The 55,529-nt window shown below is 45.3% G+C and overlaps 1 protein-coding gene across 1 annotated transcript; it reads left to right on the top strand.

Moving 5' to 3' along the window:
* The first annotated feature begins 8,250 nt into the window (after positions 1–8,250).
* On the top strand, positions 8,251–46,379 carry CAPN14 (calpain 14). The gene is given in 24 exon segments (XM_035700592.2): positions 8,251–8,303; positions 9,670–9,755; positions 21,964–22,239; positions 23,494–23,563; positions 24,371–24,489; positions 24,626–24,710; positions 24,713–24,761; positions 25,246–25,420; positions 26,002–26,067; positions 28,260–28,345; positions 29,551–29,625; positions 30,703–30,866; positions 31,787–31,950; positions 32,450–32,458; positions 33,836–34,041; positions 34,989–35,025; positions 35,487–35,543; positions 36,869–36,926; positions 39,553–39,617; positions 40,726–40,794; positions 41,431–41,509; positions 42,124–42,240; positions 42,596–42,651; positions 44,991–46,379. Coding segments are annotated over 22 exon segments (2,058 nt in total). The 5' UTR covers positions 8,251–8,303; positions 9,670–9,755; positions 21,964–22,014; the 3' UTR covers positions 45,018–46,379.
* Positions 46,380–55,529: the final 9,150 nt, after the last annotated feature.

Below are 55,529 nucleotides of genomic sequence, written 5' to 3'. Positions count from 1 at the left end.
AACTAAATACACATAAAGACAGGGAAGTCTGGAATAAAAATAAGATTAGCAAATCGTGCTCCAGAAGTGTATAAACAGGAAAGGGGATGAAGAAACAGGGTCAGGCTGAGTTCAGTTGTCCAGTTGTCTAGGAACTGCTTTCCCCAGTCATGCCATTACTGTCACATCTACGTAATCGCTAGGACACATGTGTGTTGTACACAGCAATTCTTGTGGGAAGGAATGTAGTTTCATCTCAAGGTGTACCAGGAACAGAGCTAACCTGGAAAGTCCAACATGACAAAGAGGAAAGCCCACACCATGGAGGCAGTGGTGTATGTCTGGTTTTATTGAAATGCCTGCTCGATGAGCCTCTATGGCTCAGTTTTCTAAGAACCTCATTTCCCAAAGGCAAGACATATGTAACTTGCAAATGTGAGTTATAGTTAGAAAACCTGCCCACCATTACCTTCAACCTCAGACTCTGCTTTTGTAGCACCGTGATTCTGGTGGGGGAAGGGAGCAGGGAAGGGTAGGGCATTACCCTTGCAGCAAGGGGTCCTCACAACAATTCTGGAAGTGAAGACATGGATGTTTCCCAGGGTGGGACACTTAAGCACAGACAGGCTGAAAGCTTTGCCCACCCTGGCATCTTCTATGGAGGTAGCTATCATTCTACTTACTTTCCCCCTCCATCTGCATAAGGTGTGAGGCAGCTTACCAAAATCTCTGAATGCTAAAAAATAATTTAACCCTGAGGCAGTAGATAGGAGGGGAATGGGCAGGTAGGTAGGTGGTGCAGTGACTGTTAGGAGTGGATGAACTCACCTGGGGCTCCTTGAAGGTGAGCAGCTCTGGTGGCTCTGAGCTCCTTGATCAAAGCAAAAACAGAAACAAGTTCTGCACCCAGATAGATCGGTCTCTCCCTGTCAGCGGTCTTGGACTACTCCATTCTGCTAGACAGCCTCCCCTGGGTGAGAAAAGTGAAAAAGCAGTGAAATGCCAAAGCATAAACATCCAGAGCTGAAGGAGCCTAGAACTAGCAGGAGTCCCGAGCACCTTTCCCAGGTAGTAAGTTTTGTTGGTCCATCCACCAGGGGGAGCTAACAGGAGGCTCCTGGAGGAGGAAGACTGGGCTTTCATCTCAAAACCTAGTGTAGGGGGCATCTGATTGGCTCAGTCCAAGGAGCCTGCAACACTTGCTCTTAGAGTTCTGAGTTCAAGCCCCACATTGGGCGTAGAGACTAAGTAAAAGAAAAAAAAAATCCCTAGCTCAGGGCTAGTCCTTGACCCTAAACTTCACGAATGGCTGAAGTAATTCTTGATGAGCAGAGACTGGAAATGTGAATTTCCTACATCTGGCCAATGATTATAAAACAAGAAGGCCATGACCATCCCAAAAGGTGCGTGGGCAGAGGCAACCTGATAAGGCAGAGGATTTTTTTTTTTTTTAAACACGAGAGCAAACAACAGTGGAAGTTACAGCCTGCTCACATCTTTAAAGGTCAGGTTCTTAGTAGCTACCTTTTGCTTTGTCTCTATTTTAAAATCGTATGTCTTACATTTTATTTAGTTTGCATTTTGCTTTCTATTTCTGATTATAGTTTTTTTTACTTACTGAAGTTTAACATTGATTTATAGTAAAAGCTATTGATTTTATTATTTATGATTCCTTTTCTTAATACACTAAACTTAGAATTCCCTTGATAAGAAATTTGAGATTTTTTTCTTGAAATTGTTCTGTAGTTTAAAATTTTTATATCTAACTTTTAAATTCATCATTACTTTCATTATTGTTGTCGAATGGGGTGTTTCCAGATGCTTGAGAAGTTCTCTGTTAAATAATCTTCCATTCTCTTTTCCATAGCAAGTCTTCTTAAAGATAAATTAGTATAAATGATTAAAGAATGTGGGATGCCTGGGTGGCTCAGCAATTGAGCATCTGCCTTCGGCTCAGGGTGCGATCCCGGGGTCCGGGATGGAGTCTCGAATCGGGCTCCCTGCATGGAGCCTGCTTCTCCCTCTGCCTAAGTCTCTGCCCCTCTCTCTCTCGATGTGTCTCTCATGAATAAATAAATAAAATCTTTGAAAAAATTATTAAAGAATATAAAGTCTATTTCAGAATGATCTATTCTGTTGCAGTGAGCAATTTGTCTATTTTTAGTAACATGCCATTAAAATCACTGCGATCTTATGATACATTTTAATATCTAGGATGAATATCCACCTTCCCTTACTTATGTGGTTTTAAAATTTCTTAGATATTCTCTTTCCTCTTGTCCTCCTGTCTTCATCCTCTCTCACTCTCTTTTGTTTCTTCTAACTGAAAATTAATTATGCAAATTCACTATGCTGTTGTCTCCAGTCAACATCATACTATGAGTATTGCACATATCTTAGAAAACTATTGTTTAAGTTGGAATGAATGCTAATACTCAACTACATGGAAATTTCATTAATTGAATTAGCCGTACTCCATGGTGGACATAGAAGTAATTTGCAGAATTCTTGTCCACCATAATAAAAGCTCTATTTCAAATTTATCTATTCTGTTTTAGTGATCAGATGAAAGATGAATATTTATATATATATGTCTTCTTTCCTGGTTTTATTTACCTAATTTATATAAGTGGAATTATTGGGAACATCATTAATGCTTTTGATACTTATCACCAAATTGCTTTCCAAAAGAGGTACATCAATTTATATCCCTATCACAATGATACCAGAGTTTCTAGGGTTTTTTCCCCTTTTAGCAAAGTATGTTATTAATTAAATATATTCACTGGGACGCCTGGGTGGCTCAGCAGTTGAGCATCTGTCTTTGGCTCAGGGCATGATCCCAGTCCCTGGATCGAGTCCCATATTGGGTTCCCTGAGAAGAGCCTGCTTCTCCATCTGTGTCTCTGCCTCTCTCTGTGTGTCTCTCATGAATAAATAAAATCTTTTTAAAAAATATTCACCAATGTGGGAAGTGGGCTATGATATTTCATTTTTTAAAATTAGTAGATGTATCATTACAAAAAGTTTGAAATTTTTCTTGTGTTTATTAACCATTTATATTTCTTCCATGATTGTCTATTTTTGTTTATCCATTTTTTGTGTGTGCATGCAGGTCATGAGAGACACAGAGAGAGAGAGAGAGAGAGAGAGAGAGAGAGAGGCAGAGACCCAGGCAGAGGGAGAAGCAGGCTCCACGCAGGGAGCCTGACATGGGACTCTATCTGGCGACCCCAGGATCACGCCCCGGGGCGAAGGCAGGTGCTAAACTGCTGAGCCACCCAGGGATCCCCCTATCCTTCATTTTTCTTTAAGATTTTATTTATTTATTCATTAGAGACACACACAGAGAGGCAGAGACATAAGCAGAGGGAGAAGCAGGCTCCATGCAGGAAGCCTAATGTGGGACTCAATCCTGGGACTCCAGGATCATGCCCTGGGCAGAAGGCAGGTGCTCAACCCCTGAGGCACCCAGGCATCCCTATCCTTCATTTTTCTAAAAACGTTTAGTTTTTTTTTTTCATGGTTTTGAAAAGAGCTCCTTATTTACAATAAGGACATTAATCTCTCATGTGTTTATTCATCCTGACTGATTTTAAAGAAATTTTGTCAATTACCTTCTCTGTCTCTTCAATCCTCCACAATCCTCCACAAAATGGAATCAGTGGGATTTTTTTGAATCAGAATCTTATTAAAATTATAAATTAACTTTAAGAGGATGATCACGTTCTTAATGTTTGCTCTTTTCATCCAAGATGGTTTGACTTGCTGTTTATTCAAATATCTTCTTTATCTCTATAAACTGTAGCTCTTATCAAACAGGTCAAAACATTTCCTTTAAGATTATTCTGTTATTTTATATTTTTATTTTTTTTAAGATTTTATTTATTTACTCATGAGAGACACAGAGAGAGAGAGAGAGAGAGGCAAAGACACAGGCAGAGGGAGAAGCAGGCTCCATGCAGGGAGCCCGTGGTGGGACTCGATCCCAGGTCTCCAGGATCACACCCTGGGCTGAAGGTGGCACTAAACCACTGAGCCACCCAGGTTGCCCCATTATTTTATATTTTTATTGTTACTCTGAATGAGATATTTCTATTATGATAACTTCTGTTTATTGTTATATATAGGGATGCCATTACTTTAAAAAATTTGTCTTAAGTATAGTTGTTTTACTTAATGCTCATTAATATAATAATTTCTAGTTTATTCTTAGTTTTTCTAGTTATATGAGGATCATCCAACTAGTGTTTTTCCTCTTCACAAATACTATTTTGGTTTATAATTATATTTCATATTTTGAATTTTCAGAACAATGTTGAAAAATTTTTAAAAGGAAGCATTCTTGTTTTGTTCCTAATTCCTAGATACCTATCTAGCTTCTTCTTTCTTTGCTCCCTTGACTTGGGAGTTTTGATCTCTATCAACACTTTTTTCTTTCTTTCTTTTTTTTTTTGGTCAGATAAAAAATGTTCTGCTAAAACAGAGCATCTAGTATGTAGCATCTTCTCAAATTTAATGTGCATATATTGTGTGTATATAGAATCCTACATACCTAATTATATATATATGTAACATACTCTGAGTGTTCTGTTTTAGAAGTCTGGATAGCTGGTGATGCATTAGTAGAAATGAGACCATGGGAGGAGCTTGGGGGTTATCTAGTGATAGCCACCAAGGTACTGAAGCACTGTCCCAGTATCTTCTCAAAGGGTCTTCCTTTACAGGATGGGACAGCATTCACATGTTAGAGACATGAGATTTAACTTCTGGAAAACTCAATGTGAGTTAACACTTAGATGTATTGCCAAAAATAACTCTAAGGTTCTAGCTGCCTGAAGACAAACATAGGAAATGATGACTATTGGTATTCACCAAGAGCCTGTTAGATAGCAGGCATGATGCTAGGTGTTCTCACACAGATTACTCACATCATTTTCATGAGGACAGTTCAAAGTGTCAAGAGAGAAACTGAAGCTTAGTACCTAGAATGAAGCAGAGCAGCAGACATGCCACAGTTTTTATGAAGTGTAGTGTCTTGAGCTGAAATAGTATACCCCAGATATGGCCTGATGTGGCACATTTAACAGGGAGGGAGCCGGTCCCTGCATTGTATTATGAAGAGTTTAAGGAACTAAACTAAAATCTTTATTTTATTTAAAGATTTTTATTTATTTACTCAGAGAGAGAGAGACAGAGAGACAGAGAGAGAAGCAGGCTCCATGCAGGGAGCCTGATGTGGGACTCGATCCCAGGTCTCCAGGATCATGCCCTGGGCTGAAGGCAGAGCTAAACTGCTGAGCCACCAGGGCTACCCAAGAACTAAAAATTTTAAAGTTATATTTGAGGGGCTATCACATGGGAGAGCAAACACTATGGATATAGCCAAACTACTACTGTGATATTACCCACTTGCAGATTTCAATTACTATCTATCTGCCTGCCAATAATCATGAACATTCCTATCTCCAGCCTAGGCATTCCCTGGATGGCCTATAGGCAGCACACACTCAGTCCCAGGGATTAGGGGGTCCTCAAAGACCTCTCAGAAAGCACTGAATCTAATCATATGGAATAATCATAATCATTATTTTAACAAAATTTATTGAGTGCTCTTTATGTACTAGCCCCTGAACTAAACACGTTGTATTCATTGAATACAATATTAGTCGGATTCCTCCACTAATCTTTCCAAGTATTGTATGATTACTGTGTTGTAGATGATTAGAGACCCTCAGAAGTTAGTTCAGAAGTTGATGATCAGAAGACGGTTAGAGACCCCAAGAAGTTAGTTCAAGCTATCCACCTGAAACCAGTAAACTAATAAGCACAGCTGCAACTTTTTACTCAGCTCTTTCTCATTTGCCTTTAACATTGCCTGACTCGCCTTGGGGAGGCGGATTTGGGGGCATTGCCTTCCTGTCTCTGTGTTTGGCTGCCTCTCAAATAATTCCTTTTCTTTCTGCATGTTCCGGGTCCCAGTGATTGTTTCTGCTGTGCATCTGGCAGATGAACTTGGGTTCAGTTACATAACCTGTAAATGGTGGAGTCAGGTTCAAGCTTCCAGGTTTATCTGGCTCTGAAGGTGAGCTCTTTCTAGGACACAAGTGCCACAGAATGGGCAGATAGAGGTTGAAGGCACCACACACTGGGGAGGCCCAGACATGAGAGCCCTCTAGGTGACTGATGTTTTCACAGCTGCTGCCTCGTTCCAGAAGCCTATCAGAATTATGCTTTTCAGTTAAAGGGATGTTCAGGTTTTTTTTTTTTTTTTTTTTTTTTAATGTTTTGAAAGGCACACACAAACCCTTCCATGGAACTGTAGGAGGACAACATGTTTCAGCACAAATCCCTGCCACGTTCCCGTTGAAGGCTTTCGCCCACACAACTCCATAAAAGCCTGTTGTTTTCTGGATGTAGAGAAACCCCTTATTTTCAGAGAATGCAAAGTTGAGGATGGCTAACAGATATTGTTAAGGTTAGGAATTCCTTCTATTGCAGATCCTGCAGCCTGCATGCTAAAGACACCACTTTAAGATGGTTATGCATGACAAAACGCTCAAGAACTGGAGCTGCCATTTTGGCAACTCTTCTGGAGTCATCACCCAGGTGGGATACTGCTGACTACAGGATGCTCTTGTCCTCCTTTCTTGGATCTCTTGGGCATTGGGCACCTGTCTTACTCATTTTTGTACCCCTGGAATTAGTTATGGTTTATTTACCATTGGGACTTCTTTCCTAACAGAAACCTGGCCACCACCTCTTGGAAGGAAATGCGGAAACCATGCTGTTTTCCTCAGCAGTCAATTTTCCCTGTCATGAGCATCCTAATGGCAAACAAACTTTCTGCCAAGAAAGATAGCCTAGGTCACAAGTCAAAAGGAAAATAACAAATCAACCAAAACAAAAAGCAAGTAGAGGTAAAATTGTAAGACACTCAGGGGAAAAGGATCTCAGGAAGAAGTAAGGGTCAGGAAGAAGAATGGTTAGAAATACATTCTATAGTTGTGTATTGATTTGGATGAGTTTAATAATGCCAAGAACACAATTAAGAATAGAGGCAGAAGACAAGGTGTATACAATGAGACAATGAAAGAAAAAAGTCTAGACAACATTTTTATCTGTTAGGGAATCAGACTAAGAGCTAAAAAGAGAAATGAAAACAAATCATGTTGTAGACCTTTTTAAAATTTTCTTTGGACAGTTTTTCTTTGAAGGAATAGTCAATAGCTTCATAATTGTGTGATTTCTCTTGTGCTAGGAAGACCCATCATGCAAAAAAGACTCCCTCAGTGGCTTATTATTAATAGATGAAGGTCTATGCATCAAGGTCTGTATTTTGTCCTGTTCTTTTTTTTAAGATGGATTTATTTGAGAGAGAGAGCATGTTGGAGAGAGGCAGAGTCTTAAGCAGACCCTATGTTAAGTGCAGAGCCCAATGTAAGGCTAGATCTCACCAGCATGAGATCACGACCTGAGCCAAAACCAAGAAGTCAGATGCTTAACTGACCATGCCACCAGGTGCCCCAATCAAGGTCTATATTTTGTAATTGAATCATTGGTACTTGACAATTCAACTATTATTAGCCACAAGCATCTTTTCATGATTAGGTTATCAGATTCCAATGGTCATGGGAGAAAATATGTGGGGGAAAAAAAAAGAGGCAAGAATGTTGGATGAATGGAGGTTTCACAAACTTGCTACAGAAATGCTAACATGTACTTACCCATCTGAGTGAAACATTAGGTGCCTGCCATATATGTGTCCTAGATATTGCCCCAGTATGACTCCAATTGTTGTGCAAACCTGCTCTGCTGGTCCAATACTAGATCAGAGAAGGTAGGAGAGAGAAGATGTAACTGGAATGGAGGCTGATGGAAGAAGGCTCTTGCTTCTGCTTCCATTTAGTTTCTTTCCACCCAAGATTTAGTGAGCAATTCTGCCCCAAGATTGGGGAAATATCCAGGCCCCAACTGAGAGATTCTGTGGGCTCTTGAAGTCTGTTTCAACAACTTTGCTTGTTTGCTTTTCTAGGATCAAGCAATTGACTTGCATCCTAATACCTCATAGGTCCTCTCTGCCCAGAACCTCCCTTCCAATTAGATGGATATCAGATGTGTTTCTGCCACCTTTCTGGGAATCCAGTTGTGCTCTGTGGCCAGGTCACTATTGCTATTTTGGACTATCTCTGATGCGATCTGCCTGCCCGCCTGGTGCTTAACCTAGTATATTTCTACATTTCTTCACCCTTTCTGCCCTCAGATCATCATGCCCTGCCTCCCTGATCTGCATGGCTTCCAGTGCACCTCCAAGCCCTTTCCAGGTACAGCAAACCCTGTCAGTTCAAGTTCACTTGGGTTATGAGTTAGAAATAAGTGTCCTTGAAATTCTGGTGAGCTCTTTGATAATGTAGGAAAACACTCTCTTGTTGAAAACAAGCAAACTTATCTGTTTTTTTTTTTTCCAGACTTTGTAATGAATTTCTTAAAGGATATTTTCCTATGACATTCTGAATGTTTTGAATGTTTTGAATATAAAAATATTGACAACCTAGGTCTTAGAATTTACGTTGGAATCTTGGAGATGAGTTAGCCCACAAAGCCTCTTTTTATAGTTGTGGTTTTTGGATAAATTTCTAATGCTTGAAAGTCATATATGGAATCACTCAATTTTTCCTTTCATTCTTTTGAACTTGATGTGGTCCTTTCTCCAACTCACAAATCAAGTCCCTCTTCTTTACCTTGTTTGACCCTAGCTTTGAAAACACATAAATGATTAAACAAAAATCAAGCAAGAAAAAAATATCAGAGAATAGTATAATCTGTCAACTGATTCCATGAAGCTTTGGTGCTGCCATAAATAACTACCAAGACCTTAAATTCCAATCTAGAGGGCTGCCAGTAGTAACCTTTGCCAGAGCCATAATGCCTCTTGACTTTCTTGTTTTACTCTTGTATCCACAGAGAAAGGAATCAACACAAGAAATGATAAGAATTTATCCATAAGTATTTTAGTAGTCTTTCCCATTTATGGTTGTGTTGGACACCTAATAGTTTTACTTGTTTTTTTTTAATGTGAGTTGAATTAAACAATGGAGGTGACCCATATGAACATGAATGAACACTTGTGAGCGGTTATATGTACTATACTTGGCACCTTAACTTCATCCTCAACTCGACTTTTTCACTTATTGTTTCACTGCCTGAAATTCAAACAATCAGGAATTTGTTTGGACAAGGAGCTCTCTATTTAAAAGAAAAAAAATGTAAATCCTTATAGTAAGGTTAAGAATGTTATGGGAACTAGTTCCATTTATGAGAACTAGTTCTATCAGATTTAAGAGAACTAGCTCTCACTTATGAGGCATTTATGAGAACTAGTTCCATCAGATTGTTTTCTGGTGCCCTGAAGGAATGAGAATTTTGCTTGGAGGAAAAGGAAGGACCCACTTTGGAGAAAGCACTTAGGTTTGTGGAAAGAGTAGGTTTGTTTAGGGCACTTGAAGAGTCCCTGAAGTGGGGTAAGAAGGTGCCAGAAACAAACTTGTTTTCCTTTGAATGTTTGTTCAAGGCAGGTCCCAAACAGAGTCGTAGAGTGTTATAACAAAAAGCTGAGAGATGATGGAGTACAACTTCCTTGTTTTATGCAACCTACTAAGTCCCTACTAACCTATTTGCCTGGCTTTACAGAATCAGGGACAGAACTTGGACCTGAATCTGCATTTCTTAACGCTCATGCCAGTGCTCCTTCTCCAATATTCTGCTGCATAGCACAGGTAAGGGGTCACTCCTTTCCCTTTGGATTTTCCTCTAAGACCCAGAACCCAACAAGTGTTCAGGCCCTGCTGCCTTGGAGCTTATATAGGCCACTAGAGGCCTCCTGGGGACTTTACCACTTCTTAAGCCTTGTTTCCCCTGGAGAATGACCTCCTGGTCGTAAATCATGAATTCACTTAACCCACTTTTATCCACAGCACACTACTGGGTCAAGGGATCTCCATGTTGTACAAAGATAGAAGGATTCATCCCCAGATGAGGAGGGAACATCTGACTTCTGAATGACTATAAGTCATAGGGCTCATGTGAGAGGCCAGTGAGCCTCCCTGGCCTTGTTTCTTTCACCCTGAACAATAATTCACAGGAGGGTCAGAGGAGGAAATGGTCACTGGGTTTTGCCCTCTTCCACACAGTTCATGACAAACCTAGTGGGGACCTAACAAAAATAGCTCTGACATAGAGTGAGTGAGTCTCAGCCCTGCACTGGGCGTGGAGCAGGTAGGTATCCAAGGTTGAGAAGCAGCCCCAGCCAGCAGTTCCTGAAATAACAACCAATATAAGAGGAAAGATAAGTGCCAGTGTGAGGGCATAAAAATGAAAAAGTTAGGTCTGAGACATAACTTGGAGATCAGTCATAGCAGCAGTCCTCTGCATGCACATAGATTGCTACGGTTTTTAGAAAACATTTTCACATTCATGACTTGATGTATTACTAATAGGGATGAATCATTATGCTGATTTTTCAGAAGAGAACATTGAAGTTTTCTTAACCAAACTGGATTTTATCCCCTGTCTTTTGATTCCTAAATCCACTATTCCTGCTATCCACACAACACCCTCTGACCAAATAGTGTAAGGAGGGCTGGCTGTTTAAACAAGAAGGGGGGTGGCGGGCGGCAAAGAGTTCAAAAAATTTTGAACTCAGGAGGAACGCTTTGGATTTGACTTACTGGTGACAGAAAGATGTGGTTTATTGATCAATGTGGTGAAAAGCTAGGGGATTATGATGCGCCTGGGACTGAGTTCCATCTCTGTTACTAACCAGCTGTGGGTTTGTCGGTGGGGTCACTGCTCTGTACCTCAGCTTTGTCTTTGTAAAATGGGGGTAATAGTACCACCTCACAGGGTTGCAAAGATTCATTGAGATTCTGCATGTGGTGTACTTAGCATTGTACCTAGCATGTCACAAGTGCTCGATAAATGTTGGAATTTTGGCTATTGTCTTAGTCTGCTCAGAATGCTATAGGAAAAAAACATAGACTAAGTGGCTTTAACAGCAGAAATTTATTTAATTTTATTTATTTATTCATAAGAGACAGAGACAGAGGCAGAGAGGCAGAGGCAGAGACACAAGCAGAGGGAGAAGCAGGCTCCATGCAGGGAGCCCGACGTGGGACTCGATCCCGGGTCTCCAGGATCATGCCCTGGGCTGAAGGCAGCGCTAAACCGCTGAGCCACCCAGGCTGCCCACAGCAGAAATTTATTTTCTCATGGTCACAGATCAAGATCTGGTAGGCTCAGTTTCTGGTGAGAGCTCTCCTGGCATTTGGACAGCTGCCTACTGTCACTGTACCTGCAAATGGCCTTTTCTCCATGTGTGTGTGTGTGCATGCACACACACACACACACACACACACTGGTATCTCTGGTGTCCCTTCTTATAAGGACAGTAATCCTATGGATTACTTGTCACTATGACCTCCTTTATTTCCTCATTTAATACAAATACAGCTACACCAAGGGGCTGGGGCTTCAACATGTCAATTTATGGGAAGACACAAATATTCAGTCCATCATATCTATTATTACCAGTATTATTTTTCTTACCAGTACTATTAAAATGTGTGAGGGATATTTGCACCAAAAAAATCAAGGTGTGTAGGATTAGAGTCAGAGCAAAGGCTACAGCAGAGAAGCCGTTGGAAGGAAGAGGAGGAAGGAGTTCCAGATATATAAGGGACTCATTAATTCCACTGATAGTGGGTGCCAGGCATTGCTCCATGTCCTGTGGGAGCAATGGAGTACAAGCATGGAGTCAAGCAAATGAGAGCTGACTCAGTCTCTGTGCTGAGCTCTGCACAAGCCATGCTAGGAGCCTAGCACAAAGGTCCTGGGGTAGCCAAGAAAACCTAAAGAGGAGTCACCACATAAATGCCAAGAAATGTTTGGAGAGAAGAATAACAAGTGTGGAATACAAGGAAACAATCAATGGAGGTCATTTCTAGTCCTGAGTGGCCAAAGACAAGAAGACAAATGGACAGAAATGGGGGATCCAGGACATGGGGTTGGTAAAGAAGAGGGAGATTTCTTAATAGCACAGAGGAATCACTGTGTTCCTTCTCAGCAGAGAATATCCCTGCGGGCTCTATCAAACTCTAAAGACCACAAAAGACCATAAACATTGTATTATTTCCTGTAATGAAATAATGTTCTAAGTCATATCTCCAAATACCTTCCCTTATCTGGAAGTGAGAAGATGACTAACTCTCTCTTGTCGAGGCATTACTGAAACAAATTCTGTCTGTGTGGTTTTCTAAGAAAATAATCGGATTTGTGCAATACCGTCACAAAGCCCTGGGTGCTCCACTCCCTTCCAGAGAACTTACAGTGGGGAGGAGCTGAGGCTCTGGGAGCCAGAAACCCAGACTTACAGACAAGTACATATGCTTAGAAAGGTCCATATATAAGGCTGGTCTCAGGCAGCAGGCTTGATTACACTGGGACTAGAGCCTGTCCATTTTCTTAAAGGAACAAGATCTTCAGTGCAGGTAAATTTCTTGACCTCCAAGGGTCAAGTTTAGCCCAGAGTCCCTGGGGGCCCCTGGAGTGCCTGGGTTCAGACAATGAGAAAGAGGTAGTTGCTTCTGCTAGTTTGAACTTTGTAGGTTAGAGTGTATATGGAAAGACTCCAGACCTTCAGGAGTCTGAAGACCTGAATTGTGTTCTCAACTTTGCTGTCCCTAATACACGTGACCTTAAGGGACAGACTTCAGCCTTTTGGCCTCAGTCTCATTATTAAGATAAGGGGATCTTTGGGCATAGGGGATCTCTGGAGTTCCTCCAGTTTTGGTTGTTATCAGTGGTTATTTTGTGGAGTAATTGATGTCGCTAGGTGCTGTCATTTCCCAGGGCTCAGACCATTCCAGGGATTTTCTGAGCCTCCTTGATTTTGGAAGGGATCTGGAGGTGGCTGGTTCTTGTCTGGGACCTTTTGTGGGATTCTGATGTTCTGGGAGGCAGGCTGTTCTCTGGGTGCTAATAGACAGTGAGGCTAGTTTGACTTCTGTGAAAGCAGATGTGAGGAAGACACCAGTGATGATGCTTACATTCTGTGAGAGGGAAATAATTCCTGAAGGAGACCAGAATATGTCACCCCAAAATATGCCTCTTTGATATAAAACTTATTTTGAACTGAAGGCACTTGAGAAGTGGTAAACATAGAAAAGTTCTCCCTTTTCTGCCTAAAGGCGGGAAGTAAATTTTCCTTTTATTGGAGACATACTCTTATAGGCCCAGAAAAAGGTACTAGAGGAATCTTCATATAAACCTACTGAAAATAACCCTTATCTTCCTTGTTCTTATCTTAATTAAGGAAATTCTTGTCTTAGTTAAGGAAAATAAGGACTACTTAGTTCTAGCTGGGCTACCTCTAGCCCAAACTTCTTTGTCTTGTCAATTATTCACAGATTAATTTTTTCTTTGTCTAAAAGATAGGAAAGTTTCCAGCTCTGGCCACTTTAAGTCTTCATTTTATAAAGGCTCCCATGTTTGTGTAAAAATTCAATAAAATTTGTGTGCTTTTCTCTTGTTAATCTGTTTTTGTCAGATTTATTTTTAGACCCAGCCAGGACCCTAAAAACTTCAAAGAGAACTTTTTCCTCCCCTACATCTCTCACGTAGTAGTTATCAGTATGGCACTAGGACTCATTTAAAGAAGAAATCACCATGGTTGGAGCCATTTGCTGGCCTCTGGACATGAGAAGTCACTAACTGGGGCTATGGATGATTCTGGAGGAAGGCTGGCAGTTCTCAGCTCAGTTCATAATCCTTTTTTATGGTTTGGGTGGGAGGTCATCTGGATATAGGCTAAACATTATTGCTCCAGAAATGCCAGGTATAGTCTATAGGAACTCAGGGCTGGAATAGTGATCTTAACCATGAGCTGGTGAAGTAGACCTAGGTTTTTCAACCTGGGGACTCTCCCTGACCAGGCAGGATGAGAAGGTGTCTTTGACTTTTAGAATGAAGATTCTTAGGCTGGTGGGTGCTGACCATTATACAGAATGAGCACCTTGCAGTGAAAAGAAGGCCTTCTGTAGAGTGGGAGCCTGGCCACTGGCCCATAACTTCCCTGTGGGCAGAAATTCTAACTCATCTTGTACTCCTATCATCAAGGGTGATGCTTGGCTCATGGGGAAGCACTCAATAAAGCTTGAATCTACCACTTTTCAATCTCCCTATAAATCTCCTGACCATCAAACCAATCAATAGAAAAGAGTAGAATAGACTCATATATTAGTGGTATAATTGGCTTTGTGATAAATGTGTTCACTCCAAGGGTAACCAGTAAACTGATTCCTAACACATAGATTGGTTTTCCTTTTTTTGAAAGTTATGTAAACGCTGTCATAGGGTCTCTGTGTCTAGATTTTTTTCACTCAGTACTGGTGTTTGTGAATTCTATCCATATTGTAGCAAGTAGTTCTTATTTGTTCAGTCTCAGTGCCATATAGTATTCTGTTGTGTGAATGTAGCCCAATACTATTTATCCATGTCCATGAGCATGTGGATAGTTTCCCAGTCCAGACCTAATTTGAATAATGCTGTTATGAGCACTGTTATTATAGGTCTTTTGATGCATAAATTTAACCATTTTTGTTGGATAATGCCCAGGGATTGTTGTCATGGGGTGTATATATGTTTAGCTTTAGTATTCATGGCCAAACCATTTTCTAAAAGATGTTTTTGATTAACTTACTTTCCCCAGAGTTTTGTCTTAGTTCCTAACGTCACAGCTTGGCATTCTAGAGTGCAAATCCTAACCTAAGCTGCAAAGCCATCATTCCTCAAGTCCAGGACTGAGCCTTTGCAGGAGGCAGGGGATACTCTTACCCAGCATCCTTCTACCCAGTTTACATACTTGGACAATGGGCAAGCAAGTGCTAGGTCAAAACAGATTGAGGACTGTTCTTTCTGAGCAGCTCCTTTTACAATGGTCTCTGCCTGTCACGCAAGATCAGAAACCCTTAGAATACCTTTTCTAAGGTGAAAACATTGGTACATCATTGGGGTGACTCAGCTGTGAGGAGAAGAATCAAATGTGCTGGAGGGGCAGAGAGGACTCTGGGGAGGAAGAGAAACCTGAGCTGAACTTTGAAAGGTGGATGCATTTGAAGCAGAAAGAGCAAGAAACACCTTATATTTGTGTGCACATAAAAAGAGAAGTTGGGATAGAGAAGAGGTGTGTGCTGTAGGCTGTTACACAGAAAGGTGCCCAAACACCAAGAGCCTGACCATTTGGTTTGAGGCCATGGGCTGTGTGGATCTGAAGGGAGTGATGTGGAATGGCCACTTAGAAGATAAATGCAGGACCAGTCAGAAGAAAAGCTACCTCTCTCTGACCAGGTAATGTATCACTAAATCTGTGATTCTTTTAAGATATAAATACTCCTGAAAAAAAAAAAAAGAGGAACTAATTTAGATCTGTTTTAAAACTCTTTCCTATTCAAATGTGTTTGAAATGTTCAGAAGAGAGAAAAATTGAAAGGGTTAATCCATTGAAAGTGTGGAAGGTGATGGAGAAATAAGAACAGGCTAGGGTTTGGCCATTTCCTGGGTGGGAGCTATAAAACCAGAAGCAGGCCTGAGGGAATAGAGTGACCCCACTGGGATTCTGGATGAGGGGCTCACTCCCGTAAGGCTGAGCAGGCTGAGTGCTCATTGGACATCCTCAGAAGTCTCACCTGTACACAGGAGTGCTGACTGGGGCGACCACCAAGTTCCTTCTAGCCTTTGATTCATATACAGTGACATCTTCCACACAGGCTAAGTGGATATTCCTAAGCCCAAGGAAAGCTATCTTTATGTGGGGTGTCTGCACTTCTACAAAGCCACAGATTTATGCCTGTTCAGTGTTCCAGGAAGTCAGATGAAAGATGGGGCTGTTGGGAGTGGGTAGAGAGCTCCACAAAATTTTCACATCTCCAAATAAGCAGTAAGCCAGCCCATAGGAACCCCTAGCATCACCAGCGAAGACAGGGCACTTCCTGCCTCTCCCCTTGTCTACTCCCAAGGTATATGTTCTCTTTGGAGACTTTTTTCTTTTTGAAGGCGAAGGCTGATCTTGATTTTGCTTTGTTTCCCAGGGTGCTTTGCCCTGGAATCTGCATAATTCCCCTGGAAAATAATCCCAAAGCCAACATGGGTTAGAAGGAAAGGCTGTTAATGAGGCTCCTGAAAGCAACCTCAACCTAAAACAGTTCTTGGGGATGTGACCAGAACAAGAGAAGAGCAGCCAAATGATTGACAGCTCACAAAAAAATTCATATCCTGTATTTCATTTCAGCTTCACATCAGGAGGGACAGAGAGGGCAGGCTTTATTATTCATTACATTTTGCAAATAAAGAACCATTTATTCATTCATTTAGTCAACCTGTCAGCAAGCATTTATCAAGCATCTGTTTATTCATGATATATATTGCCTAGCTCTGGGAAGCCAGAAAAAAATATATACCATTCTTATCTTCTATAGCTCATAGTTGGGCCACATTCATTGTTTCCTCAAAGTCAAATGTCTTCCCTAATAAATAAAGGAATGCTTAGGGTCTTCTGCGGCAAACTATATCTAAATTAGACATACCTAAATAGTAAAAAATTTCATGATCTTTTCAAACCATTAATTTTGCTGTTGGGGAGGAAAAATTTTCCTCTACCCTTCCAGCTTCTTTTGGCTGGTCTAAGAATTAAATTGACATGAAACGGATGAACAGGAGAAAATCAAACTTAATTATGTAAGCAAGAGGGCTCCAAAAATATGAGGTCCACAGGTAGTCAGCAATTGAAGCATATTTATATGCCATCCAGAACTAATGAAAAGGATGCAAAGATCTAGGGCTTGAAAGGAAAGGAAGACAATCTGTCCAAAGATGAAAAAGAGTAAGAGTAGAAAAATGTTTGCTGGGCTTAAGCAACAATGGTAGATAGAGAGGAATTTTAACCAACAGACTTTTCTAGGTCCCATCCTCTCTACCGCATATAGTTCATATTGTCCTGTAGTTATTTATAGTAATGGTCCCTTTTCTGAAATAAGTCCTCTATCTAAATTCTCTTCGGCAGTTAGGAGAGAGCCAAAAAAGACAAATTTCTTGAATCTTCTGTTTCTTAAAAATAAATAGCCTAATGTAATCCACATGCCAAAGAGACACACCTTGGGGTGGCAAAGTTTGCTCCCCTACATAGCAGAACAATTTCCTTTTTTACAGACAGGTCGTGATCTGTACATAGAGATGTGGGTTTTCCTATTCATAATCAGTACCCACAAAACCACCTGAGAACTTCCCAGGAATGTCTGATGTCATCACATCTAAAAATGAGTTAGAGATGAGACTTTAGCAAAAAGAAATGGTAGGCTACATCTTTAAGTCTTTTTGAGACATAAATGTAACTAAGTGTTGAGTCTATAAAAAATTAGTGAATCAATTAGAGATAAAACTCTGTTGCATTAACATAAGTTCTTAATGATGGACCTAGTTAATCACATTTTATTCTATGAATTCCTGTTTGGAGCCTACCACCATGTCTAGCATTGTGCAATATCAGTTTATGTGAGTTAGACTGTGATTTAAACAACTGTGTCTGTAAAGGGCCAGCCAGTAAATATTTCAGGATTTTTGACTGTATGATGTCTGTTGCAACTACCTGACTCTGCTGTTGTAATGTATATTGTGGAGATAGCCATAGACAGTACATAAACAGGTAGTGTAGATATATTTCAATGAACTTTATTTACAAAAACCATCAGTGGCCAGATTTGGCCCATGGGCCATGGTTTGCCAATTCCTGCTTTAGACTAAAGTTTTTTCAAACTACTTTATATCATCTATTTTGAGTCCTAAGAGTATACACAGTATACGTGTATGTATGTGTTGGCTCCATTTTACAGGTAAGGAAGCCAGCTCAGAGAGGGTAAGGGGTCTGCCCATGGTCACACAAGTAAGAGGGGGCAAACCCAGATGCCTCCCGGGTTTTCTAATTTCGAATCTATTGCTCCATGACCACAGCCTATGACACAAAAGAAATACAATCCCTGCCCAAGATAAATCAGGTAGAGCCGACAGTTAGTCTTGTTCCTTTGTTCCAGCTGTCAAAAGCCTGGAATTGATCATGTTTCCCATCCAATGCTTTTTATCATGCAGACCGACCATTGTGCAAGAAGCCTAGGTTTCTTTTCCAATTTTACCTCTGACAGCTTGGTGGGAGTGGCAGGATGCCAGAGTTCTCTGCAAATTAATCATCCCCTAGGAGGATTCTACAGGTCTGTAGCACCTGTGAATGAGAATGTGGTTCTTATTTGTTTTGTTTCCTTTCCAGATCCCCAAAACTACCTTTATGTGTGTGTGTTTAGTATAGGTACAGTGTCTGACACATAGTAAGTGCTTAGGACACATGTGAAATAACCGAATATCAGGGCAGGGACTCAAGGCATGGAACACTCAGGTGTCTTACTTGGTAATGTCCCTCAGTGTTCATCAGCAATTTAGAACCAAAAGGCTTCATCTGGATTATGAGCACCAGGGACACCCCTCACCATCATAGAGCTCCACCTTGCATCTAATGTCTATAGAGAAGGCAAGCAGAGCCAATGTAGGAAAGGGAAATGGAGGTTCTATTTGCTGAGTAAATAGATGCTCAGGCATGGGCAGTGTGCCTTTAGGCTGCACACTCGAATACCGTGTGCCTCAGTCAGCTTTTCCCTCTTCATTTGCATGGTCTGATATTATGGGTCTGCTCCAACACCATGTACTTATAATAGTTAAAATTAATTTCCAACTACAACCAAGATGCCCCTGGCCCTTTGCAGAATGCTGTGGCAATCTGAGAATGAGCCAACTTCAGCCACAGGTTGTAACTTACAGAAGACACATAAGAACTGCCAACTCCCCACATTTGGGTCTAGATTCCCCTTAAGGGGCCTTAAGAATATTGTTTAAAGACAAGATATTTATGTGTTTGGCCTCATTCTGAAATTTGGAGGGTGAAAGCATCTTGTGATGGGCATTTTGTCCTCTGAACCCCAGCAAGGCACCAAAACTTGTCATGAGATGCAATGTTTTCAGGCATGGAGAGCAATCTGAGTGTGACCCAGCCCTTGGGAGGGAGGGCATGGGAGGGGCTGGTCTGGTTCTGAAGCCAAAGGACCTACTGTTACTTATCACAGCACAAGCTGTGAAGGATTGCTGTTCAGGTTTGAAGGGACAAAAAAGTAGGACTTAGCCTCTTTGTGGCCTTGTGTTTGTGATAGTCCATATCAGGAAGAGACTCAGGGGAAAACACAAAGCCCCAGTAACAGCATTTGGATTCCTGTAACCCAGATTAGGAGAGTGCCAGGTCTTCCCCCAGGAAGTATGCATGCATTTGTGACAAATAAGAACAGCCAGAAATCGGACTGCCCTAACCTCCAAGAGAGGTAAGGGTGTGAGGCAAACAGCATTCCATCAGTGTTAATCCTGTGGGGGATAAAAACAGGTATTAGGCAGAGGAGGTTTCTGTGTGTGAATCAGTCAGAGCAAAGCCCACAACGGGATCCAAGAACAAGACCATTTCATGAACTGATCACTAGCAGTACATGATGGGCTAAGAATAAAACTAAGGGTAAGTGTTTAGAAATGTTTATAGTAATTGATCAAATAATTTTATTTCTGTTGAATCAGAAAAAATTTTTTTATTTATTTTATTTATTTTTTTAAAAGATTTTATTTATTTATTCATGACAGTCACAGAGAGAGAGAGAGAGAGAGAGGCAGAGACATAGGCAGAGGGAGAAGCAGGCTCCAAGCAGAGAGCCCGATGTGGGATTTGATCCCAGGTCTCCAGGATCGCGCCCTGGGCCAAAGGCAAGGGCTAAACCGCTGCGCCACCCAGGGATCCCAGAAAAAAAAATTTTTTTAAAGGAGGGCTTATATTTTATATATCTTTTTAAAATTTCATTTTTGTATTGATTTATTTTCATTAAACTCTATGACAAGCTGAAAATAAAAAATATAGGTGTTTCACTAGTGATAATTTGAGGAGCACCAGTTAGGAGGCAGTAAGGTGTCCTATGTGGTAGACAGTGACAGTCTGGATGAGGAGAACTCTGTGAAGACCAGACACACAAGGGAGATTTCTTGGTGGAGGAGATAAAGTTGGACTTTGGAGGATAGACAAGATCTTGACAAGTGAAGAGGCCCCTCAGATCGCTCCTACAGATGGAGGGAGTACTCATACTTGGCATAGACTTGTCTGTAGGCTGCTTTTAGTGCATATACTTTCTGTCCCAAGTACTGTACTGGTGCAAATGGAGGCAGTTGGCATTGAGTGCCAAGCACTGTTATGAGAGTGAGAGCCCTGGGTTCAGGAGAGGGCTCTGATGAAATTTCCCTGTGTAGCACTGGGAAAATCACTTGATCCCCATGAAGCTAGAAAAGCCATGAGGGCTGGTACTGTCTCTGATGAATGGTGCTTAGCTCAAGCCTGGCCAATAACCAATTCCCAATAAAATTTTTGGTGAGTCAATGGATGAATGGGTTTTGGTTTTAACACTTGAAAAATGAGAGAGGATAGATAAGATTGGTGGTTTTCAAACCATAAAATGAGAAATCTTGCAAAGATGCACTGTGGTCCAACCTGCAAATTTAAGCCTGTACACTTGGTTTTCTGTAGGATTTCACTTGAAGAAGGAACTCCACCGCTAAAATAATTTTGGGGAAACACTGGATATGATGACTCATTACTGCACAAAAACAGATGTAGGAGATATAAAAATATGCTAAAATTTTGGGTTTGGTGGAGTCCACTTGGCCGGCAGAACTCTTAATGTGAAGCTTGTTGACAAGCTTCAAAGAAGGATCCATTGATCTCTCACAAGTGTATGTAAAATTTTACAGGCTATTGAGTATCACTTGAGAATGCTATGATTGCATGCAATAGAAACACATAACACTGGCTAACATGGAGAGCACTGCAGAGTCTGGTCATTACCAAAGCTTAAGTAAGCAGATGGTTTATCCTTCTCATGTAATAAGTCTAGAGGCAGGCCACCAAGGCTGGACCATTTGTTCAAGGAAGTCATAAAGATCCAGACTCCTTCTAGCATGTGGCTTTTTCCTAGTGGTCCCTCTCGAGGTGTTACTTCTACTTTCCAGGAATGGGAATGGGAGGAAGTCAAAAGGAAATTTGGGAAAGTCACAGCTTTTCTAAGAGCCCCACCTGGGAGACTGCCACCTTTATCTCACTGGCCTGCTGTATATTGGTGGCCAACCTGTCCTGCAAGTAGCTCTGGGAAATCAAGTGTTTAAAACTAGAATCCTATTAATAAGGCAAAGGAAGGAATGGGTAGGTCCAGGCAACTGTCAGTATTCACCATAATATGTATGTGATTTTTTTTTTTTTACATTACCAAAAATGTCTTTAAGGTAGGAGTTAATTTGAAGAATATGTAGAAGGAGGAAAGCAAGAGACATGGTTTTGCAAGGAAGACAGAGGAGGACATTAGAGCAGGAGGAAGGACATGTATGAGCTTGGGGGTGACAGCAGGTGGGCCCTGCCAGGCAGGATAGAAGGGGCAGCTGAGGCTCCTTCCTTGTCTGACACAGGGACCCTCAAGCCCTATGACCCGAGCTTCAACTTCCTGTTGCTCTCCTCCCTGCCCCACCCCCAAGCAGCAATGTCCCTGTGACATTGGTATAGTCAGGGCCCCAGGTCCCAGCCCTGAGCCTGGAGAGATCCCTCCTTTTCCTCAGGTCTGGGCTGGGGGAGCCCAGAGCCCCCACCAGAACAAGTGCTCAAAGACCTTCAATCCCTAGGATGAGAATCAGACCAGGTGCTGCAGTCTGCCTCACCGCTCTATCCTCTTCCTCCTCCTCCTCCTCCTCCTCCTCCTCCTCTCCAGGGGAATGGCATGCTATCAACAGGCAGTGAGTAAACTGAACGTGGGCTCTCCATTCCAGGCAACAGAGACCATCCAGGAAGACCCCTGGGGTCTGTATCTACACTTGGCCATGTCTCTGTGGCTACCTTTCCGAGCCAGATGGAAGCTGGGGCGGAAGAACTCATTGGGGGACTCCTCACAGCTCCCCAGGCAGGACTACGATGCCCTGAGGGAAGTGTGCCTGATGGAAGGCCGCCTCTTTGAAGATGACAGCTTCCCAGCCAGCCTGCACTCTGTGGGCAGTGGGTCTTTATTGAGGAAGCTGCCGCCAGGCCTGCAGTGGAAGAGGCCTCCGGTAAGGGAAGAGGGTGCTTCCCTACAACACACTCGCACACACACACACACACACGCACACACAGGTCAACCCAGACTTTCCTTGAGATGGTGTTCCAAATGCCATGTCTTACTGACGTTGGTCCCCACATGAGGGGCATGGGCGAGTGCCCACATTCCCATTTTCAAGATGGATAAAACCAGGGGTGGCGCTGAGAGGGCCTGAGATGTGGCTCTTCCTCAGCCTCTACCCAGAAATGGGGGGGGGGGGCAGCAGCAGCTGAAGTACTGTTGGGCCTCATTCAAGATGGCAGGGCATCCTGAGCTGCCATCGATGTTACCGGCCAGAGAGGCACATTCTCACATATCTTCACTCCCAATCCCAAATCAGGCCCACGGAACACATAAATTAAGAAGTTATTAATCACCTTACAACAACACTATTCACTTTCTAAAGTGCTTTGACAGTTTCTTTAAAAGACAACTTAATGTGTTCAAAGGCAATCCAGCCCCCGCCCAACTTGATTTACACAATAGATTTCCCAAACATGGCTAGGGAATGAAGTGGAGTCCTCAGCCTGGGCTGCAGATTCCCTGCCCTTCTGGGCCCTGTTCAACCTTCTCACCAAAGTGTATGGCCCCAGACTAAGTCCCTTATGTGTGCAAAATTCCTGAGTGGGCCTCCTAAACTAGAGAGCCTCCAAGATCCTTCTTTTCCCAGAAAATTTGGGAACCGCTGACACAGAGTCTATCACACACCTGACCTTGGGTGAGCTGTGCCAATGCAGAACCTGAGGGTCTTAATGCAGGGGGAAGAGCAGGGACTATCTGCTTTACCTCCTATGGCTGCCTCACCCACATCTCAGCATGGAAACAGAAATGCAAAGATGACATTATGTTGGGGGGGGGGGAATGGGAGGGAGATGTAGGACTAGAATAAGGAGAGTGGGAAGATCTCTAGGAAAAATGTAAACATCCCCTAAGAGGCATACTTCCATTTTAACAGAAACTCTAAGGAGAGGCATTTTGGACACAAGTGTTATAACTCAGTATCCACACAGAGTCCTCCAGGACTCCGGCTGACATGGGCTGCCAGAAGCAATGGGAAATGAGACGGGCTGAATCTGTACGCCAGACTCTCTGGGATAGCCCCAATTTCACATATATTCTAAATCTAAGTCCCCATAAGTGCGGTCTTGGGGTATGGGAAGCCATGGTCACTGTAGCTCAAGGAGCTTCTTCTTGGTTAGAAGGACAGTTCTATCTATCCCCACAGGAGCTGCACAGCAATCCCCAGTTCTATTCTCCTAATGCCAAAAGGCTGGACCTGTGCCAGGGAGTGGTAGGTAAGTCTGTACAGCCCTTGGAGACACAGGCCTGGCAGCTTCAAACCAGGCCCAGCCAAGGCAGAGTGGGGTTGGAAAGGGGGGAATTGAGAGATCCCAGTGGGAGAGATGGCCACCCCGAGCTCCACCTTGAAGTGCTGTGTCTTTTGCCAGGAAAATCATAACAGCTGGTCTTCTGGGGATGCATGGGAATGCCAAAGCTTGCCCTGGGATAATTCTCATTACCAGTTTACAGGTCTAAGTTGTCTTGGGAGGATGTGCTCATTCTGCTCTAGTCCCCACAATGAGTCCTTTTTGGCACAGAATTCACTAGATGCCCAGGTAGAGTTCAAGCAAGTCTATCCTCATCCCCAACTTTCTTTTCAGGGGAATAGAAAAACCCTTGGCCACAAGGGAAGGCACAAATGTAGTGATACCTGTTTCACAGACGTGGAAATAGATCCCAGAAGTGTTGAGGCTTTCCCAGAAGAACATAAACCAGTTACGGAGGCAGGACTTTAGAAGATTTTGGTTGTGTTTGTTCCTGAGGATGTGGCATTCAGGAAGCTAAAAGGTGGTCCAGGAATGTGGCTCAATTCTTGGTGGCAAGTTGAGATTCCAGCCAATGCTCCTGCCCACCTTCTGCTTACTCACTGTCTTTTCCCCCCAGTATATCTTTCCCTTCTACTAAACTAGGCTACAAGCCCAGAGAGGGAAGCAATTGGGACGAGGCATAATAAGTCTTCAATAGATCCCGGCAGACACTTGTAGAATGTGCCTGGATGTGCAGTAAGTACATCCACGCAGACACTATGCTCTCTGGCTTAGGTGACTGCTGGTTCTTGGCTGCTTTGCAAGCTCTGACTTTGCACCAGGACATCCTGAGCCGGGTCGTACCCCTGAATCAGAATTTCACTGAGAAGTATGCTGGCATTTTCCGGTTCTGGGTGAGTAACCTCCTGGTGCCCATGCCTGGAGGAAGCCAAAGGAAAGAGGGTTCTTAGAAGAGTGATGTTTTTACCTCCTGGGCTGACCATCTTCCATGGCAATCTTCACTCACCAGTGGGTACCTTCCCCTTCCAGTTCTGGCACTTTGGGAAGTGGGTTCCTGTGGTGATAGATGACCGACTTCCTGTGAATGCAGCTGGCCAGCTGGTCTTTGTCTCTTCATCTACAAGAACTTGTTCTGGGGAGCTCTTCTGGAAAAGGCCTATGCTAAGTAAGACAAATCTTTTTGTCTTTTCCATTCCATTCCATTCTGTTCCCTCCCCTCCTCTCCCCTCCCCTCCCTCCCCTCCCTTCCCTTCCCTTCCCACCCTTTCTCCTCCCTCTGTCTTTCTGTCTCCCTCTCATCAAGGTTGGGAGAGTGCAAGAGGAGATAGGTAAATTTTATGATGTGAGACACTGAGGCATGACTCAGTGAATATGGAAGTGGTGTATCCAGAGTCTCTTGTGTAGGGTTTATCCCATCTGAACAAGCATTTGGGAATTTTGCCTTCCCCTAATGGATTGAGGTTTTTAACAAGAATAGGAACTCAGGGTATACATTTTCCCCTTTGCCCCTGGGATGGAAGGAAGGGGTAGCAGGCACATGCCCAGAGAAGAGCAAAGGAGGCGGTTCACTAGACTCATGTGGACCATTCCAGGCTACAGTATAAATTCCCCTTCCCTTCTGCTACCATGTTTACTCCTTCCCTGGGCAGACTCTCTGGCTCCTATGAAGACTTGCACCGTGGACAGGTGTCTGAAGCACTTGTGGACTTCACTGGAGGAGTGACCATGACCATCATTCCAGCAGAAGCCTCTGGAAACCTCTGGGACATCCTAACCCGAGCTACCTGCAGCAGAACCCTCATTGGCTGCCAGACCCACTCAGGGGTGCGGCTGGACACACTAGCAGCATGTCCTCTCTTGCTTCTATCCCCTTTGCCCACCAGTCCCAAGACCCCCATCCAGCTCTTGCTTTTAGAGTCCTCATGTTCAAACCAGAGCAGCCAAGTTGAGCCCTCGGGGCAGGCGAAGCTGCAGTAGAATGCAGATGGTATGGGGACACAGGTGCTAACAGTGACTAAGCATCAATGAGGTGCAAAGTGCTTTACTAGCACAACTGGTCTTTAGTGCCTGATTTAGTAACGACCAAGCACGGGGAGCTAGATAGAGTAGGGAGCCCTGGAGTGAGTGCTTCCTCTGTGAGCGACCACCATGGCACCCTGTGTGATGGTTTAGCTGCTCTGAGTCCATCCTCTGTACAATGGGACAGGAATCACTGCAGAATGGCCCCCTGACGTAGAGGCTCCAGCGAGACTATGGGTGCTGAAGAGCCTTGGCCACTGTGAGGACACAGCGTGGGTCTGTCCCAGCCTTCTGCATAAGCCCTTGCTCCAGCCACACAGGTCCCCGTGACCCCCAAAGAAGCCGTAGGCAGCAGCAGGCTGAGAGGAGCTCTCTTGTCTCCACAGAAGGAGAGGGTGCTGGAGAACGGGCTGGTGGGCGGTCATGCCTATACCCTCACAGGAATCAGAAAGGTGGGTGGAACCAGCCTCTCTGTTTCCCTTTGGGCTCCCCCCTCTCTCCCTGGGCTTCTCACCTAGGCTTCAGTGAGCATTATTATCTGTTCCCAGTCTAGGGGGCACATTCTTGGAGGGTTTTACGATCTTTGGTTTTATCACCAAAGCAGGTGGTGGGTTCCCTGAACATGTGCACCTGTGTTCTGGAGATATGGGGGGGGGGGTCCAGCCAGGGGCACCTGCAGGGCACCCTCCCAGCCCCCCTTGCCTGAGGGCGGCCCTGCCAATCAGCCATCCAGCCCTGCTGGGCCTCACAGCCCTTTCCTAGAGACCCCCTTTGCTCTGGGCTGCCACTGATGACCTGCATATCTGGGGCTTCCTGCCCCAATCCTGCTTCTTTCTCTTCTCACACACTCCTTTTCATCAGCCTCCCAGGTTCCTTCCATGGCTATTCACCTTCCGAGCTGTGCTAAGCATGGAGGGAAAGATGTCAGACAGGGACCCTGCCTACACAGAGGTCACAGTTAGGAATGGAGACAAACCATACGTAAAAATGGTATGGAAGCAAAGTAGAAAGTGGAGGGAAGAAAGAGTAGATGAAAGGCTTTAGGGGCTCAGAGGTAGGAGAGAAGACATTTGACTGGTTGGGTTGGGGAAAGTCAGGAAAGACTTTGTAGAGGAGGTGGCATTGAGCTGGCTCTGGAAAGGTCAGGAGATTTATCTAAGGGAGAGGGGTGCTTCTGGGGAAGGGAGCTGCAGGAAAAGCATTCGGGTGAGAAATCTGTAGGTTCCATCTTAAAGAGCCTTCGATGTCCCCGCATCCTCCAAATCCCTTTTATTCTTTCAAATTTCTTGAACCTAGCTCCCGCCTATCATCTTCCTCCTGGATCTGCACTGGTCATGTCTGTGTGTGTGCCAAGAACTTTTCATCCATCCTCTTATTTCGTAACAAACCTTCAATTTTATTAATCTTTAGAGTGATATGTTTAGGTCTGTATTTTGTTTTATATTTATTTAACATAGCAAAATTTAGCATTTACGATGTCCTAAGCAGTGTTCCAACTGCTTCACGACTGTTAACCCAATCCTCACAACAGGCCTGTGAGGGGATATATTAGCGTCCTAGAGCTGCCATTACAAATTACTACAAATTGGGGGACTTGAGACCATGTAAATGTATTCTTTCACAGTTCTGGGGGCCAGAAGTCTGAAATCAAGACTTTGCAGGCTCTAAAGGGGATCCGTCCTGGCCTCTTCTAGCTTACGGTGGCTCCCTGCATTTCTTAGCTTGGGAAACGGAGCTCCAATTTCTTCCTCCATCTCTGCATGGCCTCTTCCTCTGTGTCTTCCCCTTTTCCTTTCCCTTCTCTTGTCACTGGATTTAAGACCCACTGTAATCCAGGGTTATTTCTTTTCTTCTCTTTAAAGATTTTATTTAATTATTTATTTATTTATTTGAGAGAGAGAGAGAGAGCATAAGTAGTGGGAGCGGCAGAGGGAGAGGGAGAAGCAGGCTCCTCGCAGAGCAGCAAGCTGGACTCCAGGCTCAATTCCAGGACCCTGAGATCATGACCTGAGCTGAAGGCAGATGCTTAACCAACTGAGCCATCCAGGTGCCCCTCCAGGATGATTGCATCTCAAGTTCCTTAATTTTATTTTATCTGCAAAGACCCTTTTAATAAATAGGATTACACTGGGGTGCCTGGATGGTGCTGTCAGTTAAATGTCTGATGCTTGGTTTTAACTCAAGTCATGATCCAGGTCCTGGGATCATGACCCGAGAAGAGCTCTGCACTCAGCAGGGAATCTGCTTGTATTTCTCGTTACTCTCCCTCTGCCCCTCCCTACTGTGTGTTCTCTCTCTCTCTCTCTCACTGGAATAAATCTTTAAAAATAGATAAATAGATAAAATCTCACTGACAGATTTTGGGTAGATCTATCTTTGGGGGGCCACCATTCAATGCATTATAGCAGACGTGGCTATAAGCCTTGCATTACAGATGAGGAAAAAGACCCAGACAGGTAAAGAACTTGCTCTAGATCTCAGCAGCTCATAAAAGACAGAGCCACTTTCTCTTCTCCCCATGCTCAGGGCCTTTGGTCTTCCACTTCAAGGTCTCATCTGGCAGGGAAGGATCTCACCCAGATATCTGCAACATTTGCATTTGGCACTCAGCCCAGACACCTAAATTGCTTCTCGTTTTGTGCAGGTGACCTGCAAACATGGACCAGAATATCTAGTCAAGCTGCGGAACCCCTGGGGCAAAGTGGAATGGAAAGGAGACTGGAGTGACAGGTGAACACGGGAGATGGGCTGGCAGGGGTAAGGATGGAGCAGGGCAAGCCTGCAAAGGAGGCTGCCATCTGCACACAAATTCAAAAGTGTTCTTTGGTCTCCAGCTGAATTGGGAGAGCATTCGGATTGTGAAGGTCAATCACTCACATTTATGAGACGCTTAATGACATATAGATGGTTTTCTCATTCATTATAATAATTGAGCTAATGTTTATTGAGAGCTTGCCAGCACTGTGCTAAGCACTTTGAATTTTTTTCCTGCCCTTATTTATTTAAAACTAAAAATTACCTTGACTTCAAATGTGCTGCGATGTCCCTGGTGTGCAGTCTGGCATATTTCCTTCAAGCATTTTGAATATTTATTATCTCTAATCCTCTGAACAGTGCTCTTATAAGGTAGGGAGTTTCATCCCCATTTTACTGATGTAAAAACTGATTCTTAGTAAATGAATTACGTAAGGTCTTTGGAGTCTAATCCAATGTTCTTTCCCAGGCACAGTTTTGTGTGCTTTTGGTCTCATTGAGTCAGAGGTAGACAGATCTGGATTGGCCCCATCCTCTGGCTCTGTGTTGTGACCCCTGGGCATTCTGTCCAGATCAGAATGTGATTCCCGTGTCACCCTCCAGGGACTTAGTTTCGGGCTGGAGTCTGAGCGACATTAGGGCTCACCTCATTTGTTTCCCCCACTCTTAGGGTCATAACCCTGTGCTATCTGCTGTCAAACGTCTGAAAACAGTGGTTTTAAAAAAATATTTTGTTCCATTTTTAGTTATTTATGGTGGAAAAGTGATGTAGGAAAACCTTACTCCTTCAGTGGTCAAACATAGAAGTTCAAAATGATGAGCTCTGAAAATACGTAGTACCGATGTAGGTTCAAATGTGCTCAGACATTTCATAACCTTGTGACTTTGGGAAAGTGACTTAATCTCTATTAACTTCTATTTCCCAATCTCTAAAATGGCAATAGAAATTCCTACCTAGTAAACTTGTTGTTAGCCTTACATGAGATAAAGTATGTGAGGGGCCTGGCCCAGAGCTTGGGTTAATGTGATGTTATTTTTAGAAGACATGATGTGAGATTATTAGTCTGCCAAGCAGCATGAAGATGAGATAAATAATACACTATTGAGCATTCACTGGAGTATATCTCCCATGTCTTCCATGATCCTTCATTCCCTACAGAAGCACCCTTTTCTGTTTTCAGCTCAAGTACATGGGAGCTACTGAGCCCCAAAGAGAAGATTCTACTGCTGAGAAAAAGTGATGATGGAGAATTCTGGTATTTGACTTGGGGACTTGGGACAAATGCCCTGGCTTACATTTGGACACCTAGCCTACAAATATTTACTAGCCACACATATGTCAGACACCTCTTGTGCAGAGATCAAGAAGACCTGATAGGGGTTCACAGCCCCTGCAAACAGTCACAGTCTCTATGATGAGAGTAGTGACAGCTGGCATGGTGCTCAGTGGACACTCAAAGCAAAAGCGAGGGTGGCCACCTCCTTCTCTATGAATTCTGTTCTGTCTCTTATATCACCCAGTACACTCAATCCCAAGGTATTGTCTTTCCTGTCCTACAAAGGAGATGAGGAAAGAATGTACTATAAACTATAAGCTACCTTAGAGCATCATGGCATGACTCCCACCCCCGCAAAGTCACTTATCCCCTTTTATGAAAAGCCCGAAGATGCACTGAGCTGATGCTGTTTCTGGGTCTTATGCAAGCCCCATCTGCTCCCCTTTTCCTTCACTTTTTGCTCTTACTATTAACTTCCACCCTTGTTCCCATAGGCCTCCCTTCCCCCATTTTGTGCTCTTTCTAGACTACTGTGACCCCTTTCTCCTTGGAAGTGGTCACTGAACTCAAGAACCCTGAAAATACTATTAACTTCTACTTTACAGATAAGCAAACTGAGCATCAGCCAGTTCAGATAGCATGCCTTGGGTCACAAAGTTAGTGAGTAGGGGGCTAAGATTTTTGTCAATTAACAGTTGAGAACTGACTTACGCAATTATTATTGAACATTTATATCTCAATTGGCTAGCTATGAACGTCTCAGTTCAGCTTTATCACTGCGGTCAGCGAAACAAGAACATTTCCCCCCCACTCACATGTTGCAGGAGGCTGCTTCCAGCTATAGGTTGGGGCTGGAGGGTGGTTTCTTGATGGCTCACCTCTCCCGCTGCATCCTCACACTGACCTAGCCAGCTCTGCTCTTCTATGTCCAAGGCCAGCTCAGCTGTACAGAAGGGTGAGATCATGGGGCCGGGGCTGCTAGGGCTGCTTGGTTCCAGCCCCTGCTTTGGTCCTGATGAGTAGACATCATACTGTTATCCCCCTTCCTCTCCACAGGATGACACTGAAGGACTTTCAAACACATTTCATGCTTCTGGTTATCTGTAAGCTGACCCCAGGCCTGCTGAGTCAGGAGGTGGGCCAGAAGTGGGCATGTACCACGCGGGAGGGGAAATGGAAGAAGGGAAGCACAGCTGGTGGCCAGATGAAGTTGCCCCGAGGTAAGCATGTGCACAGGAGCTGGGGCTCTTGGGGTTTCAGTGGCAGGTTTGCCAGGCAAGGGTGAAGATGCAGGCAGAGCCACTGTGGAGAGTGGTGGGGCCTGCGCCCTGCCCAGGGCATCTGGCTGAGGCTTCAGGGACTTTGCTGACTTAGCTGCATGCTCTGGCCCTGGGTTGTGTCCTACTCAGCACCGAGAGGCCACTGGCACCCATGGATTGTAGAAGGGTGGGTTCAATCTTTGGTTTTAGGACAAAGCCATCTCTTTGCTGAAATAACCACCCCTTTAAGGCAGGATCAAAATAGTAATTTTATCATATGTATCAGGCCCTCCTTCCCTGGAGGTTGGTGGTGAAACAAAATCAAGGATTCCCAGCTCACCAGTTACAGGAGACAAACGTGTCTGAATTCTCAAAGGAGAGAGATTTGGTCACTGTGTCCCTTTACCCACAAGGGAGATGCTGAGCCATCTCTTTGGAAGGAAAGATCCATGGGGTATGATCCCAGTGGGCCAGGTGCCCTGGGCTCTGGCTTCTCCCTCTTGCAACAGAGGTCCCCCCAAAGGCTGAAGCTGCCCTTAAGCTAAGGCTTGGTCTCTGTTCAAATGCAAATCTGCCTGGGATCATAGACATGTTCTCCTCAGATAGTTAATATAGTCGCTTCCTCAGGCAGTCAATGTTTATGGGGCACAAAGTCTATGAGAGGAACTGTGCTACGCAAAGAGGCTATAGTCATGAGAATAACTCTTGGTCTGTGTGTCTATAGAGCATAGAGATTGGGGTGGAAGAGGTGGGGTGGGAGGGGGATACAGGGAGGCTGAAGACCCCACTCTGTGCAGATGGACCTCTGGGTGGGAATCCCTAGGCAGGTGCAATGCTAGGTGAGGCAGGGGCCTGGCTCACCTTACTGTGCTCTGCTCCAGACACATTCTGGAAGAACCCGCAGTTTCTGCTGTCTGTCTGGAACCCTCAGGAGAGCACAAGGTTCCTGAAGTCCTGCAACGTGCTGGTGTCCTTGCTCCAGAAGCCCAGGCATAGGCATCGCAACTGCAAGCCTCACCTTGCCATCGGCTTCTACCTCTTTCGGGTAAGTGGGCCTCTACAGCCCATGGCCTCATAGGGCATCTCCTAGCCCTGGTCATCCTTCCTTCCTGTTCCCTGTCTTCTTCACCATCTGCCTCTGTCTACACATGGACCTGGGTGCAGACCATGGCTCTGTCTCTTAGGAATATGTGATCTAGAGCATGTCACCTGTTAACACTTGAGCATCAGCTTCTGCTGTAAAGTGGGGACACTGATATTTATGCAAAGGGTAGATTAGAAAAACATTGTGTACCAATGCTTCTCTTTGTGCCTGGCACACAGTTTGTACAATCAATACCTGTGTTCTTTCCCTCTCCCAAAAAGTCAAGGTTGCCTTCCCTCACCCTTTTCCAGAATTCCTGATGATGGATGAAAATGTCACTGACTAGAACAGCAAGTCTTATGGGAGAGAAGGGAGCCCCTGGGTGGGCCTCTGTTAGTTTGTGTTTCTGGAAGAGTTGCCTTCCCTGCCCAATGATGCTTCTTTTTTTTCTGTTTTTCAGTTGAGCAAAGTAAGTGTCACACTTGAGCAGCTGGCCCTGCTTTGGAGTGATGTCAGCTTGACCATAGCAGCCTTATGTAAGGGGCTGTGGGGACGTCTGGCAACAGTGCTGAAGTGATGAGCACCTGCCATTCTTTTTACCTAAGGACCTTGAGAAATCCTTCTGCCTCTACAGGGAGGTCTCTGAGCCTGGTGTAGAACCAATACATTCTAGAATTGATTAAATCCCTGCATAAATACCTAGCGGTGATATTGAAGACCATCACAGCATAGGAAGAACAGTAAATCACCATCTTGCCTGAGATGTGAAGCCCATAATAAGACAGATTTGTAGCATATGAGATATGAGGAGACCATGCAGCCCGCCTCCTTGGGGACAAGGGACAAAGACTGGGAATATGGGACAGAAACAAGCAGAGGACAAGAATAAGTGTGGATCTCATGTGCAGTGGCAGCCTAGAGGGAGCACTTGAGAAGCTTAGAGATAACTCAGCCTCTGCGAGGTGGCAGCTATTACTTTGTTTCCCATCATAAACAAGAGTGGAAAACTTCATTTTCTCAGATTAGACTGAATGGAGTAAAAGGGTTTTTGTAAAATAAACCATTTCTGCATTGGGTATCTTGGGTCAGTTTTGTTTTTTTTTTCCTCCTGTAGAAACAGTGAGGGCTCCTAAAGTAGCCTATAAATTTTTTAAGTTATTTATATCATGCATGTTTCTAAATAGAATTTGGGTCAGCCCACAGTAAAATTGTAAACAGAACAAAGCTATAAGCCAGTTAAAAATATAAAAGGCAAGAAAAAAGTCACATTTGGATAAGGTAAGCAGTTGAGTCTACCAGGAACACTAAACGTAGGACAGCTAATATGGCTAATTATAAAATTTAGTTCTGAGATTCCTAGTAGCCAGGGCAAAGATGGCAACAAGATGGTTCTCTAGTTCTCACTGTCTGATAAAAGAAAGCATGCGTCGTCAGAAGATACATGTCGTTTCCTTAGTCTTGAGTGGAGCCTATGATATAAATATTTTTATGTGAATGAGTAATGTCTTTGTTATCTGTACATAAACTGGAGTGAAGATCCAGTACATGGTCCTCCTCTCCCTCCACAATCCTTGAGGGAGAGCAAAGAGGAGAGGCAGCAAGAAGGAAAGAGAGGGGAATAAAGGAGGGAGAAAGAAGAGAGACAAAGAAAATGAAAGAGAGAGAGAGAGAGAGAATATGAGATAAAACAAAAAATACATGCCCAGGCAATGTCAGAGCCAGAGCCTGATTCAGATCTTCTGAGATTTTTGTCCAATTCCCTTTCCCTTCACTGAGATGATGTAGGATGCCCAATTTATCTGTATGTAGCTATTTTAACTAGGGCTCTTCCGTCCTCCACCCACAGTACTATGGTGACCAGAAGAGACTGCCTCCTGAGTTCTTCTGGAAGAATGCCCCCATAAGTTGGCCTGAAGCATTTCTCACAGAGAAAGAAGTGAGTCGGGAGCTGCATCTGGAGCCAGGGACGTACCTCATTGTGCCCTGCACCTCCGAGGCTGGCCAGGAGTCAGAGTTTGTCCTGAGAGTCTTCTCCAGGAAGCACATCTTTCAGTAAGGGCACGGGATTCCCCTGGAGATTGGGGTCCACTCGGGCCAGGGGAGGTACGGAGGAGGAGGTGGAAATGGCAGAGGATGGGGTCTCTGTGGCCAACACAGGAGAGGGGTAAGGAGAGCGGGGAGCTCCTGCATGGAGAGCATCCTTCCCCTTTCCCTCCACACTCTACTAAGAAATAAACAACCTGCTAGGCAATCAAGAGAAAAAGCTAGAACAAGCCTGGCCCCTACCCTCCAGAAGCTTGAGGCTTAGAAAGGACAGGGATGTATGAGCAGTGGTTTATGCTACACTGTGTCCAGTGCAAGCATTTATCTACACAGAGGGTTAGCAGAACAAGGAGGAGCATCTGAGCCAACCTCTCATGGTCCTGGGGGGAACAGGGGTGGCTTTGAGGAGGTGTTCACTTCTAGAAGATGCATAGGGGTTGTTCACATGAGGGGAGGCTGTCATCAATGAGCAGGCTCAGATGCCATAAGTGTGTGCAACGGAATCAAGAGACACATGTCCCAGCCCAGCTTCTTCTGCCTATAATTGTTTTGACACAACAGCCCTTCGACGCTTAGAATCCAGTTCTCTTTCTTTTTTATTTCATGGTTTAGCTCCAGGTGGTTTGACTCGACCTCAAGCCTCACTGCCTGTCAGTGCTGAGTCATATATATGAGTAGGAGTAGTTCGGTGTGGGTGGGGATGGTAAACGGTGGGCCCGGCACAGGGCTCAGTGTGAGCAAAGGCATCAAGATGGGCAACAGCACCGGGACATGTGGGGGATCCACTTGTGCTGGGCCATGTGGCTGGATTGTCAACTCCAAGGAGAAGTAGGGGGGAGGGTGTGAGAGCTGGGCAAGCCCACATGGCACATCAGCTAGGGAACTCGTTCCCCAGGAAGGGAGAATTTTGGCCAAAATGCTCCCAAGAAGTAATCCTGCCTTTTGTTTTCCCTCAGTGAAATTGGCTGCCACACCAGTGCTGTCTTCTCTAAGGTACGTAGGCAGGTGGGAGTGCATGTGCTGGGACTGTTTCCAAAGCCTGGGTGGTGGGCTTCTCCCCTCACATTCACATGTTGGGGGAAGAAGTCCACAGATCCTGAGGACCCCACTCTATGGCACCCATACTACGTTATCTATGTGCCCTAAGAGCCTGGGTTCTGCTCCTTTTGCACCAGGGCATGGAGGGTCCAGACTCTAGGTACATGAGTTATACATTGACTCGCTTCTGTTCCTTTCTACCTTAAAAGAAACAGGTGTTTCTTTTACCTGTTTCACTGTTTTTGCTACTTCCCCAAAAGCAGTGAGAACTGGAGAAGCAAAGGATGTGTGAATGCCGTGGTAGAAAACTTAAGAGCATGCTCAAGGTCCAACTTATGGATTTCTGGGGCCTGTGTGCATGAGCGTCCAGTTATCCAGGTGAATGACAAAGTCTTGCCATGTGTCTGTTCCTCTAGGAAATAGTGGACCAAAATGCAGGGCAGGATGAATTCTTCACAAAACTCTTTGAGAAGGTAAGTTGGCCAGATGTGGTGGTGAGCAGGGGGCAAAGCAGGGGCCAGAGTGGAGCATAGAATCCCACGGGGGATGTGTTTGTCTCTGCCTGCTCCTGGGTACAAAGTGTGACGTGAGACTACTGTTCCCCAAACTGCCACTTTCTATTCAAGTCCTCAAGTTTTTAGACAAGTAAGTAGAAGTGGATCTTCTCCGGAAAACTCCTGCAAAATGAGTATCTGATCTTGGAAGTGACATTGATTAGTTGTAGGAGAAGCAGCTTTGATCTTTAATCCCTGAGAAAATGTACTATAGAGTTAGGAAGCAGTGTTGGCAGTTGCAAGAGCGTGGAAATGACGAGCCCTAGGGATCTCGGGGAGTCCAAGGAGAAAGACCCCTTGGGTGGTCTCCTAGAGAAGAGATAGGGCTGGTAAGAGGGCATTAGGGAGGAGGAGGGTCTAGGGCTGCACACCTGTCCCCTTGAGGTCTTTCCTTGCGCTGACCCAGATCAGGAGGCCAGTGGCATGAGTGCAGGACTCTGGAAGCCACTCTGTCCCTAATCTGCAGGATGCTAAATCCACTGAGGAATAGGACAAGAAGTACGCTAGAAATCTGGGGTCTAACAGCTTAGTGATGTCATCAAAACTGGAAGAGCATGAGCTCCTTGTGTTAGTAACACTAGATTTAATTCACAACATGCCTACCCTTCCCCCCCCGCCCCCGATCTTCTCTCATATTTGCTCTTGGCATTTTGCCTACTGTAGCCAGAGAGGATAGTCAGAGTCTTACACATGCCAGTTCATAAAAAGTTTTTTTTCCATACCAGGGGTTTCCAAACATTTTCTGTTATAGTCCTTTCATCAAATGGAATCTCACTAAGAATCACTCTAATACATATAAAACAGATTAAAATGATGTATTATGAACGTGTAACTGTTTTATAAGCTCACACTGATGATACTGACATTTCATTTATGTTTTTTAAAAGTTAAATGTTAATATAAAGGGTTTCTTCTGATAAACTCTAAAATTAAAATTTGGAGGCTTGGCTGAAGATAGCATATTAAGAATAAAATTCAAACCAAATTGTTTGCTGAGCTCCTAAAGCATCTTGATAAAACGCAATTTGAAAAACATCATTATTAGACTGCTTCCTATGAGTCTTGCCCCACTGGGGTTCTCTGGACTTGACACCCAGGGTTACTTGCTCTGCCCAGAAGTAGCAGAAGTAGCGTGCTGAGCAGGTATAGGAATGACTCCCTAGCCCTCTTCTCCCGCAGCCCCTCTGCACCTAATGAGCTTTTGGTAATGATAATTTTCTCCTGCCACTCTGCTCCCACGTCAGTATCCAGAAATAAATGCAATGCAGCTGCAGAAGATCCTGAACCACATGACCTGGTCAAGTGAGTATTTTAGAGTTATCTTATAGGGCTCTGGGGACATAGCTTATTTGAACTCTGGGTCTGCTCTCTTTCCCTTGTGAATTGTTGCACGAGGGTCCCCTAAGGGGCTGTGTATTGCACCAGGGTGGATCATGTGGTCTGAGGAAGTAGTAGAGAAATTTATACAGCTTGGGAAATAGGTGTTGTGTTTTGTTTTGTTTTGTTTTGGTGTTTGTTTTTTGGGTTTTATTTCCTTTGCTTTGCTTAGTTTGGGTGTGTAGAGATATAGGACTATGAAAATAAGGATTTCTAATATTTTGCTAGTTTGAGAAGAATATCCAAGTACTTCTTTCTTGGCATATAAATTTCATGTGGAAGAATTGTACCCAGCCTGGCATATAAATGTATTTATATACGATATATGTATTGACTAGCCCACTAGGAGCTTTCTAATGAACTTGTATCTAAATTGACCAACCTACACAAATTTGAAAGAGGGGAGCACATCCCCTGAGAAGGCTACAAATGGCTAATGTGGATACCTTCATATTAAGCCTGAGATAAATTATTAGAAGAGCTCAAAGTCTGTGGAAAAAATTTTATATGTATATCTCAAGTGGGAAGAACATGATTTCTCCAAGGAGGAGAATGAATTTCAAAATGAAGAAAGCAAACCAAGCGATTAGAAGGTCTTTGACACCTAAGATGTGTGATTGCTTCTCCTTTGTGTGAAGCCAACACTTCAAACACAAACAAATTATAGTCCAGGGTATTGTATAACTCAGGGCTTGAAATAATTTCCAGATGGTTCCTCAAAGTCAAGTTCGGGTATAATAAGAGAGCCAAAAGGAGAGATTCTAGAAATTATGGAATCTAAGAATTCCCTCCACACCCTAGAAAATGAATTTGAGGGAAATCATCTAGAAGGGATAGCTCGAGCACATTTACAGTTTGTAAACGGTTTTGATCACAAGTATGCAAAATGGCATTCCAAAGAATGTGTGGACAAATCGCTTTCATTTGGTCCAATGAGAGAATTTTTGGATTGCCAGATCAGAGAACTACTGTGGTTTTGGGCAAAATACTTGGTAAAGTATCTGATGGTAAATGATGGCATATGGGTTGGAAAGTAGCAATATGAGATGTATTCACAAGTCTGATTACCATTCCCAAGAGTTATATAAATATAAAACCAGAGGGATAATTCTATGTCATGGATGAGAGTCTATCAGTATGATGAGAGGCCCTGGTCTCTCCCCTTGGTCCCCTTTACTTTCTCAGCTTTTATCAATGACTCAGAAGAAGATATGGGAGGTAGACTTATCAGATCTGCAGATGGCACAAAGCTGGAAGGAATCATTAATAAACTAGATAGCAGAATTGAAATTCAGAAAGCTCACAATAAGCTGTGCCCAAACCAAAAAGATGAAATAAAGTCAGAGTGATAATTAAAAACTGCCATTTCATTGTTTTTTAAAACTGATTGCGTAAGTTCCTTGCAGAAGAGATCTCATTTTTGTGGCAGTTTATGTGAAAGATATCTGGTTAATTTAGTTGACCTGGAGCTTAACACAAGCTCACAGTTTCAAGTTGCTGCTAAATAAGCTAATCTAAATTCAGGCTATATTTAATGGAAACATTTAGATTTGTATTTTTGAAACTACTTTCCGAGAAGTATCAGACGTAGTATTAGGAAGTGTTCCATGAAATAAAAGGGGTTAGATTCTGTGGTCAATTGCACTCGGGAAATTCTGCATTAAACAAAAACAAATTTCATTGTTGGCTCCTCAGTACCTACTATATGCTAAGATGCATGGTAAATGGAGAAAAGGTTCTATAAATATACAATATTTCAAGTATGTTTGAACTCAAAACACTTTCTCTACAGAACGTCATCATTGGAATGTAATTTGGGAAATACTGCTGGAAATTTGGGGGAAGTCGCAGCCCATCGTACTCAGCTTCATGAAACTGCATCTGAAGGAGTCCATTCTGGTCTTGCTACCACATTTAGAGAGAACATGGCAAAGCATAGGGCCTAGAAGGAGGCGAAGACTGTTTAGAAGCCACATTTAGAATGGAGGGGAGACGTCGAAGAGCAGACATATGCCTGTTTAGGCTTTTTGGAGGCAGAGCTAGGACTAGGGACTAGGGACTAGGGACTGAATTTTGCAAATTTTGCAATTAACATAAATTGCTCCTGACTGGAGCTATCCATCCATGTGAAAAAGCGAACACCCAAAACTGAGAGACCTTCCACCAAACATCTGAGGATAGGATACTCCAATTCAGGTGGAACTTGAACAAATTGATCTCTTAGATCTCTTTCAGATTTGTAGTCCATGCCTCTGTGACATTCCTATGTCCTAGGAACACAGGGCCATGCTCATCTGACCCCCGTAGAAGCAGAGGCAGGCTGTAACTGGGGGGACTCTGCAGGGTTTTACAGTGTTCCTTGAGTATAGGAACCACCACTGAGCCTTCTCTCTCTCCACTGCCCTCTTGTTCTTATTCTCTGCTACCCTCCATATATGATGGTCTTTAGAACCTACAGGTGGCCTAGACAGCATGGTCTTTTCCTATTCAAAAAAAGGCTGTGCCATCCTAGGGCCAGCCCCCCATGCACACTCTGTCTATCTCCCTGCAGGTCTGGGGAGTGCCAAACCTCGCTTCAGCCTGGATGCCTGCCAGGGAATCCTGGCCCTGCTGGACGTATCTTTTCAGGTTTGTGGCAGGATGCCCCTGCTGCTGGTGGAGAGCTTCAGTCTGAGCCAGGCTGCCTGGTTTGAGTCCCAACCCTAGTGCTTCCTAGTCGTGTGATCTCAGGCAAGTCGGGTAGTCTCATTGTGCCTTCGGGCCCTCGTGTGCAGCATGGAGATGCTATTAAAAGCTACTCTGGGGCAGCCCAGGTGGCTCAGCAGTTTAGCGCTGCCTTTGGCCCAGGGCGTGATCCTGGAGACCTGGGATCAAGTCCCACGTCGGGCTCCCTGCATGGAGCCTGCTTCTCCCTCTGCCTGTGTCTCTGCCTCTCTCTCTCTCTCTCTCTCTCTCTCTCTATGTGTGTGTGTCTCGTGAATAAATAAATAAAATCTTTAAAAAATAAAAATAGAAGCTACTCTGTAGTATCTGTGTGAGAATACAAATAGGGTAACGCGTGCAAAGTGCTTAGTGCTGTCATCGAAGAAGTCTTCAATATTAGCTATGAATAGCAAGAATCTTATTTGCTGACAGTGAGGATGAGGCGGCTGTGGTGTGGTGGTTGGGGGCAATTCTCTGGGTAACAAGAAGCTGCTACAGGAGGCTCAGGGTTCCGAGGTTTCCATTTGGTGATGGGGCAGTGGCTGTTCCCATCTACAGATCAGGAGATCAGAGTTCAGGGAGTTCAGTGGCATGCTACAGACTATGCTTTCCTGGCTCTCAGTCTTGTGAGGTTTCTAGCAAACCTTCTGCCTTTCTAAGTGGATGATTTAATCACAGTTTAATTATGCATCTAGAGAGGCACAAAGAATGGATAGTTGGGGGGGCGGGTTGCAAATATAAAAGCAGTCTTTGCAGAAATGTTGCAGAGGACAGTGTGGGGTGGTGGTCAGGTGTGCAGGCATTGGAGGAATTCCCAACCTTATTACCGGCAGGATGAATTTCAACAGAATCATGCAGGCCCCATTTTATCATCCATTACAGGGGGTGGGGAGGGAGTAAATACCTACCTCACCTATGAGGTAAAAATGAAGTAACGTAAGTAAAGCATGTGACTTGGTACTAGACCCAACTAGTATGGGAATGCAACTCCCCAGTGGCTTTGACCTTAACACTCTATCAGCTTAATGCGTCCGGTACCGTGAGCATCCAGGAGTTCAGGGACCTGTGGAAGCAGCTTATGCTCTGTCAGGTAAGAACAAGCCTTACCCACACCTCCTAGGGCAGGAGCAGAGATGGTAGTTCTGTGAAGCTGCATTAGGTACCACTCCCCTTTCAGCCCTGTGTACCCCGGTGTTCACCCAGTCTGCTCTACCCTCCTTCAGTGGGCCCCCCTACTCTCTCTCTCTCTCTCTCTCTCCTAAACTCAGAGAGCCCATTGCAACTAGTTTCCTGAATTTCTAAAATGCACGTCTGATCACATTGCTTCCTTACTGAAAGCTTCTTGAGACTCCCCATGGTCTTCAGATAAAGTCTAAACTTCGCATGGCACTGAAAGTCCTGCATCAATTGGCTTCTTCCTATTTTTCCAGTTATTACTCACTACTATCCCCCTTGTCTCCTGGATCTGAAAGTTGGAAGCCCTTCAAGGTTTGGAGAATGTGCCTAAGTCAGGAACATTTAGCTATACCCAGACTGTCCATCCACATGATAAAAAACTACTCCATTCCTCGGGATCCCAGCCCCCCTGCCTGTTCTTGACCTGGGCAGCAGGCCCTGCTGGTGGAGTCTCATGCTAGCCACTGGTCTGCTGCAGCATGGATGTTGGAGCATGGTGGGCTCTCAGGCAGTGCTTGGAAATTGAGCCTTTGGTGTGGGCTCTTCACAGGAGGTTTTCCACAAGCACGACCATAACCAGTCGGGGTATCTGAACAGGACCCAGTTGCAGGCTGCCATGAGGGATGCAGGTAGGTGCAGGCTGAGCAGGTGCCTCAGGGCACACGCTCGCCAGGGTGGGAGGGGAGGCGGTGTGCGACTTCTGAAGTAATCTTAATGCTCAAAGGTGCTTTGGAGTCCAGAGGCCCGAAGATGTGGATCTGCAAATAACGGAAACATATATTATTCCTATCACTATGGTCACAGCTAACATTAATGAGGGTTGGGGCATCCATGCTCTCATTTAATCATCCATGCCGTGTGATAATCCCGACTTTACAGAGGAAGAAGTCAAAGCTCAGGGAGGTTAGGTAACTTGTCTGGAGCTTGAACCTGGGACTATCAGGCCCCAAAGCGGATGTTCTTGACCACTCTTGGGCAGACTACCTCCTGCCTTGAAGGCCAGAATCCCACTTGATAAAAAGATCCTCATCCTGGTGGCCAAAGGGGGCAGGAATGGGAAGTCAAGATGGAGATAAAGTTAATGGACTAAACAATTAAACAATTAATAATGAACCACACAAAAGAAAACCTCCATGTTATCAGGATTCAGGTCCTGGAAGGGGAGGGACAATTGAAGGGGCCTCAGATGGAGGGGAGGGGCATGAGGTCCCCAGCACCCATGGCGAGTCTGTGCTTGATGCAGGAATCATGCTCAGTGATGACGTCTGCCAGCTGATGCTGATCCGCTACGGTGGCCCCAACCTCCAGATAGACTTTGTCAGCTTCGTCCACTTGATGCTGCGTGCAGAGAACATGGAGGGTGAGCTGGTGGGAAGAAGTAAGGGCCAAGACTTCCTCTGCATTCCTCGTGGATTGCCCACCCATCCCCACTTCAAGCAGGAGGGAGAACAGCTGCCAGCGCAGAAACACCAGGCCAGAAGCTATGAGGTCCCCTGGCTCTGTGTCTGAAAAACCTGCATTGCCCCAAACTCATGTATGCCACAGCTGTCCCAAAGGCAAAGGTCTGAGGCAGCTCATTTACCCTTGTAGGTGTGCCACATGTGGCTGCACATAGGCTGAAACTGAGTTTCCAGGTGAGGGGACAGATGGGAGGAACCAGTTCGTAATATCTCCACCCACATTAACTTGTGTTCCTTTCTCCTGTGTTTTCACAGATGCCTTCCAGAACTTAACCCAAGATGGCAAAGGTATATACCTTCAGAAGCCAGAGGTAAGCCTTTCTCCTTGGGGTGGACTCACATCATCTTAGGCAGAGGTGGCCATGGCAGGTCAGGCTCTTGTGAAGGAGCAGGGTTCTGGGGTTTTCATTCGACTGAGTTGGGGATGTAGTCCTGCATTCATTGCACCCATCTATTCATTCATCCACTCTTTACTGAGCACGCACTCTGTGCTGGCCACATGTGCAAGGGGCCTAGACACTGACTCAGTGGACCCAATGACTATGAGCAGCATAATGCCATGGGACAAGTCCATCCAACTTCATCACTCACTGAGTTCCCCAGTTACATGTCTGGGAGTCAGAGGGCCTCAGCTGGCTGGCTTGTGATTGGTGGGTGAACAGGGGGCTTTGCTGGGGTTACTTTCATTGGAAGCTCTGGTCAGGCTGGTCTCGCTGCCTCGGGACAATGGCAGACATGCAGGGGAGCGAGCTTATACATGCAGGGTCTCCGAGATCAGGCACATTGTGTCCTAGAACTCATTCTGTTGTCTAAAGCAAGTCACATGGCTGAGCCCACTTCCAACACTTGGGGAAATAACCTTGTCTTCTGTCATGAGAGGCACATCAAAGTCACTTGCAGAGGGCATGGTCACAGAGAGGGTGAAGAACCCAGGCCAGCAATGAACTCCAGCACAGATGGTAATAGTGGAGCATTTCACAGAGGCCTTTCTGGAGGAGGTGACATCAAAGTTGAAAGCTTGAGGATCAAAGGGAGCCAGGGAGGCAGAGTGGAGAATAGGAAAGGCTCAGGCTAGAGGGAACAGTATGTGTGGTCCTGGCTAGAGTAGAAAGGATGAAAAAACTGGCTTACATGGAGTCTGAAAAGATCAGGATCGGATCTATCTCAGGAGCTGGCTTAGCCTTTCCCTTATGGGCCGGGATTCTGAGCTTGTCTGGGTAGCCTCTTAAACTTCGTACGGTGCTTTGCATGTAGTAGGAGCCTGACAAATGTTTGTTGAGTGAATGAGGTGATGTGCTGACAAGACAAATCCGTGCCTGACACTGATGGTCTTCCCTGATCATACAAACCACATGGGTTTACTAAGCACCTGCTATGTGTCAGATATGGCACTAGGTAGTGTTTACTTCAAAGACATTAGAGTTTGGAGTTAAATCATCTGCTATTTCTTTGTAAAAACACATCCTCTCTTTGGGCTGTTTTAGAAGGGCCTCATAACAGGTAAGGTTTCTTCCTTGATCTCAAATGTCCATTTTATGTACTGTCTTTCCAAGATACTGGGACCCTCAGTATGTGACTCACCTCAATCACAGTCATATTTGAATGTAAAGGTGGGAATCAGCTGGAGGGGCAATGGTTAGAATCTTCTGGTTTCACCTCCATTTCAAATCCCCAAGCTTCTGTCCTGATCTACTGCAGGCTCAGAGCTGGGAGAGCAGGACAACATAAACGTGCAATTGAAACAAGGCAGCCCACAGCCTGAGCAGGCTCCAGCGGTGCAATGTGCCATCATGGGACGAGAACTGGACTGAGACCCAGGTTGAAGCCACAGCACTGCTTGTAACTAGCTGTAGGACCCTAGGCAAATCAACTTCAATATGTCTGGGCCTCAGTGTCCCCACATGTGAGTGAGCTGGGAGCTAGGTGGTCATTAAGATCCTCTTCAGTTCTGATCATCTCAGGATGATCAGATGATCATCTGATATCAGGCTCCACAAGAAGGAGATCCTCAGGACCATCCAAGGAGGTCTCTAGGGAGTGACAGCCAACTTGTTGGAATTTCATGCTGGTTTTCTCTGACACCATTGGTAACTCCACCATTGTCACCTTCATCACCATCATCACCATCAGCAGCATTATGATATAATTGGCCTGGGGAGTGTTTTCTCTAGAGGTCTCCTCTATGTGAGTTGGGGGGGATTGTTCATCACACCCACATAAAGCTGTCAGACAAATAGGCCCATAAATGTAAACATGTAGAATATGCTCTAATGGATTTCTGCTACCCAGTTGGTCCACACACCTGCACACCACTGTCATGAGCATGCCCAATTGAATTCATGGCAGAAAATTGCACTGAGAATTGAATACAGAATCAGCCTGTATCTTGGGTATCATCATTCACCGGCACCATTAGGAGTCAATGTTGATTATATTTCAGGTTGATTTATACTTACTACCAGATGGTGTGGTCCCTCTGGCTAAACCATCCATTACTGTTCTGTCTCCATGGCTTCCCAAGAATGAGGGGGAGGAGGTCCCAAGTCCTATGTCAGGCTCCCAGGTCTGGTGACTGAAAAATAAAGCACCCTTAGCTGAATGTCAGAAGTGGGCCTGAACTGACCATAATTTGCTTCCCCATTATGTCCAGTGGCTGATGATGACTCTGTACTCCTGAGAAGGAGCCCTGTCTGCTTTCAGTGAAGACTCTGCATATGCCTCAAAGGTAGCTTTTGGCTGAGACCAATCCTCACTCAACCCAGTTACTGTTCTTCAGGACCACATCTCCGGTCATCATCTTCTCCACTGGGAAGATTACTTTTCTGAAGATATCCCTTTGGATAGGGAGTGTGCAAATAGGGAAAGGAGTTAGCAAAGATTGTCTTGGACTTGTGAAGACCAACTGTCATTCTCAGGCTGCAACCTTTCCACAAGCAGATATGTTACCTGATGTGGCCTAAGCAATCTGACTCTGGAGTTGGTGCCATAACCTTCAACAATATCGCTTCCATGGCTGTCCAATTTAAATGACCTTAGCCAAATGTTATCCCATTTAGGGTAACAGTCTAGGTTTCAAGATCTGAAGAGGGACTAATATGTCCTTAAACAACTGAACCAGCATCTAGAAATTGGTGTAGGCATAGGCTAAATTTCAACTGTGTGGAGGTGGAGTGGAGCTACACTGAACTTTCAAAACACAGAAAATGAGAGGATAGGCAGAGTCTAGGTGGGTTGAGCTGACTCTGGCATTTGAGATCACTGGATGGTTTTCTGCTACAATATCTCCAGACGGTCGAAATTGGGGCAGGAACCAATGGATTTAACACCTGAATTCTCCAAGAGCTTCTGCATGTAACAGGGACCCATCTGTTTACTTGACCTATGGACTATCAGATGCATTTAAAATCAGTCACCAAAGCCTCTGTGTGCCTACTTTAAAGAACAACAAATCCATGCTATATCAGTGGTGGTTGGTATCTCTGATTTTTTTGAACTACCATGCTGCCTTGCTTTCACAGCATCACTCCCCAACCAAGAATCTGGAGGAAAACCAGAATAAAGGCCACTTCCCCAAACCCTACATTCTACTCATAGAATCACAACTCAGAGCCATTTGTTAAAATTCTGTTTATTCTTGATTTCCAAGCTGTTCTAGACATGTTCAGACATGACTGCCTGGTTTCCAAGCGAATAAAAGACTAAAGGAGGAATCTGAATGATAGGATAAAAAGATGTCCATGGACAGAACAAAAGGAAACCTGATAGTCCAATAAATGGGCACTGTAGAAGGAGCAAAAGCTTTCTAAGCATGGCATAAGGAAGTAGAAAAGTATTTTACTTAGAAAAAACTTTATTGATTCCAAATGACAAAATGTAAAATGGTTTTCCATAAAGTTCCAGGTATATGAAGTATTGCGGATTTTAAAATGATGATTATATGTTATAGCCAAGATCTTTATGTCTATTTATTTGTCAGTATCATTGTCTTTAGATTCTGCGATTATACATATTTGTTTGAATTAAATAGCTATTGCTTCGGTCCCATGAAGGCAATTTGGAAGATTTTTGGGGGGTGAGAAGGTGATACCCTCATCCCATTCCTGACACTTGGACTGCAGTGCAATGGTTTGCTTGGTGCAGATGCCATTTATATTGAAGTTAATCAAGTCTGATAGAGCCTCCCTTCTAGCTTCTCAATGATCTGAACTGCCCTTCTATGTCACCCATGTGTTACCCTGATTCATATGAGTCTATCACTGTAGTAGCTTAGGGACACCCCCACGCCATGCTGACCTTTCCCATTCCTCCCAGTGCCCCCAAAGCTGAGTGCTGAGACCAGGGGGCAGAGGCATTTTCCTGCCCAAATATCCCTTTTCCATCCTCTGTCACTCCAGGGCACGGGAGGCAAAGGAAGATCCAGGACAGGATGTACTGCACAAGGGTCAGAGTGAAGTCAGGCTGAAGGTCTGAGAGGTGGACTCCTGCATTTCCTGGAATTCAAAAGCCAAAAGTTTTAACCTGATGGAGACAAGCAGGAAGTGTGCAAACCTAGTAAAGGAAGAGCAAGGAGTCAGTCCTAGGTGCCAAGATAGGTGAGGTCAGGGAGTCCAAAGGTTGGAATGTCCACCCGTGCAACATAAGCAGGCGGAGCATATCAGGATGAGCACTGGTTCAGGCCTTTAAAGTCTCAGAGGGGAATAAAAAAATAAAGACCCTTACTGACAAAAGAAAAGGCCAGTTGTAAGAGAGTACTAAAATACCTGCCCTTTATTTATCCTGCTTTTTCTCTTTTCTTGCTCTCATGGTTTGTACAAACCTCAGTTACCAATAAGAACCTTCTAGATTCCAGCTGGAGCCTGGGGCAGGGCAGTCAGCAGCCAACTGTAAATAGCACTGCTTTCCTGCCACTGTCATGCTGGGTTAGAGAAATGATTTTAGCCTCTGGGATGCTCAATCTGATGTTTCCCCCAGTGAAATATATGCATTTATATTTATAATGGGAGAAAAGGAGGAAATGAGTTTTTCATGGGTCATGGGTAGGTCGAAGGGGGCCAGCTGTGCTGGGCTTAGTTTTGGAGCAGGTTACGTGCCCAGCTCTCAGGGAGCTTTGGAAAGATGGTCATCTAGGGCTGCTGACCCTATCTTTTCCCAGTGCCCTGAGAACGCAGGGGTATAAAATCCAACAGCAGTGAAAGTGAGGAGACATTGGGAAGGAACATTCTAGGGATGACATTGGGCTTCAGTTTACTCATTTGTAAAATGGAGCCCAAAATGTCTACATCACTTGGTCATTAGGAAGATAAATAATGCCTGCATACTACAGGCACTCAATAAATAAAGCATCTCTTTTTTTCTCTTAGGCAGTACACATATTTTTTACAACTGTTATAATTTATTTTTATTTCTTAAAATTTACTTTTGTTTCTAAAAAGCATGGCCCCTCATAATGACAGCTTTTTGTAAACACTCCAGATTTCACAGTACATTTCCACTTTCTTCTTCTTCCTCCACGTCCCCTCTCTGAACTCTTCAAACCGTGTCTTTGAAGTGTGGCCTCAGGAGGCCAGCCCCAGGCTCCGAGGTCAGGGACCTGGCCCGGGGACCTCTGAGAAAGTGGCCGTCTCCTTACGAAAGCTCCTCCTGCTCATCTGGGACCTTGGGAGCAGAGGGAGTTGATGCAGCCCAGTCCAGGCTGCTAGCTGGCTGCTTTCTGGACCACAGACCAGGCAAGTTCTGGAAGAGTCTTCTAGGAGATGCAGGCTGGCCAGCACGTGTCCCAGAAACTCTGCTGGACGACTGAGTTGTGATCTAGAACTGACCGTATAGTGAGAAGGTGTGGCACGTCCACAGTGGGGAATGCAGCCCCTGGCGGGACACTTGTGTCCTCGCTGGGGTGCCCTACCCTGATGGGCTGGGCAGTGGGCTTCCATCTCATGGACATCTGTCCATCCAGCCGTGCAGCCAAACGTTCGGCCCTCTGCGGGAAGACGCTTGTCAGCCTTCCACAGCGGCTCAGGCACCGTGCTAGGCCTCGGGGACCAGAGTGAAGGTCTACTGAGGTGGCAGGTGACTGGCAGGTGGCCTGGCGCTGTGACAGGTGGGGCAAGGCTTCTTGGGAGATGATGCTTAGTAAGGATGTTAGAAACTAAAGAGAAAACAGCAAAGTTCCCCACAGAGGGTGCCGCACGGGGAGGGGGCGGGGGGAAGGCCCGGATGTGAGCAGTGGAGCAGTATGTTTGGAAGGCGGCCAGTGGGTCAGGGGAGCCGGAGCCTCGCTCTGTTCCAGGGGGCCGCCGGGGCCCAGGTGGCAGAAGCAGGCCGTGGCCAGGGCCCCCGCAAGCCCTGTCACCTCATGGCATCCGGATCCTCTACCCAGGGCCGAGGCATCCCCTGAGAACCTCAAGCCTGGTCCTGAGCCGTTCAGGCCTCTTCTTCGGCAGCAAAGCTAGGAAGTCAGCAGGGTGCAGGTAATGACAGGAGGCAGATAGAAGAACCGAGTCCAAATCCCTGCCCTAGTTCAGGGGAGCTCGGTCAAAGGACATCATCTTTCTGAATCTCCACAGCATCACTGATAAAATGGTGAGGACAACGCTCACCCCACAAGGTGAGTGTCATAAGATACCCAACCAGCCTTTCTGGCTTTTGGCCTTGCACCTGATTTCCCTGGAGGCGGGCGCCTTTACTCCCCCGGTTGGTGGCCTGTGCTGAGGCTGTTCCAGCACTAGATGGCGCGCTGTCCCCGTGCAAGGGCTCCTTCCCACCTGTGGGCGGGCAGGTGACCACTTCGGCCACTAGCCTGGGAGACTGGGGCGGCCTTAGCGCCCTGCCAGCCTCACCCAGCTCAAAAGACCAGCTTCAGCCCACCCAGGCTCATTTTCCTTTTCTTGCTTCTTTTTTTCTGCTTAGTTTTTAATGGATGCCCTGCACTTTGTTTTAGAAACACTGTCCTATGAGTAATGTACAGCTTTTTGTTTGTTTCTGAAAAAAGCAAAACTATGTTTTTAAGCCCTTAGTGTAAAAGCATCTCCTTGAGAGATACAACCACTCCCAGGCCACACACCCACGAACCCCAGCATCTTGCTTGGCACCCAGCTTGACACCTAGCTCATGTTTGGGATTTACTGATGAGTGAACAACTTTTGAAGTAATTCAGGTGAATCCCATCATGAAAAAGTCAGTGCATATTCGAGATGTTAACCAAAAATGTTAGCATATAAGGATTGCTTAAAGAAACATACAATTTTCCTCTGAAAGGGGCTTTCTGCTGAGGCCTAAGAAAGTTTACTCCCAGGGCATTCAAACCACTGCTGGAAAGCTCATCAGACTCTCCCTGAAGACATTCTTCTCTGGGTCAAGTTCCGAAGCATTTACTTTCAGATTGCAAGAGACAGTGGAAGCTCTGTGAGCAGTAGGAGGGAGCGGGTCCTGGGCCAGATGTGGACCAAGGCGAGGCCAGGTCGGAAAAGTCCTTATCTCTATCCTCAGCTTGCTCAGTTTCTCCTGCTTGCAAAAGAAGAGGCTGGGAGCGGGGTAGCCCAACCCAGGCAGGGTGGTATGGTGGAAGGCGCAGACCTCACCTTGTCAGGGAGTCTGGCTGTATTTTTGCTCCCCTGACCAGCTGTCCACGCGGCCATAGATGAGTTCTCTGACTTCTCAATTCAATCGATTTAAAAAAGTTATGTGTGCAGTTGGAGGAGATTGGGTTGTAAAACTTCTAAATCAGCCTCTGGCAGGACATAACGAATTTACAAGAACACAGGCTTGCCTTAAAAAAAGATGCGTACTTGAGTCCAGCTCTACCATCCACTGGTATAAGTTACCTTAACGAATCACCAAGTGTTCATATCTACAGTCCAGAGGACGCCCTGTGGATCACGCATGATCACATACTTCAATTGCTCAGCACAGAGCTGGGCCTCTGCTGGGCCCTCTCTACTAGGGGAAAAGCTAAACGGTTTCTGAAGCCACAGCAAAGCAGAGGCCACGAGGTTCTGATGCCTGATACCCAAGCTTCGATTCTGCTTCGAAACCATCTCTTTGAAAGCTTTCGTACAAACGATCCAGGTCCTGGATTCGTTTTCATTTTGGCTGAATGAAAGGATCGAAATGATTGTCGTCTTTGTTCTGACTTCCCATTGGCCTCACATCAAGTGTCCCCCAAGAGGAAGCCTCACCAAGCTTGACATTCTACTCACACAGCTCTCAGACCAATTTGTTCACCAGCAGTAATGGTGGGAGTCAGCCCTGCGAGGCCACACAGCGGGCAACAGCATGTGCTCAGGCACAGCAGGTGGACCAGGTGTGGGTCCCTAGGTTGCCCACCTCCAACCTTTCACCCTTGGTACCACACATGCTAGTGGGCCCGGTTCAGGCCTCTCAGCAAGACTGGCCTTTGGGCTAAGCCTCCCATTGCGTGCAGTTTGGGTCTCCCTGGGTGCATCTCAGATGGTAATTCATGAAGAACGTTCTTTTTCTGGTCTTTGGCTTCCTTGAGAAAGGAGAAATCAGAGATTATTAGGGTGTCCTTGGCCTGGGGTTTAATACTGAGAGGACCATGGTGGTCTCCTCTCCTCAAACTGCTACCATCTCTGCATGAGGAAGGAACTTCTGGAAGGAGTGGGCCACAGGCAGGCTTCCTGTGGACTCTAGGAGGCTGTAACATGTAGTTAGGTTAGTAGGCATTGTCTGGAAGCAGTTCTAGGAGATTGTCGCTCAGGCCTGCTCATTGCTCCAAATCTTTGTCCTGTCAGTGTGGATGAGTGTGTCTGACACCCAGGCTTCCAGGAGCAATGGTGGCTTCAGGTCAGCCAGAGCCTGGCTGTGAGGCTTGGAATCTGGGAGAAGAGGTCTAAATTCTGTGAGTTCTGCTGTGAAAGGTGGCGTCTTCCAGGGGGTGGGAATGATCCTGCGAGGAGGTGCTGGTGACATAGGAAACACTCTTGACCAGAAGCCGGATGGCTTGAGCTTATATCCCCTCTGCCACCAACAGGCTGTGTGATTGTGTGGCCTCAGGAAAATCATTTAACTTTTCAGGTGTTGGTGTACTCACCTTCTGATTTGGTGGTAACTCCTGCCTCACAGGATGGTGACAAAGATTAAATAAGATTTTGAGTGTGAGAGAGCTCTGTACACCATATGGTGGAGGTTTTGCCCACAGCTGGGGGTTACAGCTCTAGGAACAGGCCTGGCATCAAGTGCATTTGCTAGATTATTGGAGAATATTTGATGCTGCTCTAGAAAATAAGAGAAACAAATGGATGAGGATAGATCACGCTAAGTGTAGAAGCAGACGGCTTGAGAGACACACTTGATGTAGATAAAGGGAAGCACGTGTAAACACAGATAGGGAGGGAGGCGCACAGTAGACACCGAATATTCATGACTCACGCTGAATATCCACAAGGCACGTGAAGCCCCAAATACTCAGGATGCAGCAAACACACAAGAGGCCCACAAGGCGCTCCCTCCTCAATCAGCCCGTCAGTGCCCCCCATATGGTTCCATTCTAAGCCCTGGAAATGCAGCTACAGAGCCATGGCTCCCAGCTGACCAATTGGCAAGCTGCAGTTGTGACGGGCCGGCCCTGCCCCTGTACCTCTCTGACAGTTGGGCTTCAGACCCTTCTTGCCTTTAAGAAGGGCTCCATGCTCAAGCCTCAACTCTGGTGTCTGTAACTCCACCAACAGCACGAAGGGCTGAGGCAGCAGAGGGATGGACACATGAGCATTGCACCACCCAGGATTCAGTAGTGTGGTCCTTCCACCTCCTTCGGTATTTTGAGTGTGTTACTTACCCTGTCTCTCCCCCTTTGCTTCCCACTGTGTTTTATTTTTTTTTTTCTTTTTTTTTTAATTTTTTTTATTTATTTACTTATGATAGTCAGAGAGAGAGAGAGAGAGAGGCAGAGACACAGGCAGAGGGAGAAGCAGGCTCCATGCATCGGGAGCCTGATATGGGATTCGATCCCGGGTCTCCAGGATCACGCCCAGGGCCAAAGGCAGGCGCCAAACCGCTGCGCCACCCAGGGATCCCCCCACTGTGTTTTAAAGTGATTCATCAACCATGTGATCTGAGCCTCTTGGTCTGGTTGTGAGCTCTTCCATTTGGTCACTGGAATAGCGTGCTGGTGGTGGGGTCAGATTCTCTCACTGCAGCAAGGTCATTTCCCCTGTGACACCTGGGGCTGGAGCAGGGAAGTGGGGTTTGGGGCAGGACTGTGCGCTTTCAACTCTCTAGCGTGGCTACTGAGATGTGGGTGCTGTGTCTACATGTGTGGTAGATGGAGGAGACTCCTCAGTGCCCCCTTTCCAACAGTCCTCAGCACCCAAATCAGCTGCCACGCAGAGCACTGAGCCATGCCAAAGACCGCACCGCCTGGACAATTTCCCAGTCACCTTGCTGCTCCCTCCCCTTGTCCTAAGCAAAGGGCACAAAGAAAATGGGGTCAGAGCCCAGCCTCTGTCACATACTGTGAGATTTAAGCTAGTCAAGCTCTGTGTCTTGGTTTCTTTATTAGTAAAACCAGGCTCTAAGTAACAGCTACTGTTTATTAACAATCCAAGCACAGGTAAGACAGTCCTTTTTTGAATTTTACTTTACCATATGTACTTGATTTTATTATTTATATAGTTCTTAGTTTTGTTTTTTAAATAGGCTAGGCTAAATCCTAGTGCCCAGATATGAAAATTCAGCTTCTGTTCTTAAGGAGGTTGCAGTGTGGTTGGCGAAAAATGCAAGGAAGTCATCCCAGTACAGGGTATAAGGACCACACTGGGGAACTCAGCTTAGTTAATCCAGGAGTCTTGGAAGCATTCCTGGAGGACACATACTCAGCATGAATGCTTTGGAGGAGAGAAGGATGATCTAGGTAGATAGGACCAAGCATGAGAAAGCAGACTCCTCAAGAGAGAGACACTGGCTGTCATGATTTAGCCTGTCTGGGAGAGATTGTTCTACTAGCTTATCAGAGGACATATTGGCAGAACTAGAAATGGGAAGAAGTTCAGAGAACATAAGTGGACTACCCAAGGTCTACAGGAAGCAGTAGGTTCTCATGACTTATCTCTTTCTGGGCCCTCTTCCCCAGTTCTTAGAAGGTCCTGATAAGTGCCTTTCCAGTTGGGTCTGCTGGCTGAGGAATGAGCTGCTCTGGGAAGGGAGGTGGGACAAGGAGGCTGCTCCATTCCACCGCATGTCTCAGAGACCCAGACAAAGGCCAGGCTGAAAGTGTGATGGGGACAGGGGAGCTCTGAGACAGGTGTACAGGCCAAGCCCTACTGTTCTGCCCAGGCCACAGTCCATCAGGCGGGTCCTCAAGGAGGTAGGGAAAGAAGAAGAGGCTAACATGTGGCTTCATAGATTGTTCTCAGCTTTAGCTTTCCCCACTCAGCCAGGAAGCTTTTTCTGTCCCATCCATCTTTTCTTTTTAAATTGTATTTATTTATTTGAGAGAGAGAGAACATGCACACAAGTAGTGGTGGTGGGGAGGGCAGAGGGAGAGGGAGAGAGAGAAAATCTTAAGTAGACTCCCCATTGAGCGTGGAGCCTGATCCAGGGCCTGATCTCATGACCCTGAGATCATGACCTGAGAGGAAACCAAGAGTTGGATGTGCAACTGACTGAGCCCCCTGGGTGCCCCTCTGTCCCATCCATCCTGTGAGATGTGTAATAGGCACAGCCTGAGAAGCAGATGGGGCATTCAGTAAACAAGACAAGGCATTCTCCACCCAGATGCAAATCAATAAGACCAGGCCTTCTGGGCAGGAGCTTTAAAAATTACTTTTTACCTCTGTGGAATCTCACCGAATGCTAGGAGGCTGTTGAAACAGGATTTCCTTTCCAGGGGATGTTTGTTTGAAGGAAACCATCTTATTGTTGGAGGAGCCATCGGGGCCCAATCAGGAGAGAGAAATGCACAGTGTGGTGAACAGGAAAGCTTCAGATAAAGACTTTGTAACAGGAGATCGGGGTAAGGAGAGATTGGCTGACAAAGCATAATGAGAGCTAAGCAACGCAACATAGCAGGGGTCAAGTCGTGTGCTAACCCTAGGGTTGAGATAGGGTGGCCGAGGGAGGGCCACCTTCCCCCTCTCGGAGCTGATCCAGACTTTGATGAAGAGGCCACATCTGTCGCTCATGAATGGCAGAGAAGTCACTGTGGTGTCATATGGCAGAGCCTGTGGAAATCTGAACCCTGGAACTTGCTGGAAATCTGCCCTCTAGTGTGCCAGAGAACGCTGTTCATGGGAAGGTGCCCCACCAGGGGTACTCTGCTGCTAAACTCCCTTTAAATGTACTCTCCTCACACAAAATAGTAAACAGACATGAATGCAAGGGCTGAGAATTAATAAAGTTAGTCATTTTTACTGCTTCATCAAAGACATTCTTAAGTGATATTGGCATATTTTCCCCCTTTTTTACCATGAGTGTGTGCTGCTGAAGGACGAGAGTACGTGGTTCAGTCACAATTGGACAGGTTGGTGCCAGGGCACCTGTGGTTTACCCACCACTGCTTCTGCACCATTGGGGTAAATGTCAACACAGGACACAAGGGAAGAACAGCTTAGCACTGTTATTCAAATAGTTTGACTTCTCTGGGCCCTGGAAGGATCCACAAACCACCCTTGGAGATCTGGGGGGTTAAATGACCTGCCCAAGTTACAACCAGGAAGTAGAGTCAGAATTCAGACATGGGCTCCTGGCTTCAACTCCTATACTCTTTCCACCAAAGCTGTTGAGAGGCCCAATAAATAGCATACCTCTTCCCTGTCCAGATTCTCAATAAGTTGAGAAATAAAACTAGAGTCTAAATGTCATTTTTATCACTGTTAGAGACCAAGTTGAGGGATGTAGCATCAGGTCTGGTGACCAGGTGGGCTTGCTAATAGCATGGGCACCCAGCCATGTGGCGCCCACCATGTGTGGGGGAGGCTGGGGAGGCAGCAGGGCTGCACTGCCCCAGAGACGGGGCAGGACGCAGGCAGTCTGCAGCTGCTCACCCCAGGAGGTAGAGGGTAGAGCAGGGCTGAGTGTGATCAGTTATTCCCAAATCTTGACCTTCTTAAGAGGGGAGAAACCCAGCCTTAGGACAGGATTCTCAGATAGTCACAGCTCTCCCAACCCACAGTTGGGATGTCTTCCCTTCATCCCATGTCTGTATCCTCATTCCATAGCCCAAGATAGTCTCCAG

Source organism: Canis lupus, chromosome 17 (genome assembly GCF_003254725.2).
Source record: "Canis lupus dingo isolate Sandy chromosome 17, ASM325472v2, whole genome shotgun sequence".
Classification (NCBI taxonomy): Eukaryota; Metazoa; Chordata; class Mammalia; order Carnivora; family Canidae; genus Canis; species Canis lupus.
Note: the sequence above shows the minus strand (reverse complement) of the source record. Positions and strands in the feature narration are given on the sequence as shown.